The 72089-nt window shown below is 41.9% G+C and overlaps 1 protein-coding gene across 1 annotated transcript; it reads right to left on the bottom strand.

The window, feature by feature from the left end:
* Window positions 1-8771: 8771 nt before the first annotated feature.
* On the bottom strand, window positions 8772-56596 carry ZSWIM6 (zinc finger SWIM-type containing 6). Its single transcript, XM_053448030.1, has 14 exons — window positions 56062-56596; window positions 35743-36099; window positions 29130-29278; window positions 26730-26880; window positions 17869-18048; window positions 17292-17468; window positions 16948-17094; window positions 16407-16553; window positions 15180-15440; window positions 14700-14835; window positions 13203-13360; window positions 12066-12229; window positions 11267-11348; window positions 8772-10020 (listed from the first exon to the last, which is right to left on the bottom strand). Exons 1-14 carry the CDS (start codon window positions 56594-56596, stop codon window positions 9158-9160), a joined length of 3507 nt encoding a protein of 1168 aa, XP_053304005.1. The 3' UTR covers window positions 8772-9157.
* Window positions 56597-72089: the final 15493 nt, after the last annotated feature.

A 72089-nucleotide genomic window follows, 5' to 3' on the forward strand; every position in this document is an offset into this window, starting at 1 on the left:
ATGTATTGTCTTTATTGGAACCATTTCTTTAGATGTCACATATGTATGTCCATATGCATAATGCATATGTATAAACTCGAGGGAATATAGCTGTATCCTTTATACGTTGAATGATGTAATTCCTCCATTAAAGGCCACATGTTACAGAAATGCACAATGTGGAGGTTTGGCCACAAATAAAGGGGTAAACTTTGACATCAGAGGATAGTGGCGGAGGAGCTAATAACATTAGGCTGGCATGTGGCTGCATTAACACAGAGAGAGTATTAGGATAGACACACTGCTGTCCTCGGACGTTTGCAAGAAATAAGGAATGAGTGGATTATATGGTCCAAGTGGTTTATATCTACTAATATATTTAGGTTTTTAAAGATACCTTTCTGTTTAATATACCCCCGGTGTCGTTCTTTAGGGGGGGTAGTCCTCTTTCTGCTTTTTTAGGAACCCAGATTATTTGCTGGGTATGATGATGTCACAGTGTTCTACAGCACGAGTATAAAATCAGAGGGAAATCAGTTTGCAAGCTAAACTCAATGTCATAGTGTATTCTAAACCACACAAATTGCCATTAATAGACATTAGACAGGTGTATTTACTTGTGATTCCTTGCAAATTGGCAAATGAAAATGTGGTCTCTAGGACCCAAAGGAACCAAGGGGGCACTGATTGCCTCCCATGCCCCACCCTGTGAGTGGTGGGGGTTAATAAAATAAACTTAGGTGGGTCGACTAGCCTATATACGATACCCCCTTCTCCTGTATACAAATATTCTCTGGTGGGATGTCAAAATCAAGTTAGGGGTTAATTCACTAAAGCGGGAATCTCCATATAAGTTGCAGTATCAGCTACCTAATATTGTTATGACTTATACATGACCAACCCTAATGACATTCGCCTTCAGGGATGGCTAAGCTGGCCCTGCATAATGCATAGTTAAATCAGTGCGATTTTTAGTTACTTTACTATGTGAACTATATATTTGTGGCACCAGCTCGGGCTTTCTTGCAGGAGAAGGGTTGGTCCTTCATATTGAATATTGAAGAGACTTTCCTCTGGAAAAAATGAAGGAGAATATACGATTTTGTGTTCAATCTGTCTCTCAAATGCTGAATTCAATTAGAAAAACATCACAAAAATCAAGGTTTATTGACTTGATTAGCCAACTGAGACGTTGCAACTCTCAGATCCTCAGCCACGCAGAGAACCGCGTAACCAGCTGCTGAACGGCATCCCTCAATGCTTGGCATGGTTTATAAGCTGAAGCTCCTTTAATCATACAGTATTCACGGATGACAGAGGTATGACCTCTGCTGTTGTAATTCAAAGTAAATATTTTTTTAATAGTCAAGTCAATTTAGGTCCTTGTCATTATCTTGCAGGCTTTTAGAAAAATAAAAGAGTTCTCGGGGAGTTAAAAAGCATTGTACAATGCAAATATCAAGTTCTAAAATGTCAGCGATAACTAGGAACTTCTATAAAACTCAAATTCCACATGAAACATGACAGTTTCCTTTCATATTATCAGATCTCATTTATTCAATATCTGCATCTCTGCTTCATAAAACAGGATTACCTTTTAAATAAAACAAATGTACAATACAGAGTGCACTAAAAGACATTACTTTATGAGCATTGATGCATTTTGAAAAAGAAATGAAAATATTTAATCCTGTTAAAGACTGATAATAATAATAAAACAACCTTTAAAAACCTTTTTCATATCATTCATTTAAAAAAAAACCAAAGCATAAGGAAAAAGTTATACTGCTGTGTATGTTGGAGCGTTCCTTTAGAACTTGTCTAAAAACCATTACCATTTTCCAATGGTGGAACAATTTAGATTCACGTGAAACTGAAGACTTGAGGACATCTTCAAAAGGTTCAACCAAACATGGATTTCCTAAAAGAACACATCTCCTCCTTGTAGTCTTTTAAACTTCCACTTGTGTAGTCAATAGATTGTAATAATTGTACAAAACATTGTGTTGAATTGTCTGGCGGAGTCTACTTTCCTTTTTATCACAAACCTCAAGACTAAGATTGACCAAGAATGTTCTTTTTATATGTTGTCGTAAAATGTATACAGTGTGGAGTTTACGTTTTTTTTTAACACAGCCAACTGTAGCCACCATTGGGACATTCGATTATTATTGGCTGTATATAAACATTACAAAATGGACACGTGATCTGTTCTTGATGGCACAATCTATTTTGGATCACAAATATTACATGGAACATCAAGAAGATATATGAAACTCATAGACATTGGTGGCTTGCCTTATATCCACCTTTACTATTTGTGATCATAACGCTTGGTTGGTGTTGTTTTTCTACATCACTTTATTTATTCTTGTTTTTTCTGTATGTGCGTATGATTTTTGGTTTTATAATGTAAATGAGTGCATTTTTAGTGGGGGAGAATAGGACTGTAGCCACTTCTAGGCTGTTCATTAGATTTGATTGTACAAATCAGCAAAACATCTGAGTCTTTCAGGTCTATCGGCTTAACTGGTTGAACCTCGAGGCACTGCTGTTAGAAACTGAAATCTAAGGGTCAACCTGAATCGTGGTCTTAGGAAAGGCCAAAAGGTCAAGGCAGGCTGAGAATGTGCAATGGTAAAGAACAAGACGAGGTCAGTTTCTGGAGAATTAATATCAGAATGATTGTACCCAAAACATTCCTTCCTAGTTTCTAGTCTAGGGGGAAAGTAGTAACAATTTATTGGAGGAGACAGGTGGCATGGGAGTTTTTTGATGCTATCTTGATTTTGGTGTAGAGTTGGGTATTCAAAGCACTCATAACACATCCCAAAGGAATGAGGGGTTCTGGTGAAGGGATGTCAGAAGCAGGGGAGTCAATTTGGCTGAACAGAGCATCCACCATGGCATTTATAGATCTCGGTTGATACATGATTTCAAAGTTGAATGAATAAAAGAATATGTCTGGCGAGAATTTAGACCTATAGCGCCTTGAAAGCAAAAAAGATTCTTATGTTCCATAAGAATGTTATGAGAGGTTATCACTACCCTCAAGAAGATATCTTCACGCCTCCATTTGATTGCTAAAAACTAACATCGTAAGTGTTCTCTGCAGCACAAAATTACTTTGAGAAATAACAGTAATGGCAGAACCAGTTGATCTTAAAAATTTCAAAAAACCTCTCGCCTAATGTCCAGAAGCTATTTTATATAATTTTGAAATTAGAGGTAATTAGACTAATGCTGTTGAAACCATGGTAGTCAATACAAGGCCTCAAGGAACCATTTTTTCTACAAAGAAAATCAGTTTCAGCAAGAGAAGAGGGAGGATGAATACAAACTATCCTTAATGTATTTCTCCAGGGCTAGATTTTCAGGTACTGACAAATGATAAATGAATCCTTTAGGTGGAGAAGTTAAAGGGAGAAGGTCAATAGTGCAGTTGTAGGTCCTAATAAGACATAGTTACTATGGATTAAGGGTCCACCAAGTGTACCTTCAATCAAGGCAACTCTAAAATGTTTACCGAGTTGGGGGATTCTTTTAGTTTAAACACCAGGAGTTCAACAGTTTGCCAACATGGGCTGCAATCATCACTAACAGGTCTTTTTTATTTTGTTAGTAAGGAGACAACCCTTCCTGATGGCCCACGTGTGGTCGATACGTGCCCTAGCAGCTCTAGAATATTCAAAAGCCTGGAAGTAGCTACAGAATGACCATCCTAGCTTGATAGGTAGGAGAATGCATATGCTGTTTGGACGAGATGAAATGGAGATGCTTAGAGGGTCTCTTTTTTTGCTCCACCCACAGATAAGTCTAAGCCACAGACTCTCCGCAAAGCAAAGTTATGATGAAGGAAGCTCTGGAGGCATGACTTGTGAAGGTTAGAGCTTGGTGCCTGAAATGCAGCATCCATTGGTTTAGGAAACCACAATGTTGTTTAAGATCTCCTCCATAGTGTTCAGTTAGGGAAGATTAGGAGCTGAAGAAGTCTGAACAAACTTCTTGACACAGTAACTTATCCAAGGAATCTAATTTTTGATCTTTGGACTGCAGTTGTGCCACCATTCCTTGTGCTCCTGTATACATCTGAGGTTACCTTTATCAGGATCCATGGTAATGGCAAATGTAGATACATTAGGTCAGAAGATGGACCTCTAGGGCAAGAGTAAGAGAAAATGTTTTCTGCAGTTATATACCCCTTGAGCCTTCAGATGCCATGGACAGCAAGAACTTAACTGCTTCTTTCTGAGAAACCAAAATCTAAGGCCAAAATAAATAAGCCAAAGTTACAGGGCAGACTGACTTTGTGAAATGTCAAAGAACCCCCAATGAAAATCATAAGGGCACCAAAAAGATCACCAAAGTTCATAAAATGTGTCAGATTAGGTTTAGGTGCTTAGTCAATAAACATACTTTAATACAGCAATATATGCAGCTCAGATGGGACATAATCTACTGTATTCTCAGATTATCTCCCATTTTCTCAGATACAATCCCATTCTGCAAGAAATATGGTTCTGTATGCTTGTCATATACCTCAGTCTTTTGTGAGAATGCAAAGCTGAATATCCCATTTCTCCTTTAGGCTGCTTTTGTCATCGCTAAAGCAAGTTTACCACAAGTCATGCAGTATTTTGTCTACCATAATTCCCAACATTCTAAATACCGAATATGAAAACATTCCAGAACTTTATGGACATTAAGAATATCTTTCCTACTGAAATGACAATAAAGTAAGAGACAAATCAATAAAATGTAGCTAGACATGGAAATCGATCACGCAACGTGTGAATGTATCTTTGTTCAAACATAGTATTACCCTGTGACTTGCATGTAGGAAATGTCCCAGCGAGGAAGAACTGCACTTTTACACTTTGTGACGATAAGAGTTGTTCCATTCAATTGTATTAAGAGACCCATGAGTGGGATAAGTATAGTAAAATCCCCAACAAAATTTAATTATTATTTAATTAGCTCACAATTACTAGACTTACATAATAATTGTTGAATTGGGTATAAACAAAATAATATTTCCTTTAAAAGGGAGCTCCTACCATACTTCCATACCCTTTTAGTCAAGGTAGTGGATGCAGTATTTCTTCAAGGACCAGACGCTGACACACAACCTTATAAAAACATCCTATGCTGGCACCCAAACATGCTAACATCAAATACTAATACAAACATACTATCATATACTCCATACATTAACACCTTACACACATGCTAACCCCATACACACTCTTACACTACATGTGGAAATACACACTCATGCAAATGTCATACAGTAACATACGTAACACCACACTCTACCCAACTTACACAAATACACACCCACTGACACTATGCATACACACATACAGTTGTGTGAAATGGAAAGTGTTCCTTAGCAGGTCTAAAAATTAGGTAAATACAACCTCTGGTGAACAACACATGACATATTACACCGCGTCATGATTTATTCAACAAGAATAAAGCCAAAATGGAGAAGCCATGTATGAAAATCTAAGAACACCTTATGATTCAATAGCTTGTAGAATCATCTATAGCAGCAATAACTTGAAGTCTCTCGCATGGTTGTGGAGGCATTTGGCCCACTCTTCTTTACAACATTGGTTCAGTTCGTTGAGGTTTGCGAGCATTTGTTTATGTACAAATCTCTTATGGTCTCGCCCCAGAATATCAATCGGGTTGAGGTCTGGACTTTGACTAGCCCATTGCAGCTCCTTGATTCTTTTTTTTTTAGCCATTCTATTGTAGATTTGCTGGTGTACTTGGGATCATTGTCCTGTCACATGATTCCGTTTTGGCCAAGCTTTAGCTGTCTGGCAGATGGCCTCGTATTTAGAATACTTTGGTATACAGAGGAGTTCATGGACGACATGATGACTGCAAGGTTCCCAGGTCCTATGGCTGCAAAACAAGCCCACCCTCTACCACCATGCTTGACAGTTGGCATAAGGTGTTTGTGCTGATATGCTGTGTTTAGTTTTCACCAAAGTGGCCCTGTGCATTATGGCCAGACATCTCTACTTCGTTCTTGTCTGTCCAAATGACATTGTTCCAGAAGTCTTGTGGTTTGTTCAGATGCAACTTTGCAAACCTAAGCCATACTTGTTCAGTCTTTTTCTAATTGTAATGTCATGAACTTTAACATTTAACATGCTGAGGCTTGTAGAGTCTGAGATTTCTCTGAGCATTGCTCGGTTTGCCGCTGGGGTGAATTTGCTGGGATGTCCGCTCCTGGAAAGATTGGCTACTGTCTTGAATGTTTTCCACTTCTGAATAATCTTCCATGCGGTAGAATGATGGACTTTTAAGTTGTTTGGAAAGTGCCTTATAACCCTCCCCAAACAGATGGGAAGCAACAATTGCTTCTCCAAGTTTATTGCGGATATCTTTCCTTCTTGGTATTGTGTTAACACGTACCTGAATGTGTGGTCACATTTGCTGATGATCAATTAATCAAGGGCATTTGATAAGCAGCACCCCTGCTACGTAGCATCTTAAGTACTATGGGAGCAGTAAGGGTGTAATTAGTTTTTCACACGTGGGTTTTTTATTTTGTTGAATAAATCATGACACAGTGTAATAGGTCATGTGTTTATATAAGGTTGTATTTACCTACTTTTTAGACCTGCTAAGGAACAGGTGATTGTTATGTCTGGATATGTAAAACAATAGAATTCAAAGAGGATGTACTGTGTTTTTCACACGACTGTACATATACATTTATTATAGTGTGTATGTATATTGCTTCGTGTGATTACACATCGATCAGCCATAACAATATGAGCACGGACAGGTGAAGTGAATAATACTGATAATGCTGTTATCATGGCATCCGTCAGTGGTTGGGATATATTAGGCAGCAAGTGAACATTTTGTCCTCAAAGTTTGTGTGTTAGAAGCAGGAAAAATGGGCAAGCGTAAGGTTCTGAGCGACTTTATGGGTGATTGGCGTATAAACACTAACACAACAGCACTTTCACACACTCACACCAACATACCTCATGTTCTGGACAGCTCACCTTAATCAAAGCGCAGTCCCCTCCCAGGTGCTCCGTGTCGGTTATAGAACTACAACCTCCATGGTAAAAATAAACCCTAAAGGGAATGAGTTATGCCAGCTGAGCATTGTTGGAATCATCGTTCCCAAAGATCTAGTTTGCTTGGAGAAAGCTGCTCTTTTCTTTGTTATTCCACTCGATGTTTTCTTTACAGCAACACATCTTCTAGCAGACAAACTACTTCATATGCTAGATTTCATCTAGAAAAGTTACACCACGCAACTAAAAGGAAGCTGAAATCAACTTTCAAAAAACTAATTTTAATCAAAACAAAAAAAATTGTTGATCATTAACAAGTTTATAAAACAGTGATTTAGTTACATAAATAAATTGATATCAGTGTATCAAATTTTAATTACTTTAAACTTCATGAGCAAGTTTACATGGGGTGATGAAGTACAACCTTTTTTTTTTTTTTACCTAGTATAATAAATAAAATGAAGAGCATGAAAGTTTCTTTTTCTAAACAAAAAAATACTTACAAACATACCTAGAGCATGTTCTCTAATGAAGGGAACAAGAGACACAAGACAACTTTTGCACCAAAACATAAGAACGGCTTTTTAAAAAGCACAAGGATACAGAACCATTCAGCTAAAATTAAAAACACATTATTAGAACCAATAAAAGTTGGTACTTTTTATATAACGAACAGTTTGGTAAGTTAGATCTCCAGTTTGGTTATTTTAAAGCATTAAGACAAGGCAAGATAGAAGGCTGTTTTGTTTTGAGCAAATCTAGAGGAAAAAAAAAAAGTTAACAAAATTAGAAAAATAAAAAGTTGAACAGTCATACCTACACAACTTTCTGCCCCGCACAAAGTCAAAATACCTATGCAGAAGAATATATAACGTATGCTATTTGTGCACAATGTATAGCTTATTGTTAGCCCAATGCCGGTATTGAAGTCAATTGCGTTGGATACATTTTGACATCTTGCGTAGTAGAATGTTGGAAGTCCTTGCTGCTTAGAGAGGCACAATCCCTAATGTGGCAAACACATATATATTTAATGCTAAGGCCTGCTGCTCTCTGGCTGAATCACTAGATCCTTTGAACAGTCATACCAGGTGTGGGCATTTTTGTATAAATATTCCTACGGTTGTACGAATCAAGGCTAAAAAGTGTCATTTTTCTGCAACAGGTATTAGCCGAGCAATGCAAGTCAACTAAGGTGGCTCTGTATAGATGCCCAGCACGTACGGTCACCACCTCAGCGTACACCGAAGCAAGGCTCGCGTCTCACTTTGTGATATGTTTTATCCACTTGTGTTTGTTTCGTTTGTTTAAAAACCAAGCTACTGCAGCTTCAAGTATTTGCATTACATAGAATATTTTTTTTTTATAAATTAGTTAATGTTATACTTTGTTTTCAATATTCAGACATATACTATAATATATATACAGTACAATAAATGCTCTCATTTTTTTTCTTGATAATCCCTGAGAATGTATTTTGACAGCCGCTTAAGTTTCCACGTGCACAAGCGTTGGGTGCCATGCTTCTAGATGAACAGCATTGCAAAAGCCACAGAATCAGCCTTTTTAAAAAAAAAAAAATTAAAAAATACTAATATTTTAAGGGTTTGCTTGTTGTGTTAAATAGGTTAAAACGTAAGGATGAGATGCAGAGGGGTAAAGCTGGATCCATTCGAGGTACCTGTCACAGGATGAAGGTTGTATTTGAAGTTTGGTTATTTAATTTTTTTTTTTTTAAAGGATTTTTTTTTGTTTTTCAATAATTATTATTTTAAAGCCATTGCATTTTTGAGGCTGTGAACAAATACAGAAGGAGGAGGAGAGCTACGTGGCCTTTCACCACTTGACAACATATACTCAGTGTAAACCAAACCTTGAAGTTCTCTCACACACACAGATAACTGGAAAACAGAACAAAAATAAGGAAAAAGAAAACAGATACGCAAACTTTCACAATATGACAATTTAGTTTTGCAAACGCAATATAACTATACACATAATACCGGTGTGGCTCTTTTTTTGTATTGTTTTGACATTTTTTCTTCTTAAGTTAAAAAGGATAAAAAGGCAGGCTCAAGTAAAAACAAACCTTCCCCCTCCCACCCAGCCCCATTCACACGTTGTCATCAACCAAATCGTTCACGGACCAGCATCATCAGTTTCTTTTTGCCTTTGTAGATCTGTTTTAGGTTGTCAATGAACTGTGTAAACTGAATGTGTCCGTCGTGAGCCATTAAAAAGGTCTCTCGGGCCTTGCTAAGAAACTCTATAAATTCACTGTAGTGTCTAGGGCTGATGTGCGTGAGCCGCGAATGCGTTGTGTTTATGTAGGCCCCAATTGTGGCATCCAAAAGCTGTCTCAAAGGGGATTTGTCCAGTGACATAAGCTTGCCAGAGTTCCTTCGCCCATGAAGTCCCACCATCCCAGGAGTGGTCAAAGTGCACCTGCGCAGAATGTCTGAAAGTACTGTTGCACACTTGACACTTGTGACTACAAGAGGTATTATCGCTGCTAGCTCATTTTTCCCGAGGGAGTGGCTGAGAGCACAAGCCCACAAAACGTCATTAATGGCAGGGTGAGTATCCTGGTTGTAGCTCAGGTTCAAATGCGTCATGGCCAATGTAGCCAGTTTATAGGCCCTCATGGGATAACCACGGTGCTCCATGTACCGTGCTATTGTAAAAAGTTGCGTGTAGCTCATGCCGGTCGTAGCAGCATCCAGGACAATTTGGTAAGCTGTCTCAAAAGCTATGTGATCCTTTTCACATAAAGTAAGTGCTGACAGGGCACAGTTTTGTGGGTCCTTCATCGCACACTGGAGTGCAAGCGTCCTAGCACTGCCTGCCAGCTTCTCCTGTTGATGGCAGTCGAGGTGCAAACGGACAATGGTGCTGTTGGACATAACTGTCGTAGCAACAATACTAGTGGCCTCTGTTGGAGTGAAGAGTGTAAACCAACTTTGCATGATGCTGTCCAGTGCATATACCCCTGGCAAAAAGAAAAACGCATAATATTATGCCATTTTATTTCACGTAACATAGAAAGTGACAAACAATGGCTCTATATACCTCTGTCTCTATTAGTCTTTGTATTCCAAGTCTGATGTTAGCTGTGGCAGTGTATAAAACAGCTGCTGGGGAAATATAATAGGTTGCACCCAACATAAACAACACCGTGTCTAACCACCCAGTATAGAAACACGGAGTTTGATGGCAGGGCAGAACCATTTGGCCCATCTAGTCTGTCCGTTTTTCCAGATAAAGAGACTCTGGTCTCAATTGGTCCTCAATCTTGCCTTAGATTCACAATAGCTTTAAGTCTATTCAATGCTTGTTTAAATTCCCTCACTGTATTGGCCTCTTACATTACATCTAAACCTCTGACCCTCCTTCCTGGCACTTTCTTAAATCCCTTTAGGTATATAAATGTTTCGATTGCATCTCCTCTTCTTTCCTCCAAGCCATGCATATTGAGATACCTTCCACTTTCCTGATAATTTATATCCAGCAAATCATTAAACATTTTAGTAGCCCTCCTCTGAACTGTCTCCGCTATATCAATATCCTTCCGGAGATGGCGTCTCCACAATTGTGAATGCAGTGTGAAAAGAGATCTGTAAAAAGGCCGAACCACCTTCCTTTTCCTGCTACTAATGCCTCTCTTGCTATACAACCCAGTGCCTTTCTCACTTTTTTTCTGACACTTTATCGCCTGCATACCTTAAATCATCAGAAATAATTACTCCCAAGTGCAATAACTTCAACCTTCTGTCTCCTGTCACTCAACGATTGCCTTATCCATTCAACTATTTTAACACCCAAGCCCAAACACTGCACATATACTATTTATTTAGAAGCCTTCTACGAGGGACCAAGTCAGATGCTCATCTCTGGTCTATTGTAATCAGTCAAAAAAACAAAGCTAGTTTGACAAGACCTCCCGGCAGTAAACCTGTGCGGTTTCTGATCTTGGATGCCATTAAAGTATATATATATTTATAGTACAGTACAGAGTAACAAAGGGGCTTATTTAATTCCACTAACTTAACTTACTAAACTAAAATATTGACAAGAATGGTAACTTAAGATTTTCCATAAGTGGTCATTTTTCTTTTGTGCTTATTTGATATATACAACAGTAAAACGCAGAACTGCAAGTCTTGCGTGGGTTTCAGCTAGTTTATTCAAGCAGTGTATTTTGAATTCTTTTTCCAGCTAAGATGCTTAATACATACCCACTTCAGTTGCACATGTTACCAGCCATCTAACCATTTCACGACGTCGCCAATTTAAAGTGGAAAGCGTCATTCTCATTACCTAGAGGGCAGAAGAGGTTGAAACATTAGTTATCCTGTTAATTGGGACGTGACAGACCAAGAGAGATGTCCATTTCTAATTTACTAGCAGGCATAAATATTTACCCACATCCCCTACCATCTACGTATAAATCAATGCACGGTTTCACTATAAAAACAGGTATTTATAGCACCTACTGGGAATGCATTCTTATCAATGGATTCCGCGGTGATGCTAACAATGTTGAACATTTCTTACTTCTGAATGTTGCAAAAAAGTACACTATGTGCTACCGATGAATAAAACATAATTGTGCGTACAAGTGGCGAGTAGCATAGAACAGTTTAGTGTTGTAGAAATTTCTTTGTTTTATTCCTATTATAATTCTTGGTAACAGATTTCTTATATGATGTCCTGACATTTTTAACCAAATGTCTTAAGATAGCAAACATATCAAATACATAAATTAAATATTTAACATTTATGTGTTTTGAGGGTTTGAACTAATGGTCCTCCTGTTACCTGTACTAATTATAAAACTTGTCACAAGAGATCTGTCTTATAAGCAGAACATTAAGGTGTTTTTCTTCTCCAGCATATGGGCAGCTCTTATTTATTACCCCATAATCCACATGATCAAATAGAGCCATGAACTGATATATGTAAAGTTTATTGTTTTTAACCTAGTTGACAAATTATAGATAAAAAGGGAAAATTGTACAAATAAGACAAACAAACCTGAAGGCCCAGTTCCAGGGACACTTTTAGAAGCGTTATATCTGGCAAGCTGTCCATTAATGTTGCTATTTTAAATGCATCCTGTGCAAGTTTAAAAATATGCGATGAGGAGTGGATGTTTTTCTGGATGGACTCTAACACTGTTTCCAGCCTCCTAACATCACCTGCAAGATAGAAGAAAGATTGACTTGTTGAAGGACAAAGTAACATTGGAACACAAGTGTGTGAGATCAAGAAGCCATCTGGATCTCTTGTATATTTAGATGGTATATTGGTAACTGTTGCACAGGTAAGGCAGACTGTATTTACACACCTATCCCTACATATCAAGTAATAGATCTGTGCTTACTCAATATTTCTGTGTCCACCACTTCACCTAATAAATTCCTAAAGCTCAACCCCAATATATTTATGTATGGTCTTAAATCTTGGGTACTCCTAATTGCTTTACATTTTCTGCAGTCAATGTGCAAATAAGAAAAAAAAACATTTCATTTAAAGATCATCATACATCTGTAAGCTTTCAGCCACAACGTAGCACAAAAATGGATAAAAACAAATAACTTTATAAAGAACAAAATTAGAGGCAGACATAACAAAACAAGGAGAATAAGCTCTGAACACTCAGAAAACGCAGGACATACTAGGGTGAGGTCATGTATTACTGTTTCCCGTATACTCATATACAGTTGGGTTGCGCACATATCCAACAATGCTTCCAGCTTGCACATATCCAACAATGCTTCCAGCTTGCCCTGGAGTCTCTGGGTGAAGTCTCACTTCCCCAGGCCATCTTCAACCTTTTGGGGCACACTGTTCCCCCTCCCATTTAAAGTTGTCTAAAGCTTACCCCTTTCACAAAGCCATTGCCCAGAAAAAGTATCAAGTGATCAGTATACCTGTGAGCCTCAGAGACTGCCCAGAGCTCTCCCACATCCGGGGAATGCACATTGAGCTCTATTTGCCAGTCATGGGTAGACAAGATATGACCTTAATGTGCATGGGTCATAAGGAAGCAGAGAACAGAGGCTCACACAAAGCAGAGCGATAGCCACACAACTGAGCTGCCATCATAAATAAATGTTAAAAAGAATAGAACTCCACCAATGTTTATCGCACTGCAATTAATGGACTCACCTTTGGCTGCTGTCAGCATGGTAGATGCCAGCTCACACTGTTGAGACTCAATATGACTCAGGGTGAACCAGCGGGGGTAACGGTTAGGAACTACTGAGGCAATATGGTGTGGCCGGGACATGTCACCTGTAGGAGCCGTGGATTCCAGCACTAGCAGCCTGGAGAAAGAGGACAGTGTTTTAGTATTGCTCTCAAACCCATTACTTAAAGGTCAGTCACTGGACTGGATTTAATAAACAAGGCAATTTCCCCAGAGCCTTCCGTTTATTGGATCCAGTCTGCTGTGCCTTATTCAGCGTTCGGTACTTATTGACCGTCCCTGATGTTCCTGCCAATAGGTCACACGGTTTATTAATGACGGGTCAAAGAAAAATGGCAACAGGCAAACTAGAATCTTAAACACAGAAGATTCAGAATGCACAGGCACACAAATCTAACGAAGGAGAACGGAAAACTAAGCAGCAAGAAGTTGATTACAAACAGACTTGGTGTCTGTGATTCCATAAAGTATAGATTTCCACCAAATGCAAAACACACAAGCGAGTAAGCATTTTAAATCGGCACTTATACGGCTCTCCTTGATGCCAGAGAAAATGTATACACAATTAAAACCTAATATCTTGCAACTATGTTTAAGTCCACATGCAGCAAATATCATAGGGATGTTTTTAGCACTAAAGCATTACAAGTACAGCCAATAATAATTATACTCATTAAATAAGAATCCATGCCAATTTAAAAAAAACCCTGAATAGATTAAGATGCACTATACACAGTATTTATACACATTTAAAAAGTTGTTCTGTGTACCTTAAACACAAACAACCCCCTGAAATAAATAACCCTGAAGATTTTAAAGAAAAAAATTCAACCAAAATTAGGAAGTAATGAAAAAAGTGCACTCAAGCTAAAGTGTTAAGTCTAAATAGTTACACAAATGAAGGAAAAAAAAAAAAACACACTGAAAATATTTCCACATTGTGACTTTTTCACACACTTCCTATAATATCAGACAATAGTGTAACTTGGTAACTAAGCAGCATTCACCGAGGGAAAACCTCAATGGCCGTATCATAAAGGTTATGTCCACAAATTACACTCGGGTTCTCTGAAGAGTACAATGGATGGAAAGCCCCAATTAGATCCAGTCGACCATATTTATTAGACTCTGCGTTTTCAAAAGGGGAAAAAAAATCTAATTTTCAAAGTGCAATGAATTATTTAGCAAAGGTTTCGGTGGAAGGAGCTGTGTGATTAAACTTCGCTCATAATAGTCACACGTTCCAGAATTTCAAATGACTCGGTATTCCGTACTTAAATTAAAGTGTCAGTGTGATGATGTGCCCCGTGGTTTCTTAATTCACCTCCACCGAGCCAATCCCGGGGAAAGGTCTGGGTGTTTGCCTGGAGATGATCTCTACAGAAATGAACGGCACACGTGTATAAATCACGCATATATACCGGGCTGTGTGCACAAAACCATGAAGCAATACATACCTCATTGCTCTCAGTGCAATTTTGTATGCTAATTCAGCATCGTGAGGTAGGAGGGAGGTGAAGAGATACTTGGCAAATGTGTGCATTGGAATACTCTCTCGATGGATAATTTCACCCAGACCACTGTATGGACCAGCTGAAGGGAGAAAGAGAAGGGGTTAATTGTTTGTGATTTAACAGACTTGCAGGAGAATAAGAATCTAAAATCCTCTCCAACAAAAGAAAACACAGAAAAAAACATGAAGGATATCTATCTTTTTTGAAAATTATCTGGCGCAAAAATGTTATCAATTTAAAATCAGGTAGAGAAATTAAGGTGGGTGTTTTTTTTTTTTATTCTGTATTAGTTGTACTACAAAAAGTTAGATCCAAAGATGGGGAAGACTTTACTGATTATGACCCCAATTACAGCCAACGGTTCACCCCGAGTTGGATTCAGTGTGGTATGACCCACGAGCTTTAGAGCATTGACCTCCGTACCTTCTAATAGGAAGACTGCTTGCTTTCGAAAGATTTTTACTAGCGTATCGTCCAGTTCGATTTCTTGCAGTTTAGAAATGAGCTGCTCCTCGTTCCGACACACCTTCTCTTGTGCGTACAAACCGTCTGGCATTATTCTCTGCTGTCCTAGTCCTATTAGCGCTACCTCCACGGCCAGCGTTAAGTAGGATTCTCCTTCTTCTAAAAACTTGTGGGGAGACATATGCTGATAATCCACAGACTTGCAATGCCCGAACACGTCTGTACATAAAGCAAACAAATTGTCAGGGGGAAAAAAAATTGCATAATAGAAGAATTGATATTCTATTTTTGGAATGCATATAGTGAAATCAAGAAATCACATCAATAAACATTAACATGTTTTAATCAATTTTACACACTTTGTACTGGGTGATATTATCTACTTGACTGTGGAGCTTTCATTATTCCTTAACTTATTCTGAAACCAGCAGGTGGAAGTTTCTCTGTCTTTGCAGACGGATCTCACTGACTAGGCGTTATGAAGGACCAACCCAAGGGGTTTGGCTGATCATCTAACTCCTGATGAGCAGTGCTTTACTATACAAAATATCCACTGGATTTATGCAAACGGCCCTATATAATAAAAGACACAAAGAAAACGCCAGAAATATAACTGAAATATATTACTAGAAAATACGCTGATCCACCCTGCAACAAAAAAACCCAAACATGTGTATCGTGTCAACTTTAGGAGCATCAAATGCTCAACACATTCAAAGAATCACCTAACAAAGGGTTACGGAGTTTGGTTGTACGATTTACATTTAGCAATTTGGGGATGGCCTAGCACTATACAGAAATCAAAATAAAGAAATTTAATTTCCTGGCTGAAGCTGTGCAGGCTGCAGCATAAAAGCCGCGCACAATGCCTCACGACAAATCTCAATAATACCTCCTTAGAACTTAATAAGAGCTGCGGCTGGAACACTATCAATCATTCATTACTAGCAGTGGGTATCCGGGGTAATTTATTGAAATTGTGGCACGCCATACGCCTTGTGCTCAGCACTGACACTCATTTGTGTCAGAATTATTTGATTAAACCTGAATTCAGTTATGAAACATTAACTGTTTTACCGAATGTACCTTTCTCAAAGAAATAATTGACAGTCCTCTCTCTTAATTCAAATAATACCATGGGAATGCCATTACACTATTTTGTCTATCGTAAGCAAAACACGTTACCTGTAAAATCAGAGAACCCATGGAATCCGTCATCATCAGCTCTGCAGGCTTCCATGAGGCTACTGAACAGCGTACCGATAGGATCCAAAGGATGGCCAACCCAGCCTTCAAGATTTGTTATGGATGTTAAGCCTTTGTGTAGAAGCTCTAGTCAGATAAAAAATATAATAAAATCAACACAAGCCTAAAATAAACTGTAAAGAATTAAACCTGTTTATTAAAACTTGACAGTGAAGGCAGTCCAAGAGAAAATCAAGCCAGATTTTGTAATCATTTACTCCAGTAAGCCGGACATGTGGCCTTTAATTACACTCTTTGCTATAAGCAAAAGTTGGTTTTTTTCCGACCTCACTGAAAAGCCCAAATATTGTGTGCTGTGTCTTTTGTAGGGTTTAGAAGACTATACATCAGAAACTAGGATTTCATTGGTTTTATGTTAAATATGTTAATCTACTGAATTCTCATTAAAGTTTGCCCCTGGAGCGAAAAGAACACAATGTACCAGAAGACAGCTTCACTTTCCTACAGGGTTGTAGCGTACCTTTCTTCTGGATTCGAAAAAGGTCCATCCGTTTCTGCTGCTGCCGCCTTAGCGTGTTGACAATGGCTATTGCTAGTCGGAGGGCCTCTCGTGGGTAGCCATGGGACCTCAGTGCATCCACCCTTGCACATGCGGTTGGGACATGCTCTAGGGGTAAAACACAGAGCATTCATGTAGCCTTCTTCAAACAGATTTTCCCCATGCAACATGGTTTGATATCAGAACAAAATCAGCGGTTATTATGAAGTATTTCATCCAACCACTTCTCCTCCCGAATTAAAACTCTATAGAATTTTAAACAAAGCACCAAGTCACTGAAGCATCTTCATGGTTGTGCAACTTACCGTGCCAAAGGGGCCACCCACGAGAGTCAAAGAGTGAGTTTTCAGTGTCGTCATGGTAACAGTAGTTGGTATAAAGGTCACTGCTGATAATGTGCTGCAAGTGACTATCTTGCCAGTGAAGATCGCATGCCTCGATGGCTCGTGTGAACACTGTTCGATGAGGTCTGTGCGATGAATCTGTTACGATGGAAGGAAATAGTCTTTCACATGTTTCTCAAAAAAAAAAAAGTTGCTTTTGTAGGAATCAAAAAAATTTGCAAAAATGCCACAGGGGGCATGAGCAGGGAACCCAAGATGACTCTTGGAGCAATCAATGAGTCTGTAAAGGGAGGCTAGGAAATAGTGGGCAGTTTCAGATTACAAGGAAGACATAATCAACAGTAAGCATTCTACATGATTTAAACTAATTATCCACTAGAGTGTGTGAGTGTTTTCAGCAGCTCTGGGCTGTCCCTTAGAAACTTCACACATGGTCGTATTTATAAAAGAAGTGGAGCCAAACCGACCTGGGATATTTATACAGTGAGTGAACAGAAGCGCGTATGCGGGGGTACTTTTTACAGCAGGTTTCACTCACCCTGGTTGGCATTTCCAGCCTGAGGCAAAGCATTGGTTAAATTGGGCAGCTCATTTCCATGGTTCCCATCTTCCCAGGGACACACATCAACACTGTTCCATTTCTTCAGCTGTTTCAGCCAACTGGCCTTCTGCTCCGGTTTGCAGTGGGGATTTAAGACTATACACATCCAGAGGGCACCTAACAGAGGGGGGAGGAAAAAAACTGGATTAAACAACAAGAAAGGAAAGAAAAGGGTCATTGTGACACTTCCAACTCCCAGCACAGCCTTGATGTGATTTTGCGTCAGCTCTCTTCAAAATATAAGAATACAAGGCTGGAGGGCCCTGTTCATGCTGTACTAAAATTTGACTATAAGGGCCGCATGGCATTTGATCTATACAGTGCAACTCCTACTAATCACTTGGTGGATCAGTTTAACTCTTTGTGTGACAGAGGCCCGCTGCTGCACACTGTGGATAATGCTCAAAGGTTTAAAAAGCTACATGTAATGTACAGAGACTTGCGGTAAAATAGTCACCGGAATAGATGTATAGCGGCAACAAAAGGCATGGCAAGAGCATGAATCCTCTGGATGGGCCAGCTACGTGAATACCTGTGCGCAAGCAACGTTAAGAGCAAGAAAAAAGCAAAATCATAGATATCTATACGTGAAAAAGATATTAAGATGGTAAAACTAGCAAGAACTGTTATATAGCCTATTAAGAGGTCTGATTTTTTCAACTAATCCATTTACATGTAGAACAATACCCAACTCAGGGTAATTTTGAACATTTTCTGCTCCCGAAGAGTAGCTTATTTGCACAGATTAGCAATGTTTTTCCAGAGGAACAGAGATAAATACAGCAAGATGTCTGCACACAGATCTATACATCCATATACACCGTCCTAGATGCGCAGAACGTAAAGGGCTGACAGGAGACAATACGTCTGGACTCCGCTGGACAAACGCGAACAAAAGCACAAATGATTCAAAGTCTAACTTAGAGCCCATATGCCGGTCTCATACCATTCAGTGAAATCTCAGCCGCAGCACTCCATTCCAACCCCATTATTTTCACAATTAGGTTAACGGAGAAATTTGTTTAACATTCTCCTTTCCTTTGAGGAAGTCGGGAGAGAAATCTAATTTGCGCTGACATTTCACACATACCACGGGTTCACAATCTGAATCCCTGACACTGTATAACTGCACAGGCTAAATGCATCGGGGGATGAAGCAACCCAATTTTCACATCAACATTTTTTTTTAATCAGTTGTCTCTTCACCAATGTGAACTCTGACAGCGGCGTGAAGATGTCTGAAAGTGCTTTTCAGCAACACTTCATTTGCTTATTAAGAATGCGTTTTGCACACTCGAAGAGATCTGCTCAATCAGTCGGACAATCCGCTGGAAGAGATGAATCAAGGAGAAATCGCAGATCAGGCACATCTGAGGAGGACAGGAGAATAAGCTCTGTCCTCCCCCTTCCATGCTGTCCAAAACGCATCTAGTACAAGAAAGCAAATGTCGAAAGAACACACATTTACATGTATATACGCATGTCTTGTTTACGTAAGCAAACAAAACAGGTAAGCAGCTTATGCTAACAATACTAGCTGAAGAACACCATGATGAGTCCTTGCATTGCAATGAAGCTAAGCCATTAAAGTGCTACGCTGTATGGACATCATGCTATTACCCTGAGAGGTCATGCGTGTCTTCATACTGATGAGACCAGGCCCCTGTAGTGACAAGTTAAAGGGCTGAGGGTGGGGTGGGGGATGGGATAAGAAAAAAAAATGACTTGCCCATCCAAGAACAAGGGAGATAAAGAACAAACCTTTAGGCATTGTAAAAAATGTGAAATCGGGATTCATCACAATCAAATTAAGCACTGACCTTGAGTGAAGTACGAACAGGCACTCAGTTAACGGGACCCACACTGATCAATGAACAAAATATACGCAGCTAAAACCTACGTACTACCGGGAACATTTGAATAAATGATTTAGAATAATAAACTGATGCGATCCAATCAAGTGACACGTTAGGGATAAATGCAAGAGAAGGTAAAGGACCCGAAACAACCTCTTTGGAAATATTTAGAATCCGGCTACTAAAAAAATCCCCAACTAAGTGGGCGCCTGTGGCAAGGGCTTACACAATCTGACATCAGCGACGCACACTTGGGTTCATGAACATGGCTGTCACGCACTCCCTTTAAACAGGGACATTCATAATAAGAATAGTAACAAATAGAGCCTCGGGAAGGCATTTGTCGCTGAACTGTCCACGAGAGCCGTAAGGTAAGCCTCGGATTATTAATAAAATTGGATCAAAGATCAATACCGCACATATGCCGTACTAAGCCCCTGTCTTGCCAAAGCAGGCAGTGCGGTTATATTTCCCGTACAAAAGGACTGAGCAGTTCACCACTTCAAATATGGAATCTATTCTCGTCTGTCTTTTTTTTCCATATAACTCTTTGATCTTCTGGCGCTTCTTTACATAAAGCGTATGTTGCGCTCCCGAGGGAAGGGAGTCTCTGAATAAACTGATCCACAGCAATCACCATACATTGCTACCACATGGCATTAGTTAAACAATTTTAACTCCATTTCTGGGGAATTAATCTGTTCAAAGGTTGCGTTTAAAAATGTAATGGGATCTCCCAATCCTCCTCGAGCTGGAGTACGGACACATATTTACTTATCTTGATGGGAAATTGCCATAAAATTATGCCCTACGGTTCACTAAAGCCCTTTCTTCCTCTAGATTGTAGACCAGATACACTCGGAAGCAGAGGCTAGTGATTTTATTTCGGCATTTACCCGTCTCTTATAAAGGAATTTAGTAGCCTTAAAAGCCGAAAAAACTTCTATAGCAAAAAAAACATCTAATCCTGCCACAGTTTAAGCATTCATCAAATGGTTAATTAAACTAACCATTGGTATACTATATTTATTCTACCTTTTTTTAGTTTATTCACAAAAATTAAACCAAACAAGCTGTGTGAATATTATTTGCTTTTGGGATCAGGCGAATGTTTAAAAAAAAATAAAAAAAATAATCAAGCTCAAAAAAGCTCAGTTACATTTCTTGCCAGAACTCCCAACATTAGCTTTCTAAGCTCTCTATTTTGTGACCTTTTTGAGATCACCCTCCTGGCATCCATGTGCCGAGGTTCCGGCAGATACAAGTTTCCTGCTCCCGATTCGAAGCCAGAGCTGTAAATGTGAAGCCATTTCCACATAAGCCCCTTTGTTGTGCGACAGATTTTGAGGGCTGGCTTTTAAAGGATTTCAAAGCATCCAGCAGAGTGGGAAGCCTTATTATTTGTACCATTCAGAAAGCATTCAAAAGAAGGGGGGGGGGGAGTGTTTTCCAGATAAGACAATTTGATGGCGGCAGCATTCCTAACACAATGTTAACTACATGTTCTCCTTCTGAGGTTCTGTTACCCTGCTCTTCGCACGACAGCACCAGAATCTCTCGGGGAAGCAGGTACAGGACCGTATACCGTATGTATAGGCATCTCACAATTCTCCAGCTGCTGAGAAAATGTAAATTGCATTGTCCAGGTACCAGAAAAGCCACAACCAACCATACCAAGTACAGAGGAGACCTGTAGGTGGCCTCACAACACCTAGAAAAGGCAGGTTACCAGCCGCCGACGAGCTACGCGCCGCACTTCCGCCTGCTTTAAACCTTCCATTTCTCTAGTTGCTTGCGGATTGTGAAATCTCCAGATCCTTTACTGGAACTGCATTTCTCAGCTGTTGGAAAGAACCAAGCAGATGAAAAGCCACAGGTGGGGGAGAGATACAATTTTACCGCTCTACACCAACGGCTCCACACCAACGTTCTATTAATGGTTTATTTTATTCCCAGCCTGAGACATCGTCTTGCCTGTAAAGCGATGAGGCAAAAGATTTCTTTCTTAAGCTTCAAATCCTTGCGTAGGTTGATGTAGAGATTTGTGCAGAACATACTTTGAATGCATTTCTTGCTCACTGACCACTTCAGCCCGGCACAAAATAATCTAGAGGAGGAAAACTACTTGGATGGGGTAGCGATTTCATGAACAGTCTACCATATCAAAATCCAGTAAGACTGTAAGCCAGTGAGAAAAGCAAACATTAGCTTTAACATCACAAATTAACCCTATTAATTCTCTTGCATATTATGATCTAGGGGCAATGCCATCATTCAGAGAGCGCCGCTTAGATGAAGGACTGGGAACCAATAATAGAACTACAGTTATAGGTAGCTGGAGGCTTTTCTGGGATACTTTGGGTAATTACACCTTCTGCCGGTCTCCGATTATGGGCTTTAACATTCTCCCTTCCCTTTGTGATCCCTGTCATAATTAGAATATAAAGTATTGAAAAATCCATTATTCATAAACATATGCGTTAGGAGAGTCTGTGGCGCTGTCTTATAAAACCTACCTAAGTCAAAACAGCTATGTGATGAACTACTTGTACAGCGATGGGGAATATGATGGAGCTATATCAACAGAAAATACAAAAAAACGAATGCAGCTAAAATTTTACTCCGATGCGGTAAGAATTTAAACACCTATTTCCGAGAAGCCGTAAACTGTCTCTAAAAACACAAAATATAAAAAAAATCAAAAAAAAGCAGCCATCCCCATAGGAACGCTCGGCGTGATGTACAATTCTAACACTAGCGTGTTCACATTTGCGCGGTGTCTCTATTTTGACACCGGAGCCCTGGCTTCATTTGTGAGATTGTTTTGAAAGCCGTCTGCAGAAAGAACCACTTCTAAAGGCCACGGTTCTTGGAAGAACAGAACGTTTCATTTTGCTCTAATTCATTCTATTACAGAATTAAACCGTGATGTATTGAACTTGACAAGTGCTTCATGCCGACTGCATTGTGCATGATAGTATAATCACTCCCCATGCATTTCGCGCTGGCTGGTTGATTAATGCAATGGATTTCTGATGGCAAGGGGGAGCCCTATGCCTCCCGAACGCTGCAATCTATTTACGTGGCCGGGTGGGGGGTTGGGAGAGCCGGAAGCGGCTAGGTAATGCAAGACCACAGAATGATACCCAAGCAGTTTATGGCTCTTCTCTTAGTGTCTATTTCTGTAACGATATCTTTCGACAGAAAAAAAAGATTGGATTATTATTTTTGGTAATTCAGACTGTCTCACTAGGAAAGCGTGTGTGTGCAGCTTAATGCGATTCATAAGAAATCCAGCCAAAAATAGGAAACAAATTAAACCCGGAAATTGCACCTTTTCAGTTTATCTGATGTTTTCCTGTTTGTTGTCAATTGTAATAGGAGATTATATACAGCATGCTAACAAAAGGTGATGTATATATTCCTACATCTTGGAACATCAAGTTATAACGGAACTGCCTCCCATCAGAAGCAGCAACACGTCGTTTCTGTTTCATTATATCTCCAAAGATTTATTTATTCAATTTTTAAGGTTACAGAGAGGGTGAAAAACATATAGAAGAGCCTCCCAGCAGATGCGGTAGAAGCTAATACAGTATGGGATTTAAATGTGGAGTGTTTACATCTACATCAGGAAAAATTGGGCAGGCTAGACGGGTTCTCATCTGCCAAGTTCTTAAAATAAAGGTAAAAGTATAGGGGAGAAATTGGAATTCTTGATCAAATAAAAAAATAACTGACATAATATTTGGGTGAAAAAATACTATTTAATTAGCAGGGAAAAACCTGGTATTCGGTAACGTGATCGCTAACAAGCAGCCGGACCTGTCAATTCACCAAGCCACAGATACCGGCATTGAATTCGTTTACATGACTCTTACTATCAAATTAAACTTCTGGGATTTCATTGAAACACGTTCAGCTTTATTAAACTGACAATGAACGGCCTCGCTTTGAGAACAGTAGCCGTACCAATTATAGCTTGCTTTAAGGTTGACAAGAATAACGATTCATTTGCGGCCCGATGAAAGCTGGCTGCGCTTTACAGGTGAAAAGAACGCGGGGACTTCTTCGTGTAATTTGTCACTTACCTTTTACTAAACAGACACTTAAATTACAGCAAAAGACAAGTGGGGCGTTTAGTTTAAATATAACCCCAATATTGAAATTACCTATAACATCCCAGTCATTGAGCCCCGATGGTGACGCGTGATGCTTGCATTCAGGTCCTTCATTCTCGACGTGGGTCAAAGGCTTCCTTCCTCAGTGAGCACAAGACACCAATTTCATTTCTTATTTACCTTTTTCTCCATAATAAGCCAACGGAGAACAAAGAAAGCATAACGCTGTAGGCCTCTTAGAACACGCAGCCTACTTGGTTAAAAATCCATTGATGTCACGGGAAATCATGGGCGACAAAGATTTCCGGTCACGTGAGTGTCATAATACGATACGGTTCTTGTAGGCAAACATCTCCAGAGGTTGGCAAACAACGCGTTCGATCCTCTTCCACTCGTGGGACACATTTTGTTTCCGAGGCTTTTGATGAACTGCTAAGCTAGAGGCGGAGGGGAAAAAGGCAACAAATGGCCTTTTGGTGGACATTTACGTAAATCTCTCAAACTTTAAATTTCAGAGGTCTTCTGGATTTGGAATGCGTATAATATTGGATACAGACACAAAAGTTGACGAATCTTGTTAATTATCATAAGCCCTCCTCCTGAATCCCTAAACTACTAACACCGAGCTTTCTGATTTTGCCCCAGGATTTTTGGGTTTGCAGCGTTGGGTTTTATACAATGCAGTACAGTGAGTTTTCTACACAAATGCACAGCCACCGCCAAATTAAAATTTATTAGCAGCAAATTAAATTAAGTCAATGGTCCTCTATCCTTGGAGAAAGGAAACAAACATAAGTAGACGTACTTTACTGGGAAAAATCTAAAGCCAAAAATAAAGGCGCGTGCCGGAGATTTCACGGTTTGTTCCTCTTCGCAGCAGATCGGACGTTCTCCTTGTCCTCACTCTGCGCGGCCTTCTGTTGAGCAGCGGAGTCCTGCCATGAATGTTCTGGATTATCTATCCGCTCGCTGGCGCCGGTGTTAGGAGATACGGGGGGACAGAGACCTCACAAGCTGCTTCTTCTCGCCAGTATAGTGAAGAAACGCATCTAACACATTTCTCAAAAGTGACGCCAGCTCTGGAGATACGAGGAATTTAACCAATTTCCCTATCCACGAGTACGAAGCGGCTATGGAGAACACAGATTGCAAAAGGCACTCGGTTTAACCCTTCCAGGAACAGGCAAACGCAATACTGAAGCCGTTAACCATGATGTAAGTGTTAAATGAGCTTAGTGACCAACTGCTATGGAGAAAATGTTTCCGCTCGTATCACAACTTATGAAATAAAAGGATAAAAACAAAAGGATTTTATTCCTTAATATTGGGCTTGTCATGCGTGGCACATTCAAAATCTACTACAACATAAACATACTGTGACATGCAGTACGACTTCCCATTGGTTTAATACAACAGCTCCAGATGACGATTTCATTCTTTTCAATAAAATGGGACTCGATGCAGTTTGCTATTGGTATTTATGGAGACGTTTGAGCTTACGACGTACACACGACGTACACTGGAACCAGAATCTCACATCCATTTAATAAACACTGATTGGTAATCCTAGAATTGGTCCTAGAACCCATGACGACTCTGAAAAGTATACGTATCATATGAAAAGCTCTAGAACAACGAATCCTAATATCATGGAGTCTATGGAAACATCCTTAGCGAGTTAGGGCCAAAGGTGGTTTTAAAGTCATGCTGCTTCGGAAAAAAAAGGGCATTTAGGAATTATACCTGCAAGGGTCACAGATGTTCCACCTGTAACCTACCAATTTGGCAGAATAGTTGGCTTTGTCATTAGGTCTACAAGGAACATCCCCCATAGGATACCAGCATAGGGAAAATAAACGTCCCATGAGTGACAATGTAAATATTATGCAACAGAACGTCTCTGGTGCTAATGGTGTTAAAGCATTACAAATATGAAGATTCAAAGAAATCATAAATGCAATAGAGGATGCAGCTCCCCTTAACACCGCAGCAAGATTAACACCCGTCTCATGAACTCGCTTCCTAAATCCATTCCCGCCATATGGACGGACTCAGATCTTTAAATACCTGAACGGTTGCACACCGCCGCATTCATATTTAACACGATTTAAACCTATCATCAATCACATGCTTCTTTCAGAAATAGTATCCTGCACAAACGCTGCTCGGCTGGTAAGGAAGACACGATTCTCTGTGATATTCCCCATCCGTTCAGTATACTAATTTGGCACTAATTAACGTAAAAAGTCCAACGGCTTCACAGTTCCAACAGCTTAACAAACGCAGTTATGGGGGGAGAGAGAACATGTTCTGCTGTACCGTGCGCCTCACAGAGGAGGCCGTTTCCACTGCGCCTCTTAGCCCAGATCACAGGCGATTCCCATGGCTGGCTCTCAACCCACCGCAGGGAAGTGAACATAGAGTTCCCGTATTAATATGCCAAATAACTCGCTGACAAACCACTGCCAAGTTGGCACCACAAGTGTTCATTATAACAGTAAACACATACAAAGGATTAAAGCTACAAAACAGAAACGGTTCCAAAAATGTAAACAGACAGAAACTGGGGGTGGTGGGGGATCGGCGCCCAATCGGCTCACATTGTAAGTGGAGGAAGTTTAACGAAACGGGGAGACCGGCAAACGGGATATCTGCCAGATGCGAAGAGGAACACAAAGGATGCCTGTCTACACAATGTATGGATCGCCCCTATACCCATTTCTATAAACAATGGGTCAGCAATGATTTCAATGGGCCAGGACTCTACAGGGATACATGGGAGATTTTCTTTAACCTCTTGGTCCAATAAAATGAAAGTTACCTAGTTCATCCCAGAGCTGCCTGTATTTGTCAGTCATTGCAGTGCCTTGTTGCCGCCATAGTGAGAGTCGAGGATCCGCCATGAACTGCTCAGTTATTAGCGTCAGCATGCGCGCTCCATTGGAGTCCCTCATCTTTAACATCTCCCGCACCTGTCAAACAAAAAGAAAAGTCAGAATTGGTGGATACATGCGCGCATCAAAGGCGCTGGATGCTTTTGTAGGGAACTTTCGCAACTCTATTCCATGATCATCCCCGACAGCGCAGTTATTTTTTTATTATTATTATTTCTCCCCGTGAGATGAGGGCACTCTTTGATTAGTGCGGCTCTTAAAGGCTGACAGGGATTCATGCTGCCGGTACTGATCCTGAGAATCCAATTACATTAACCTTTTATTAGGCCAACAGACAATATTTGAGGCCTCAGAGATCTCTTGGATAGAAAAAGACATTTATGTCCCAAAAGCTTATTTGACTTTTTCTGCACTGGCCAAATAAAAGATGTCAATTTTAACCGAAGACTCAATGTTGACTAATCCTGCTATATAGGTTGCTTGCTTTCAAGAAATAAATAATATTTTTGTGCGTCGTTGTGAGCAGTTTAGATGATATGATATATAAAGGGTTACTAATCACTTAGGGAATCAAACTGTGTATATACTCAGGTAGGACATGAATTTTAATGCTTGCCAATGGAGTATTTTATGATGCACAAACCCCATCCCTAGTGCGGTCGAACGTCCAAACCCTTCCCAGAAACAACTCATCAAGTCAAACTGTGCACCTTTTTTTTCGTTGGGAACACTGAACTGTCATGTGACACAAAAGCAGGCACTGTTAGGTTGTTGTCATAGAAACTAAACGTTTAACTAGAGAGTACAATGAATGCGTGTAAGTGGAACAGCAGCTTTAAGTAGGAGCAGTGAATGTGTTCTGCTCTGCCCTTTTTCACACATGTAGGGATTTGATCACTTTCCTATATTGTTAGGTGATATGCGGCGTCCCTATACACAATAAAGTAATGGCGCTTGCCTCTGGCCCCCTCCCCCTTCCCAGTTGTCCCAGTCACTGAACCTGGTCACTCATGAAAACCAGCTTTGTTTGAATGGGTGCACACTGGGCTCCTGCCTGCGCATGCTATTGATGCATTATTCCTGACAGCTGGTTTCAGGAATTGGGCCCAGCAGGCACCAGATAGGCGGACTGCATGTAATCCTGGGAAACGGGTTTCAGCGGCTATAAACCTGGCGAAGGGGAAGACCCCGGGGGGATTTCACAGACGCTCCACGTACAATACCGGAAAATAATGGGGAAAAGGACACAACCTTTAATGAATTTTAATTATATTACCTTACGGATTACAGCTCTATCAACACAATAAGAGCATGAGATCCGATAAAGAGCTGTATCCGGAAAAGCAGTGAACATGCGATGAGCCAGGTAATCTCTGGGAAATAAAAAGGGTCTCGCTAGATCCATGTCCAAGCGAACAAGTATGTCCCCCACCCAGAACCATCCTGCCAAAAGCCGCACTTCAAATAATATACATCCCATAACCCTGTATTATATAACATACATATACTTCCATTACGTGACAGTTATGTCTTCCAGCTTCGGGTTTGGCAACAAGACAGCGGCCCTCGTGCTGCCCTGGAGCAGAGGCAAGTGGTGGGCAGCAGACACCATCAGCTATCAGCAAGTTGTATTATTAAAGGTGCAGTTCCACCAACTCTGCTGAATTTAGAACCTACAGTTTAGTAACTAAATAAAGAATTACAATTAACTTCCTAAGTTTTGCTGGGAACACTTATATTCCCAGCAATAGGTTTGTTTGCTTAATTCTAGTGCAATTAATTTGTCCAAGTGAAACACTCGTTTTAATAACTATAATGCTAAGTAAATGAGGGGTCATGCTTGACACATTCCTTTAAGCCCAGTACCCTGGCCTAGGGCGGCAGATCTCCGTCTTGCTGTGCCGACTCAGCATAGCCTCTATAGACGGCATTAGAGGAGGCTGCGCACCTTTAAGACATGGTGCACCTTTTAATGTAGAGAAGACACCGACCGTGGAGGGGGCGGCAGGTAAAGAGACCTCTGGTTAAGCCTCCATAATTTACTAGACGTAACCACAACCTGAACAGAGGAAATCAAGGCAATAAGGACAACTTCATAGGACCAGCCTTCTTACATCTGCAGAAACACCAAAATTCTGTCACCATTACCCATTCGTGCATCAGAACAGAGCTTACAAAGAACACAACACATTTTACTCATCATCGGATATTTTGTTGTATGACATTTCCTACAAACCTTAATGGTGGGAATCGGAAACTAACAAAGTGTCAGCTTCCCGTCTGCCAAGAAATCCCGCCTATACCCTGAGGTTGTCACTCTATCGTACCTTTGCAAAGAGCAAGTTGAGTTGCTTCCCTGATCCGTGATAGCCGCCCTGCGAGAGGAACAACTTCACCTGTTCCTGGACCTGTTCTTCATCCAAGTGCCAGCAGTTTTCGTCATCTATACTGGCACCGGCTGTAGGATCCGGAGCACCTGAACATCAAACACAAAGAGTTAAAGGTTATGAAAATGCAAACTATTGAGCAGGATTTAACAGTTTTCACACTAGATCAACGTTCAACGGCACAGGACTGAAAAACCTGTGACTCTTGCCCAGGTGTTAGACGCAAAGTCCCCATGTGGTTAAAGCTGTATAGGTGCAAAGCTGGAGCTCTAATAATGAATTATCTAAAACCAAATCCAATAAATAACCACAAAGCAAATTGTATGTAAATCTATGGCACGGATTATCATTAATAGGATGGCCTATACGAGAGGAACCCAGCAATGACGACTAACTCTTAACTTTGGTTATTTCTAAAATACACCAACAATGGCTACCGATTGCTTATAGTCACACTATAAATACATCATTCTCAGACAGTCACCAGCAGAAGTTCAGTTACATTGCTAAAAATAAAAAATAAAAACCCAGAAAAAACAGAAAACCATGACTTATTACTGCAATGCCTACAGTAATAGCAGCCTAATGCCCCGAGGCTGATTGAAGGCTCCTCATTACCGGACTAGGCCTTTGTAAACAGTTTCAGCCTTCACTGAGACCAGCTCACACACCGCTGTGGGCTATTCATTGTACAAATGAAAAGGTTCAAAAGGCTGGGACTAGTACCTGACTCCTCTACAAAAGGCTAATACCCCAACTCAGACAGGGAAGAGCGCAGCCCGCCGGGCTGCTTATCTATCCGATCACAATGCGGAGAATATGAAACGCTTCGGTAGAGAAAAAGTCAATACCGAGCCTGATCGCCCGGCGTGCATGTTTTACAATTTACAGTTAAATACCAGCCCCATGTAGACACTCCGCTCACTGCCACAAAGTCATGGTAACCAAGCCAGTTGTCCTCCATTCCTCGCTTGACAGGTACGAGGTACGGGCTCAGTATCTTGTAAAACAATTTATAACAAGTTACCAAAACAATTTAAAAACAAAACATGTGACCTGCACAAATCGTAAAAAGACGTACGTTATAATGTTTAATTATGGTGGCTCACAGGGCATGAGTAGGCAAGGAGAACACCAAGTGCGATCATGACAAGACCACTGATGGGAGTTGGAATCCACAGAAACTGGAGTGCCAATCCCTTATGTAGGGTAATGTAGAAAATGACCCCCCTTTTTGGCATGTTAACATTTCTTAGGACAAACTGATCAAATCAGAGGTTGGGTCAACAAAGGGTATCTTTGTGAGGACCAGGCTGGTCTTTGTTGGGTGGATTACTGGTGTTTAATACATGCTTAAGTAATGTCGCTACTACACACCTGCGACTGCTAAACATCGTCTTAACCAAATACCTGAGCTCTGAGCTCATGAGCCTCCAGGTAGCCTCCGGACTCCAAACAAAAGAGTCACTGTTTTAACCAAACAAGCAAGTCCTCTCTTCTTTGGCAATTAGGACATTCCTCCAGCATTTTCTGCTCTCCTTGACTGATAAAGAGGGTAGTATAGGTTGGATGAAAAAGCCTCACAGGTATATAACACGCAGGGAGCACGTACGTTTTGATTCCTTTCTCACTGGGTTTGTCGCCTTTATTAAATATTGACCGTTGTCAGCAGGGTGATGTAGCGGCCGTGTGATGCGTACAAGGCTTTATATCTCACAGAAGACATGACAGGTGCATAAACCTAAAATGCGGGTGAATGGAGGCTCGTAGAGCAGGCCAAGTTGCTCCAACAGAACCAGCTATCAACAATAGATAGTTTTTGTTAGATTTTTTTTTAATTGGAACATTTAGAATTGACATGTTTTCCAGAATTAGCACAGCGAGAGTTTACATGTCATCAGCAGCCATAACTCTGTGCTCGACATGGTGACATTATATACCATTATATACCATGAGCCCGTTAAATTCCAGGAGAATCCCATGACCGATTCCTCTACTGTCATCTAAAAGCCATATTATCTTGCTGCAACATATACCCAAGCATAATGATTGTATGGTAAATATTCCCATTAAATACTTATAATTTCACATTTTCAAAAATGAAAATGGAATAACCAAGGTCTGACCAGCTCCCCACGCCAACTTTTTGGGTTGTGAACAGAACTAAGTAAAAAAATACATTCTCATCACGTCCCGCACAAAACACATTTTTGCATTTTTTTTTTCTTTTCTGAAGAGTCTTATTTTATAACAATACGTATTTCTGTTCAGATAAACTAAATTTGTTAATTTCATCATTTCATTAAAGAAAAGCAAAAAATCGGAAAGTATTGAGCACAAGGTCACACTCTACAATCCACGCGGGGGTAAATAATGCAAAACTAAAAAAAAAAAAAAATAGAGTATAAAAATATATACTCGGGATCTGTTTTTAACAAAACTAGAAAGGCTTAAAATACTTATTTCATACCAAAGAAAGGCTTCATTGTTTAAGTTAACCCTCTAAGTGGCAGGTGGACACCGAAACCCTAAAAATAATATATTTTCAGGAAGTTAATGGGATCGCTTGCATACATTCGTATCTCATTAAACTGTAGGCTGGGGATACCCATGACCCATGAATAGACTGCCCGGGTACTAGAAACACCTGTGTGCCATGGAAAGGATAAGGGGATTACAACAGAGATCTCGTGTGTCTTAACCACATACTGTTCCACTTAACCCTAATTGGGGGTTTCCAAGGAGCATGCATTGGGGGCCATGCTCTACAGGGTGGGCTCACACACCGTGCCAATTACTGCACTGCCTGGAGAATACCGCGATCGCTGCTGCCTACTCACCCATTTAAATCCGCTATTCACACGGGACAGTTAGAAATAGACTGGAGAGTTACTGGAAAAATTCACATTTCAGTGTAAAATTACAAAAGAAAAGTGAAAGAAAGAAAAGGAAAAGAAGCAACAAGATAATGAGCGAGAGAGAAAAGAATACGGGTTTTCTATATGTAGGAACTGAGTATTATTCAAATGAAAATGTTATGACTTACGTCGTTACTGAAACGTGACAAAGGTTAAAAGAAAACATTCTCCTTGGGATAAGACTCCATGTGAGAACGCTCAGGCATCTGATATATATTCAGAAACTGACACGATTCAAGAGAATTCATTACATACAGAGCGGCAAAATATATCTAACGTACCATATAGCCGCACAAACAAATATTGCATATGGATGTACTTTGTGGGTAATTTAGCAGGCATTATTTACTAGTAAGAAAAAAGTAAATATCCTCACCACCCCCTGCTTTTGGGGTCATCACGAGGAGGAAAGGTACACCCAGTAAAATCAATGGCAGCGCCGGCTGTGCCTGCACACAGGGGGTCATATGTTACTCTCTCGAACGCTGAAGCCGACTATCACTATTCCGTTCTTGAGCACTGGTAAGCAGAAGATGTATTCCCAATTCATCAGTTTATATATATATATATATATATATATATATATATATATATATATATATATATATATACCGTATTTGCTCGATTATAAGACGACCCCGATTATAAGACGACCCCCCAAAATCAAAATATTAATTTAGGAAAAAAACAAAAAGCCTGAATATAAGACTACCCTATAGGGAAAAAGTTTTACCAGTAAATATTAATTAATGTAAATTATTTTCATGTTTAATAAAAGCTATGATTGAGAAAAATATATTTTTAAAATTTCCTTTTATTTGCCAACCTGCCCCCCCCAGTTATGCCACTCTGCCCCCAGAAATGCTTTATACCCCCTATTTGCCACTCTGCCCCATGATATGCCTTATACCCCTGTATGCCACTCTGGCATATAGGGGGTTAAAAGGCATATCATGGGGCTGAGTGGCATATAGGGGGGTATAAAGCATTTCTGGAGGTATATAGGCATATCATGGGGCTGAGTGGCATATAGGGGGTTAAAATGCATTTCTGGAGGTCCAGAAATGCATTTTAACCCCCTATATGCCACTCAGCCCCATGATATGCCTTTTAACCCAGCATGTACTGGCTGCCTTGGCTTGATAGGAGTGTGATTGCTGTTAGCAGTTTGATATATATATATATATATCAAACTGCTAACAGCAATTACACTCCTATCAAGCCAAGGCAGCCAGTACATGCTGGAACCTGGGGATGATAGCAGTGGGATTACAGTGGGATTACAGCCTCCATATGCCATGCTACAACCCCCACCCCCCTTACACATCCATGCTATCACACACACACTCACACTCATTCACAAACATTTAAATACTCATCCATTCCCTTAATCACACACACTTCACACATACTCAAAAACCCTCCCCCACCCCCTCACCTGAACTGCAGATCTCCCACTCGCAGACTTCTGCAGGGGACCGGCTGTAGCAACTTCTCTGGCCCCGCCCTCAGAGGAGGGAGGGGGGAGATAGAGTTCTGTGAGGACGCTGCAAGCTTCCTGCCCTGCTTCTAACAGAAGAGACGCTGCTCGCGACCGGTAAGCAGCATGGCGCCAGCATTTTTTTGGGGTCTGATTAGAAGACGACCCCGATTATAAGACGAGGGGTATTTTTCAGAGCATTTGCTCTGGAAAAAACCTCGTCTTATAATCGAGCAAATACGGTATATAGATATATATATATATAGATATATATACACACAAATATGCTAGTCATATGAGTGAATGTTTGGAAATAAGGTCATAGTTATCCTTTAGATTGAGTTTGCATTATCTTGTCTTCCTGGGTCATCGGTGACATCAGAAACATGTAAATTTGAATATGGGATATGGCAGCAGCGAGCAGGAGAAGACGTGTGCGATGAAAAACATTTCCTGTACTTATTTTAAGTAGTCTTCAGTAAATGCAAATATGGCTGAGGTTGCGGTTTGAGACTAGAGATTGCGGGTGTTGCCGGCAGACACCGTTCTCGCAGCTGTATTAGGTTTTTTTCTTGGTAAATATTTACGTATCCACCAGCAGCACGTCAGTCACAGAACTACAGAGTGCTACATGGTCTTTGCTCCCCATCATTCTTCTCGAATGACCTCAGATGATCGATCACACTTTTCTGTCGCTGCTGACCAGATCCGGCATTAATTTCCTTGCTGCGCATGCAGTAATTGCCTGCTGGTAGCTAACAGAGGCATTGTATATAATCAGGAATATACGGTCCAGTGTGGACTTAATGCATCCCAAAGAACCTCCGCCCTTGACAAATGACGGAAGATCCCCATATCTCACCTTCATGAATAGTGCTTAGATTTGTCTCGATAACGTGGTTTGCACATTTATGGTAACTGCACCATCCTTGCATCATTGGTGGGAGAGTCATGTTTATATAAAGAATCTCTCAGGCTAAAAGGACCAATAACATATCATGAGTCTGCATTAGAGGCTGCGGCGTTTCAGTAAGAAGCATACAGTAAAGCGTTGAAGAAACAGGAGTGGATGGTCTAATTAATGGTCAGAAATACCGGATATTATTAATCGTTCTATATAGCGGTATCATATACAACCTCCGCTGCTGCTGTCACTTACGCCGGCGCTCGGTGATAGATGCCGGTTTAAGTGCCGGCAGCAGCTGAGGTTACCAGACAGGAGAATCCAGGTCCCCTGCAGCGCTGCGGGGTCCTGGATCTTAGTCTCATAGTCAGACCTCTAATTGAGGTCTGATTACAAGACGAGGGGTATTTTTCAGAGCATTTGCTCTGGAAAAAACCTTGTCTTATAATCGAGCAAACAAAAATAAAATAAAGTGATGGGCATGGGCAGTTAAAACGATCTGTTCTTCTGTGCTGTGAGACCAATGAACCTGCCGAGTATTAGAGATCAGCGATGGCTGGAAGGAGTTCTACCGATCTCCTGCGACATATTACAGGCTCCTCTGCCATTAAAGCCGCCCGCACTTATGTAACTCCAGAGAGCGACAAGAGGGAGCGGTAGAATGCAACATTGGAGGGCACCTTTCAGAAAGGTGAAAAAAGCCTAATGCTTAAAAACAGGCTGAATGTAACACTTCTGTAACCAAATGCAGCACTCAACATGTCATTCCTATTTACTGCTGAATGCCTTACCCCTTCCCAAAAATTATTCTTTCAACCACGGAAAACATTTTTGTGTTTTCTCAGGAACACTTAATTGTCGTGAGACACAGAAGCAGCAACTTACACAAAATACTTGTTTCATTTACGTGCGAAAGAACAAATCGGGGTCAAATATTAGATTAGGGACGCGCTGACTAAACTGCTACCTTGTTTCAGCCGTTTGTCCCGGTGAAGTCATAACTGATCCCCTGAGTATGCCTCGTCCCCGTCACACCATGTACACTGCATATATATCAAGAGCAGCCCTAGCGAAAGTATCTTGCGTGAAGCAAGCAGAAGGAACCTGCCATTGTTTCCATGACGACAGCTCCACATTTTGGAACTTGAGAACCAGACTCGCACATCATCACTCTTACCCGACAAGTTGAATGTCATTTTGAGAGTTATGATACGTATCGGGCTGATGTTTCCAAGCCGCAGCTCTACTCACCGTGAACTTGATTGATTTCCGAGTTCTGCGATAGAATTTCGTCCGCTAGTTTCTGCGCCGTCGGCAAGACCTCCGTGTGGTGAACGGTGATCAAATACTGTACAAATTTCTGCAGCTGGTCTCTGTTCATTTGAAAGAGGGTCTCTGAAATAGGAAGATGCAGCTTGACCTGGTCCGGCTTGCGGATGCGGTATAGCGAGAGTGCAACGACGTGGGCGCAATAAAAGATGTCTTTGTTTCCACAGCTGCAGGTCACTGAGGTAATCTTGCAACGATCAAAGCTGATGGCCACGTTGCAAACGGTCTCCGGCTCCGACTGCATTGCAGGTTCTGTCACCGTGCCACTCAAATGGAAACCTGTACGAAAAGAGGCAAAAAGTGCACTTTAATAAAACTTCCCAAGAAGAACATATAACGTAGTAATAAAGGCAGCCATGACTATACTCCGAGATCAGGAACGTTCTCTTCGTATTACAAAACCTTAAAACCTTAGAACCTTAAAGCAAACCTGGACCATATTTACAAAGAGTATGAAGCTAGTGAACATGCGGACATAGCTTGTAGAGATATACAAACCCACGGGCACGTTAAAGAAAGCGGCAATCGCAGCGCAGAATGGGCCGCTGTAATAACACGCGCTGTGTCGCAGGTCATTGTAACACCGTGAAGATCCGACACCTACACAGGTTCTCGTTATTAAAAATAGATGACTTTGCAGAGATTTCGTTTTATAACATGGGGCTTAACTAGTTACTGGACTAATATTCAAGTAAACAGACAAACCGGGTACAACAATACTGACAGCTAAGTAAGCAAGAAAGTCTAGTAGCCTCCCCCTTCTGCTGCCCAAGAGTTACATATGAGACAGAACACCAGGCACCGCGACAAGGCGAGGAGCAGGCAGTGCGGCTGGCGCACCAAGGCGAGGAGCAGGCACACATCATCCTCCCACTCCCATACATAACCAGGGGTCAAAACTTACAGCAAGGTCCCATTAAACTAGCCACATTGACACATTCCCACAATACACCACTGATAACAAGCAGCGGTGCAAGATCACCCATACATTGCGCAACCCGACATAGCAAACATAACCGTTATTTGCTTCCTACAAAACAATTTACCCAAGTGGCTTTTTTACCGTGTCCACACTGACCACCGAGTAAACGATTCCCTTTCATGAGTGTTCACATGCCAGAGCTTTACGTGTCGGCAGCATGTGAAACGTATATGTTTTCCAGAAAGAATGAAGTGGTCAGCCCGCTCCACCTACCGCACTTTCACTAATCTATAGAGACCGCAGCATATGTGCAGCAGAGAATCAGCCCGGAGCCGGGGGTCCTACAACCCAGATAGATTACCGCCGGCGCCAGGGCTCCTTCTATAAAGGGGGCCGGGTAAAAATATATTGTATCTGTATATAGAATGTACGAGATGCAGCAAAGCTACACACACGTTGGAATGGCGCAGTACTGTAAACCTACGGGCTTCACATAATACAAACCGGCCAGAAATGTTTATATATATATAAAAAAAAAAAAAAAAAACCTGCTAAAAATTAGTAAAAAAATAAGGTTTACAAGATTACTAACCATAAGGGGTACGTAAAAAAAAAAAAACCTTGGATTTTAGCATTATAAATTTAGCATTATGAAATCAGACAGGCACATTGTATATATCCTGTTCAAATGCAGTGATACAGAAGGTGAGGGCTGCTGAGGGCCGGTCATTTCCTTACAATAAGATTTTTTGGTGGCTCTCGTATTGGGATAGCGCCGGTTCCTTTAAGAAAAGCTGCTTCTCCGGGGAAGGGGGCACTCCCTGGTTCTTTATCTCCAGAGGTCGGCTCCATTTCCCAAAGTGTAAATCACAAGCATGTTTCAAATAACAAAAACTTAACACCCGCAAGCAACTGGAAGGAAAGGGATGCACAGGAGACATTCATACGAAGGCAGGAGCAGTCGGTGAAAATGGATCTGCTCCCCACTGCATGTCTCCGAAGGATTAGAGCTCTTCTCTGTTAGCCAGTGACTGAAAAGCACACTGAAATACATCAGATAAATTATATATATTTATATATATATCTCTATCATATCATACACAGACACAATATATGTGTGTGTATGTATATTATATTTTTACCGTAATTGCCCTTTTTTACCCCCAAAACAATGAGGCTCTGAAATGCCCAGGATTATGTTACATACAGCTGCGGCCTATATGACGTCTGTATACGTGTGACAGCTCGGGAACCCCAGAGACAGCAGAGCTGCTGCCAAGGTCAAGTTTCACCCCATAAAAGAAATGCGCAAAGCAGCGCAAAACGCTCGCAGCACCCTTTAAGTGCCAGGGCACTGAGCGGTACACGGACATCACGCACAACCCGAACTGAAGTGACAAATTACGCGTTCTTACTATTCATTAAGCTGAACGAGGACGTGTTCACATCATGTCACGCAGGAGTCGCAAAACACAACAGAAGGTGATATGTATAAAATTTTTAGGTGAGAAAGCACCATTTTACTACTAAACTAATGGGGTTTATCCACTAAATGATAGCTTGTGAGCCTGCCCTGCATAATTCAATGGGCAAGGAATACGGCATGAAGGGTGGTCTGTGCTCAGGACATCTCTGTGCAGATACAGGAGATGGAATTCTGACACATTTTAATACAAGACACCGAGCCTAAAGTGACCTTAACCACCCCAAGTTATGACAGCGCTACAGATCATGCTATAAAATGATAGAGACCCCTTTCCCAACATAAGACAGTTGGGTCGACGGCTCCATACAACCCAAAGACGAGTGAGTAAAGCACAAGGGGGGTATCACAGAATCCCACCTAGCTGGCATTTTAACCCTCCGAACACCAGAGCAATAAGCAGCTCACGCCATCCCTGCCAATAAATGCGAATACCCCACGGCTCGGCGGCTCTGAATTGCACCTCTCTGCCCGAAACCGCTCCATTCCCGGCCCGAAACCGCTCCATTCCTTCCCTCCGCGAGAACACCTGCTTGTTTGTGTGAATCCCTCGTTTGAATACAAAGTAACAGCCAAGCAGCTCTTTATGATTTCCCCCCCTGCGAGTGCGGAAATGGATCCCCGTTAGAAAGCACATTGCTCCACACCACGCTGGGTTTAGAGGCTCGAGCCCCCCTCGCACACCCCGACAGCCTCCCGCTCAGCCTCTCATGGACCATCGGGGCGAAATTAGCGATTCATTACATGCGAAGGAGCAGCAGATTGAAGCAGCTCCTGCTGGGAGAGGCTGCGTCTTTACATGTCGATTCCTGAACAGAAGCAGCTGCTCCCTTCGCTTATATGTATATTTAATGCCGCTGCATAATGGGCAAGATGGTGCGATGCTCCCTGCTTGTTTGTTCAGCTGTAATGTACTCTTGTGTAGAACGGCTTGGAAATGGAGTACTTTGAAAACGAAGACACTTATTAGGCCGCGCGTCAACCACATTCAGCATCATCGCTATGCAATTTAGGGTCATAACCCATATGGCGAAGACGCGGGAAGCTTGTGAGAGACGATCCGAGGTTAAAGGCAGCTTTTGTCAAATCGAAACTTTTTCTACAACTTTCAGTACATTATTTAGAAATATCAGCCAAAAAAATCCACTAAACACACAGCAAAACCCAAACTGAGCCGAGTATTCGCTGGGGTGACCACGGCGGCCATCTTTTCCAGGACTTATACTTCACATGCTGCCGACAGGGAAAGCGCTGCCTTGCAGTATGCGGGATGTATAAACCCAAGGAAGGGTATATATTATTTATGCATCTTACATTTTAGCAGAACCTCCCACACCACCTCCCATTGGAGACGTGTTCTGCTGTGCATGCGCACTGCACTGCCCACCGTTCAGCTGCAGCGCTGACCGCGCCAGTCCTAGGGGGTCTAACGAGACTCGGCCGATGAGTGCGGCTTTGGAGCAAGATGTCGTCTTTAAGGCTTAGGCCACATGCATTCAACACACTAACGACTGCCGGGAATATTATCTCTTCCTCTAGATGGTCAGCTCTTTTGAGCTCCTTGCCCCCTTGTTTCTGTAAGTCGAACTGTAATGTTATATACTGTTTGTTATGTCCTGTTTACCCTTTGTACAGCGCTACAGAATATGATGGTGCTATAGAAAACCATATACCATGTGTATAAATAGCCAGGAATAGTGAGAGTTGCAGCACTACGATTTTAACTTCATTAACGACCTTGCGGTACCGCAATTAATTCACAAACAGTATTAGCATCTAAAGGGTCATGGATATGGCTGTATTAACCCTAAAGAAAACACTCTTTAGTCAAGGTGGATGAAATTCCATCTGAGGAAGGGACCTCTGAGGTCGCAGAAGTTTATGTCTTTTTCCATGCAGGCCAATAAAAAAAAGCTATCCACCTCAACCAAGGACTCAAATACGAAGGGTAACACACAGTACTAGGAGACTTAGGCTATTACTTTGGGTATAAATTTCTGTTACATGCGCTGAATTGGAGAAAAGGTAGATTCTCGTCCCAAAAGCAAGGAAATCACAAATAATGCGAAATTGATAACATTTCACTATATTTGAACACAATCGAATGATCTTCTGCCGTATACTATTTATGCTGTAAAGGGGGTAATACGCTAAGGAGACGTTTTCCCTGTGAATGTGGCAGCGAGCCGGTCCCCGTAGAGCCGTGAATGAGACATGCCAGGCACCACTACACTGAATAAACCGGAGCGTACCAGTAGGACTACGGGGGGGGGGAATCCACAGAAAGTCAAACCCGATGCCAGTCGAATACGATTTTTAGCTCTCAGCTTAAGAGAAAAACATTGCAAGAGGTCTGTGGCCCCCGGGGGACGGACATAACGTGCTTTAATCTACTCTACTGGAATGTATCGGAGCCAGCGAGCCAAAATTAGCATCCATATCCGGATGGACAGCTTGTGAGCGGGGAGAGAGCAACGGCTTTATCTAAAATAAAAGAATTCCAGTCCATTCTCCAAGCGCACGTTCCTCCTACACACAGGCGCGCAAAAGACGCAAGGACAAAACGCACAACAGAATTTCACCAAAATTGACAATACCATTCCTGGATCTCAGGGGAAGTGTGGGGGCCACCAACACATAAAATACCCTGCTTTGTCTGCATTTTGCGCCGTGTGCTGCAGGGGTTCCCACGTCACATATACGGAACACATGGATTAAAGCAGGGCGTGGAAAGAAAGGATCGGGTCTTTTAAAAGCGGAACTTGCCCAACAGAACCGGGAGGATTAACCGAAAAAGAAAACATTCCGCCCTGAAAGCAATAAAAGTGCAACGACTCTGCCGCCTGCGAGGGACTGTTGCGTGCTTGAGTTACGTCCAGCTGTGCTTAAGAATAAGCGCGAGACGAAGGATATTCCATCCTGATGCCCCGGCGAGCCAACTACCAGCGCACGCCGACCGTGAATGACTTTGCCCACCCTCACCGTACGCCCTGCGGCCCTTGGTCCGTATTATCAGAAAGCACAACATCCCATATTCCTCTTAGACAGCCTAGATGGACTGAATGGTTCTTATCAGATTCTGATTTTTTTTATGCTGAAACAGTCTTTGTTCTGGTCTTAGATCCAGGAACCATATGTCCATGCATGTTTAGAGTCACATACTCTGTTAACTACCACTTCTGCAGAGAGGCCGTTCCACTTATCTACCATCCCCAAATTTCCTGATGTTACATATAAACCTCTGACCCTCTAGTTTCAGATTATGGTCTCTTGTTCCAACATTTCTCCTCCTTTGAAATAAATTCCCTCCTGTACTTTGTGAAATCTCTATATGTTTAAACGTTTCTATCTTCTCTCTCTTCTCCAAGCCATCCTTATTGTATAGCTTTGATATAAAACACTCACATACACGGATTAAATTAACTGAACCCATTATCACACACAGCTTTATCTTCTATTATTACTATTAATTTATATAGTGCCATCATATGCCGTGGCACGGTATAAAGGGTACACAGAACATAAGGGGTGCATCGCCTTTCTGTAAATCCAAATGGGCTTACCATCTAGAACGTCACTCATGGTGTTCAAGGACATTTTCAGCTAAAACGTTCTTAATAATAAAAATACATTGAGATTGAAGGGAAATTAAGGGCCAGGCATTTGCAGCTCCCTGTCCTGTACGGTGGGGGAAGGGATAAGAAGAGCAATAAATATATATATATCTACCATGTGAAAAAACATGACCTTGCAGACATGGCGTGTGTGGTCTGCTTCCCTCCGGCAAAATCTAAGTGGAGAGTCTGGGTTTTTAGAAGCCCTTCTCAAGTGAATCCTAGTCCTGTTTACACAAAACACAAGAGGACCGCTGGCATTCAGATGGACGGGATCCCCTCCCCCGACACGCACACTCAAATGAGCTTCCCAGACAAGTATGTGAGATAACAAGACATCACTAACCATGGCTTATAGGAACAAGATACTTCTGTTATTACAAGAACCCCCCACGCACCCAATGCCTTTCCATGCATGGCATGGGGGGCTATTCACTAACACGGCTGGAGAGTTTCCCAAAGGACAAGCCCTTGCATATTTCGCTGTTAGAAGATCTGAGCTAGGCCAGCATGATGTATAAATCAATCAGCGAGGTGACTTTCAAGACATCGCACCTATTGGAAAATGCTTGATTCAGGGCCCCACAGTTGATCATTTATCATTTAACGTGAAGTCCGTGATATGAAACTGCAACTCTGCTGAATGCTCCCCCTTAAACGACTTAACCTCCCATTTAAGTGGGAATATAATGCTCCGCCGACTGCATTTCATTAGAATAAAGACTATAATAAACAGATCCCGATCCAACACTTTGAGGAAACGCGCGTGGAACCCCAGTGTCATTCTGGAAGGTTGATGCGACTCTAAATCTGATTCTAAGTATATAATATCTGCTAAAAAGATTTGGAAACAATATTAACATAAAACAGCAGTAAGAGACCATAAAATAACAGCAAAAGAAACAAAAGAAATGTTACATTATAATTGCATGTAGCACATTGACATACGTATAAAGAAGTATGATGTTTAAGGCTTGTGTACGTTCAGATTCATGGGCTACTATAGTGAAGATATGGCGGTTCTACCCGCCTGGCCATCCGGGGCACAGACGGCCAGAGAGCGAAAGCCAGAGCCCTCTCTATTCAGAGAAAATCTCCCCAGACGCCTCAACACCAAAGACCCAAGGTAATTAGACGCATTAAAGACCGCTCTGCATCAAGAACCCTTCCGAGTCCAGAGGTCTACTGCGTTACTCAGCTCGGTGTCACTGAAAGGGTTAAACCACCACCGCCAGAGAGTAATTCTAGGGGAGCAGCTCCAAGCTACATTAAATGTCGGCCTCAGCAAAGAAAACCACAGGCTTTCTTTATTTAGAAATGAAGAAACACAAGAGCCAGGCAGAAAAAGCAACTCTACACCGGACACAACACACAAACGTCCCGATGGCGTCACATGCCAGCCCTCCGCTCCAGCCTCAGGGGGGGGGGGTCTCTTCTTTCAAGTCTGTTGGCAACATCTGCCTTTTCAATTTGTAACCATTTGGGCATCTTACTGCACGAGGGGTTAAATAACTCTTACAGTAAGGAGAGAAGCGAGAGGCAGGTGGCCTCCTAGAAGAACGGTGGCAGCAAAGCCACCAACGGTTCGGCTATTCCATATATAAGCCTAGATGCGGCCGGGGACTAAACGCTGTAATATTCCTTTAAATGGGATCTGCTCAGAAGTCTAGCCTTTTCCGTTAATACCGGGAGGAACCGAACAGGAGCGCATGGTGACTGGCTTTAAAAGAGAGATTATTCCTTCCCTTCGACGGAAAGTCCAATAAAGTTCCATCCTTCGGGAAACCAAAAATGGTTATTGTTCCAGGAAACGTATCTGGAAAGAAAAAAAACAAACAAAAAAAACCAAACCACCGCCTGATATTATCTGCTACTTTTTGGCAAAAGTCCTCCGGTGCGGCGAATAGCAACACAACAAAGTTCAAACGAGGGCAACGTAAGGGAAGAAGCGCGCCGGCGTTTCTCCATCACACGGGCTGAGCATCGTAGCCGGCCGCGGCACGGCCCTCCCCTCGGCACTGTCAGCCTGGCCCTCAGCTGAACTGCCGGCGCTGACGTCAGCTGGCGACGGAGGCCGCATTCCTGAACAGTTCAGACAAACCCACTTGTGGGAAGCTTAGAAAGCCCTCAGCTGTAGTGAAGAAAGCAAAGGCTTGGCCGGGAGCCAGACTACTGAGCTCAGCATTTTGTAATGCACTTCCTTTTTACTTAACAGCTTGCATAATGCCTCAGCCAATCCACCTTTAACCCTTTCAGCGCGCGGGCTCGCCTCAAAACAAAGTGCGCTCGCTGGGGGGGGCTGTTTTGCTTGGATTAAAAGCAGATCAGGTGATCGGAGAATGAAGTAAAAAGCCTCCTTGATAATAATAACAAAGAGCTCGGCGTATTAAATGGCAAACATCCACAATGAAACGATGTGCGTGTCTTTGCATGAAGGACATTGTACACATTCAATAAGGATATGAGGGCTGGGGGGGAGGGGTGCGGCCGGCTTCCTTTCCCATAGTTCTGGGCATGTGGCCAGGCAGGTAATCAGAGCACGACTGGGTGGCAAAGTACATTAGCGATTGTACTGGTCTGCGCGTTCCTCTGTATACGGACAAAGCCTACATTGAGTGCCGAGCAGCCAGGAACCTTAACCACAGAGGAACCAGGAACAGCTCCCAGGACACTCAGCCGGCCGCTGGCCTAAAACATCACGGATGCACTAACAGATGCAAATCTACGAGGTGTATCTTCCTGCTCTAGGGACACAGAGGCCACTAAAGGCCTGAAAGCCATGTTGGGCTGTCCATTTGAGGAATTAGATCTAGAACATACTCGGCCAGTATTTTCACAATCTGACAAATTAAATTGGAATTCATTCAAGATCTGTACTAATATAATAACAAAACTCTGATCTCGTCCCCCATCGGCTGCCACTTGGCGTGCCGTGTAAGGCCATGTAATGCCGTGTAGCCCATGTGTCGTTTACAATAGCTGCACCCAGCGATGTCTCCTCTATGCACAGAGCCTCCGATATCGCTCCGAATCCTCCCAGAAAATCAATACGAAACAGCAAAGTCTCCCGGGCTTTCGTTTAACAGTTTATCTGCCTTGAAGGACAGCTCAGACATTAGTGGGGCCCCTTAAGTGCCATTTGCATTGTATATTAAAGAGTACTGGGGTGTCAGGGGAGGAAAAAGCATTTTCCCTTAAAGGTCGACTCACGGAAATCAACGCGTCCCATAGAGCAGATGCCGGTAAATGCAAAGAGCCTCGTTTCCTGAAACACAAAAAGAACAAGCTAGAGAAAATTCGTTCGGCTACGATAAATGCTTCGAAGGCAACAGATACAACGTTCAATAGCCATTGGCATTCATCAGAGCCCAAATACAGCAAGCTAAATCATTAGCCATATGCAATTAAACCAATGGAAATTAGACCTTAAAATCCTTACATGGCAACCATCAGAATAACGAACGAGCCACGAATTACAGCATTACTTTAAGAAGCCAATGCACCGAGCGCAGACTTTAAACTATATCTCAGAGAGCAGGATAACACGAATAGTAATAATAATAAATGATTAATATTTACTGGTTATTTGAAGATAATCAGAGTGAAGCAGTGAAAATATTTATGACAATGCAGCTGGATAAGAGTGATGGGAGTTTCCAAAGACTGCGTTTTAGGTTTTATTATTTTCTATCATTGCCTCTACTGTTTACCCCCCCTATGTTTATTTTAAAGGGAGAAATGAAATTCCTTGACCTCCTCTCCGCTTTCCAAAGGAAATCTGGAAACTTACTTCCAAAAAGGAAGAAAAACACAGCCCTGGAAATCCAAGAACGCCAAGCACATCATCCCCTCTAAATGAATAACCTCACTTCAAAGATCAATTTTATATTGTATTTACCTTGTGGGGCTTCAGCAGCCGACCCCGACAGCTGCCAGCCACACAATTCCCATAAATACGATCCATAGCAAATCCTGCCTTTAACAGGCAGAACGTTAACCCTTCCCAGGGCTCAGGGAAAGCAGATAAGGGATGTTCCTCTGACAGCTAAAGGGTTAAAGGTTTGAAATATATATATGTAGAAAAGCATTTAGGGCTCAAATACGCATATAACGTAGACAAATTCATATGCAAGTTTTTATTCTTCCAGAATAAAAAAGGCATTTGTGCTTCCATAGTGAAAGTACACAAGTTCACAATAAATACACACAAACACTATTTTACAGGTCTAAGATGGAGAACAATTTAACCAATGGGCCCTTTAACCCTTAGCTTTCCAAACAGACAGCCATTCATTCAAACATTAACGACTAAACGCGTGGCCCTGAAAGCGCAGTGTCCTGAAGCGTCCCTGCCAGCGTGTGACCCCAACAGGTGCCCGACGACTGGGGCGAACATTTGGTTGTCGCTCTAAGCTACATCTGTTAAACTAATAAGTCACGAGGGTCTGCGCATTCCGGCAGCAGCAATCCGTTCACGGTATACACAAGGGCCGCACTGTTTCTCAATAAATGGCGTTTATACTCGGGCCCGGCAACCTACTCGCCGGTCTCACGGACGGAGCCGCGCTCACAGAAGGGAAGCTGCCGACAACCGCAGCCCGAACGCCGGTGTAAAAACACGAGAAACAAAATGTTTATGCCGCGGACTCCACGATGGCACAGAACGCGTAAACAAACAGTTTGTCATACATATTCCCGGCACTTCTTCCCCCGTACTCTTATCCCTGCAGCCAGCACTTGGCTCTCCGCTAAAACACCTGGCTTCATACGGGGATTAGAAACAAATCGGCAACTGCTGCCAATTTCCACGGGAGCTCAAATTAGTGGCATATGTTTAACCACTGAAGTGCCGGAGCAATAAAACGCGTAACCCCCAGGAACAGGTTTAAAACGCGTCTGGTTGTACACCTCCCGGTCACATCTGCTGCGCTCAAGGCAAGAAGAGGGACGCTTTGACCGGGGAAGATGTCTATGCCAAAGACCTGAATCTCCAAAGTTAGGGCCATGTCCTCTAAATGCATCCCTCCCTTAACACACCATAACCCGCAGAACAACAATACTCGCCCCTTGGGCTGAAAGCTCCCTATTTATCAGCACTAAGCCGCTGCCTAAGGGAAGGATTACCGAATGAGCTCCCCCACCGTGGCAATGAAATGGGCTACCATTTGCACACAAAAAAAATCCTAAAACTTAGAAAGACAAAATAATCAGAGAATGGCAAATTCTCACACACTGATCCTTCTAGATCGCAAGATCATATGAGTCGGACCCCCCAACTTGTTAAGTGATGTAATACTTGTTACTTCCTGTTTATTCATTGTACAGCGCGGTATATAAATTAATAATAGGATACGTTTTATATACTAAAGGTGTTAATTCAGTATACTCCTGTTTCGCTTCTATAGAGCCCTGTGAGGCATGAACCGGCTCCAACCGCTCCCAAAGAAAAACGCGATGATGAAATATACCGCCGTACTTGTTTAGAATGATCGGCGACCTTCGGAAACATCGCACTAAATTCTACGGCTTTTGGATGAATCACATCGAAGAGCTCAGCGATCTCATGTTATCTGGGGTGTGACACGCAGGAAACTATCGGGGACAATCCCTGTGCGAAATAATGCAAATACTACAAATAGAATATTTCCTCCTAGGTGCCAAGGATGGTTTTTATCAAAATCTCACATCGCCATATGGCTTAAGAAACCGGAAAATACAGAAAAATCCCTGAACACAGGAAAACACCACTGCTGGTGGGGTTGGTTGGGAAACGTACGTTTAATCAAACAAGAGCTTGTACTCCATTCATACCAACGGGATCGTTCATAAAAGGAATATGCTAATTTGGGAGTGCGCTGCCGCAATATCTCATCAGCTGTCAGATTTTAAATATCACCGAGGAAAAATACTAGTGTCTACACTACGATCAAAACAACGAAACAACGATAAACACACAAGCAGCGCCGAGAGACTCAGGTACACAAAACCGCACAACAGATGTTCTTCCAACTCCACGGGCAAGCGGGAATTCCTCCAGCCTCCGATATGTCACGAGCCGCAGGATCCCGAAACGCTTACGCAACAATTTTAGGAAGAGATCTTATTTTATAAATGATGGCCGATACTTACTGATATCGCAGTTCAATGGTGTACTTGCCCCACATAATGGACTTATGAGCCAAAATCAGGCAGCCACAGCCACATTAAATCAATAAGCAGCCCCTCTCTCTCTATATATATCTATATCTCTATCTATATATATATATCTATATCTCTATCTATCTATCTATCTATATATATATATAGATAGATAGAGATATAGATATATATAGATATAGATATATATATATATCTATCTCTATCTCTATATATATACACACACACACATACATATTGAAGATGTATTGGAAGAAATAGACTCCCCCTGTAATAGATAATCCAGACGCTTTCTAAAAACAACATACTCCTTTCTAGCCCTTATTATATGTATAATATATCTAGTTGCGGGGAAAGAAAAATTCTTGTTAATGTAATCTAGACAAGCTTTCAACGCACTGAAATCAGATTGTTGCAGGGGGTCTCGTTAGGAAGGAGCTGGCTGGAAGTACCCCGCGCTTGCGCAGGCTCCGCGGATGTGTTTGGCTGAATGCATCTGCTGCAAGGGAATCATGGAAAATGCACAGAGGAGTCATTCTACGCATCTCCCAAAAAAAGGGGATTAAACTGTAACAATCAGCTGTGATTAAAGCGAGGGACGGAGTATACGATTAACGGCTGTTAAAAAGCGTATCCAAAGTGCACGCATCTGGTATAGATAGTTATAATTAAAAGAAAATCACCAAGACCTATTGTCAAAAATACCAAATTCTATATCTATCTACAGATCTCTATAATTTATGTCTATAGATCCCAATAATCCAGATATCTATAGTGTATAGCTATATATATATATATATATGTGTGTGTGTGTGTGTGTGTGTGTGTGTGTGTGTGTGTGTGTGTGTGTGTGTGTGTGTGTGTGTGTGTGTGTGTGTGTGTGTGTGTGTGTGTGTGTGTGTGTGTGTGTGTGTGTGTGTGTGTGTGTGTGTAACAGCCCTTACTAAGTCTTGTCTGTAGCTTAGAGGAAGAAATATCAGTGAAATAATGAAGAATTGAGGCTCATACGGGGTATAATGCGAAAGATTGTTGAGGCTCTTTTTTGTCATGTATATTATTTATTGTACAGCCTTCCAGAGGCAGGCATTCATCTGCTTTGAATTGCACTTTATCTTAAAAATAGAGTATGAAACACAAAAAGGGCTTTGCTTGTGATTTTGTTTACTCTAGCTGCCTCTTGAATTATTAACAAATACATTATGTACAAGTGTTCCCTTAGCACTTCACAAAAAGCTCAGTGTTCAGCCAAGACGTCGCATGAATAGGACTTTCCAGACACCGAGCGCTGCTGCTTTAAGGATTAAAAAAGGCCTGCGCTCTAAAAAGCCACTATTCATCAGATAAATCTTCCACATCCCAGCGGCGCATGAACGTTTCCTGGACGGCACGTATATTCCGTGTGCCAAGAGTTTAAGGTCACCTCTTTCCTAGGATTTAAACTCTCGGAGAGATCATGAAAGTGTTAATATTTTAAGATGGCCGAGGATTCATAAATTATTTGTTGGTTTAAATTTGGGGGAAATGCGTCACCTTGATAAGGTGGAGATAAGTCAACTTCTCAGCCCGCAAAGAGATGAAACCTCAAATGTCTCAAAATAAATGAAAAACCGTAGAATCATTTGATAAACTGCTAGAGAATTGGATATTTTTTACATGTCATTGATTAACATTTTCTGTTTCCAAATGAATAATAAGCACGGTGGGCGATGAGCTCAATCTTTAAACACGGCCCTACTTGGCTTATCGCTTCAACATTTACCGGGTATTCAATAAAGTGCTGGAAACGTCTAAATTCGGTGGATGTCGGAACTCAGGGGGTTAGGGAAGAGAACACACACGTTACAACACACTTCTTAAATGTAACAGGATGCCGTGTGTTAGAAGGGAAAGAGGAAGCAGAAACCCACATGGGATAGTGCTTCCCCGAGATAACGCAACACGAGGCAGAACGCCGACGCTGCGACAAAGTCACAAGCGCCATTTCTTCACTTCCTATGGACCCAACTCACAAGTTCCAGCTTACAAGAATAAGAGCAAACACCGCAATCAGACGCCAAGCGTTTAACCAGAGGACCGTCATGTGACCCGCAAGTGTTTACAGAACGATCTGGATGTTACAAAGGTAGTGTTTCAGGTTTAACAATGCGTATTGCTTCGTATAACTCTTTAGAAAGGTAGACCATGTAAGGATCAACCCCTTCGCGACCGTTTGGACGTACTGATATGTCCTGAAAAGCTGTGGCAAGATGCTCATTAGGATCTACCTGTATGTCCTGGCTTTATTGACTGCCTGGACTGCTCCCTGTCAGCATCGCAGGCTTCCTGATCACTTGCGACAGTGCCCAGCCCAAGCACCAGTGAAAGGGTGTTAAATGGCATCACAACAGGGGACATTTTTTAAGCCCTTCACACAAGGGCCACATTACCACAATTGTGCCACATTACCAACTCATACTGTCACCCGGCCAAAAGGGATGTTTGAAAGGTTGCCACTAACGAAACTTTCCCGTAAACGTTTTACAATAGCCTGATTTTTCAAGGTGGTTGGAAAATAGAACATATTTCACAACTTCCCACTCGAGCATTTAAATAAATTAAAAACGCGTATCAGCAACGCGCTGTATTTCTGGTAAATATGTGAGTTCCTGAGAATGAAGTCTCTCCTTAGGAAAACAAATTGCATTCTTGTACACGATACCAATGGGAGAAGCACACCAGAGATGATGCTGTAAACTAGGCTTAGTCATAAAAGCCACATAACGCTACAATGGAAAGTGACCTTTTACGTGACCTTGAAAAACCAGTGGGAAGCACATGGTAAACTAAAAGGAAAGAACACTTAAGGGTAGTTGTTAATCAGTACTACAGTCACAAGTGAACAGAACGGTACAGCTGCAACGATTATGTGAAGAGCCAGATAACAATTTACCTTGATTACAATTTAAGAGTATACAATTATACATATATATTGATTTACATAGCATGTTCTAGAATGCTGTACAATGGGTAATTCAATATTCTGTATGTTTATTATACACCAGCGATACAATATACAGAAAGTTATGATAGACATTGCTGAAAATACAGGATTACGGGGAACCCTGGGGTTTATGTAAAAAGCATGGATTTGGTGCAAAGTGATCTTCATAAAAACAGTAAAGCCTGCATGGAAATATTAAAATATTTTTGTGACTTGATCTTCTCTGGCTGGCTTACAGTCGCACACATAAGGCTGGAGTATTTTCCGTACGTCACTATTCAAATGAACAGAAATGTAAGTAAAGCTTCAGACGGTGTGGCTTCCGATATCAGCGCAAACTGACAAGTGGTGGCGATCTAAAAACGATTAACCTTAAATCCTCCAAAAAATGCAAAGGAGTCTCCACCGTGAAACCAGCTAATTCCAAGCAGCTCGAGGTCCACTGTACATTCATGGAAATGTTAATTAAACTTTAAATGTAATGACATGTTTTTGTATGTTAGCCTATGAACTATAAAGGGAGGGGGGGGTAAAAATGTCATAAACCAGCGGCCTGTACAGGAGTCATCAAGCAATAGAAATTCCCTAAAACGCAGGAGGCAAACAAAGTCACAGATAGCTGACTGAAGAACTTTGAACTACAGAATGTGATTTAAGACCCTTCTGTCACTAAGAGGGGAAAAAACACTTTCATTAAGGTCAGAGACTTTGTTGTCTCTTAAGAGAAAATACACCCCAAACCTAAAGCCTTTCAAATCGCATGGCTAAAAATATAGACCCAATAGTAAGGCATTATGGCTACCAATTGGCAAAGCAAATAGCACATAATTTTTTTCTTAACAGGTACCACATTTTGCTGGCCCGATCATGTCTCCAGGCCTGTTAACTGGACACGCACAAGGATTTTCACATGAGGTTTCATAAAAAAAGACCCAGGCAAGTGAATACCAGTTGACAGCCTAGCATACAATTATGGGCTTCCCTTACAGTACATAAAATGGAAGAAATTTTGATCATTCATTTCTGTTCCACATAAATGCTAGAGAGCCTGATTAATTCGCTGGTCAAAGCGCAAGGACCCACGGGTGGAAGGGGAGCTGGCGTATTGAGACATATGTAACAGCCAGCCATAAGGCTCAAGCCCATGCCACCACAACCAGCTTTAGGTCTTTACAAGTTCAAAGACTGTCCTACTGAAAGAACGTGTTTCTATATATCTAATCGGGTCAGGAAACGGAAACAAATACTGAAAAATGAACCAAACTCATACAGATAGGGACAAGCAATCATGCAAAGGAAAATTGGACACGGTAAGACTATAAATAAATAGCAACCCTGGGTTATTCCTGTTAGGAGTGAAAGACACATTCAAATATTTCCTTCCTAAATACCTGCAATTAAATTTCCATTAACTTCCATAAACTTAAATGAACACAGTTTAGAATACGTGTTCCAGACAAGGGTCACGGAAACATACGATAAAACACGTTCTTTCTACATGATGAGCCTTGCAATAAGAGTCAACAGGATTCTAGAATTTCTTGGTTTGTCAAGAAATGTACAAAGTTGAAGGAGGGAATTTATGATGAAATAACAGAGGCAGGAGGCATTCTGATAATGGAAGGGTATATGCTTCAGCGCAAGGCAATATGTAACCATCCAACAGCAGCTTCTAGAATAATTCACCCAAATCGCTGAGATACAAAACCCAAGTAAAGAGACCACCAACAATTTCTCGCCTCTGCTTTATGATCCTGGGCAACGGAGGATGAAGGTTGTTCTTGAAAAAAATGTTCTGGACATGAAGAACCAGAAATCTTCCCCCATATCACATCCTAACAAAAGGCCTGGTGTAGGTCCCTCTAAAACTGAATAGGTCTTCCCTCTGTCCACCTCAATTCCCACCACAAACTCAACCACTTTGCCTATATCTGAAGCATGAGATTCTCCCATTAAATTGAGGGTTTATATTTCATTGATTGCAAGGCCGTGCTACTTTCACAGTCTAACATTTCTCATCTGTGAACTTCTTACTTGGGAAACCACCAATACCCTAATGGTTTGACTAACTGTAGCCATCTTTTATCTGGCTACACCATACACATCACCTAACATGCATATCAGGGAGGCTAGCGATACATTCCAGCTACAATCTGCAACAATGTCAAGCACAGAATTCTTCCAGAAGAAACACTCACGTCTAGCTAGATAAAGACAACGCTAATACTGTGCATGTGAAAGTCTTATTTACCATCCACACCATGTGTATATAACCTTACGCCGGGATCTGCATTATCCCAAGGATAATCGGCAAACGCTGGCCACCCTTTAAGCAAACTGTTTCTAAAAAACTCTCAGCCATATCACCAGTGTGTGTTTAGTTCTTTAAAAACATTAAAATAAGTGATATGACGAAAGGAGACAAAACGCAGCCATAACACAAATAATAAAGGGCTAGGATGTTGAACGTTCCAACCCATTCAGTAGAAGAAAAAAGCCAACACGTCCCCCCAAGGTTGTGACCATTGCGGATTTTAGTATAAAATAATGTGGCCGAAGGTGGCTAAACAATTAATTTACTATTACTCCACGAATGAGCGAAGTAACTGTACCCCTGCTCTAGTAGTAAGAGTGAAACCCAGCTTTAGAATTTGCCAGCCATGCATTTTATGGCTCGGTTACAAGTTGTTGAATATTAAACTAGAAGGAAGAACACAGCTGTAAATATATCAAGCTACTCCAAGCAGGCTTAGGAATGTCAGCGAATTAAGCCAACTGTGAAATTATCTGAACTATTTCAAACCAAAGTCACCCCCCACACAGGCCCACTAAAGTCATACTCCCTTTTGTAGTGCTCGGGGAGGAAAAATGGACTCTGTGGATTCTAAAAAGGGCCTCCTACTACTGAAAGCAAATGAAATCCAGGCCTTGTGAGTCTGCCTCCAAGAGAAGATTGCATCTTTTATTAATTGCCCCTTGGCTTTATTTTCACAATGAATTCCTGGCTTAAACGCAATCAGCCCAGAATCCCTCCCAGTGTGCTCTCCTGTCATCCTTCATCGCTTGCATGCAGAGTCAAGCACAGACAAAACCCTCTGCCAGCTACGGAGGAGGGTTCCTGACGGCTACCGCAAATATACCTTACGGTAAAAAGAATAATAATAATAACAAAAAACTTGCCATAACATAACCATACAAAAAAAAAAATAATGTACGTGGATAAAAACAAAAAGGCATCAATGTGGTTCATCGTTTATTCCAGCCTCGGGGCAGGAGGAAAAAGGGCACAGAGCCCAGATAAAGCAACCCGGGCCGCGTCCGGAAAACAAATGATCATGCAGAAAATCACGTCTGCAGATTGCATTAGAATTCAAATGAAGCGCAGAGAGTGGATTAAAACAGTATCTGAACCTTCTATTAGAAAGGGGAACGGAGATAACGGGCAATACGCACAAAATATCCTGTTAATATGATTAGATTTTATTTTCGAAAAGTCCGCTTGAGCACAACTAAATCAAACTGTGCCCATCTTAATGGGAAAACGGCTTTGGCCAAAATAGGGAGCGCTGGCCCTTTAAGCCAGTATTGCTGTCTTTGTCAAGACTGTTCTATTTAACTAGCCCTGAAAAGAAATAAAGAGTCGGCTTTGTTTAGCTTCCTTTCGAGGGGTGACAGAAAACTGAAAAGACAAATAAACATGAAAATGAGAACAAAGTACCGTGTTCTCAATAGGAATGCCTGACGGCTATTTGAGATTCACAAGTAGCAAATATGAGCCAGGTTTAAAGCTCGACCCCCACGAATAAAAAAATAAATAACGCTGGAGGACCATTGTGAAGCTTCGAGAAAACAGAACGGACACTCATCTACAGTGAGGAGGAAAAAAAGAAAGCCCTGGACAATAAAGGATAGGCTGAACCGTGGCAGCGGCCTCAGCCCCCACACCAATGTGAAAAGCAATATAAATTCAGAGTTGCAACGGTAAAGTGCATAGTGATCAATGCACAAGGCAGATCGGGATTTAGGCGATCGCTCCCTAATCCTCAATGCAATTAAGAGGTGTCATCGGAGCCTTGATCATAAAAGGGTATTGGCCGGTACATAGAAGTAACTGGATAAAGAAGTGGGGGTTGGGGGTACATGAAAGGTGGGTATTGTTTTCATTCCACTCCCTTGTCCTGACAAGAAACAGCTCCATTCCGAGCCGCCTGGCACAATGCAGCAGCACAGCCCTGGGGTGTGTGTGATCCAGCCTTTCACAGACACACAATCCTGTCAAGTACCTCCAAGCAATGATTGCAGCACAACCCACCAGGAGGTGTGACCTCCCTCTTCTCCAGACACCCAAATCTGAAGACACCTCCAGGCAATTAAGAAACACACTTTGCACAGTCCCTGAGACAGAGCTTCTCAATGACTAATGGGAACAAACTCAGGATCAGGATCACAGCTAGTTATTCCAGTTACAAAGAGAGCAGAGCTTTCTCAACAAGGAGACTGAGGACAGTGTATGAGGAATGCCCTCCACACCCCCAAACCACTCTGACACCTTCACCACAAGAAGGATGGGGAGCCACTAGAAGCCAAAAACAACACACATGAAGGAGGGGGTAGAAGAGGCAAACACAGAACAAGCTCTTCCAGCTCATCAACAAAACAGGAAACACACACACACTTGGGTATGCGCTGCATTGTGTGTCTGCAGACCGATCCCCCCTTCCTTGTTGTGCAGCCCTTTAAATTCCCCTCTTTGTTCTGATTGTGAATTTCCTCCTTCTTGCCTCTCCTGTTCTGATCTCCTGGAGGTGGGGTGCTGCTGGGAGGGAGAGGGGGCTCCCATCTTTTTTCAAAAGGGTGTCACACCAGAGAAGGGGGGGCTGGGGGTACATCCGTGGGCAAAAGAAAAGGTGCATCACTATAGCCCTCTGTGTGAGTGCCGATCGGAAACATATCACATGCAGGAACAGCTGCATGACCCCGGGGCTGCTCTGCAACACATCGCATGCATGAGCAGCTGCATGTGACCCCGTGGGTACACAATATACGCTGGCTTTTGTCGGTGGCTGCCTCCTCCCCGCGGACTCACCAACTTGCAGGACATTGTCCACGCAGCCGCCCTCTAGCAGAGCGATGCCCCGGCGGAAGGGCAGCCTGTTTTCCTCAATGCTCTCCCCGGCTGCAGCTGCTGCCACGGCCGCTGTGGCTGCTACAGAGGCCGTTCCAACCGCCGTCGTCGCTCCTGTACCGGCTGTGCCTGCGGCTCCAGGAACCGTCACCCCTCCGGAGGGCGTCCCATCATCCCCACCAGTGTTAAAGGACGAGTACATGCAGATCTCCCTCTCGCTCCGAGGGAAAGACCAGTAGACTATGCGGCGCTGTACGGGCTCGGGGATCCTCTCGAAACGTTCCTCAACCCGCTGAAATGGCCACTTTTCAGCCACCTTGCGGGCCGCGATATCCAGGAGGGACTCCGGGTTTTGTGTCTTGCCGGCCAGACCATGGGCAGAGCCGCTGGCCCCACAGGAGGCTCCGCCCGTCCGCTGACCCGGCCTGCAAGCCGAGCTGAAGCCTGGTCTGCAGCAGAGCCGTTTAGCAGGAGGCTGCTGACCGCGCTCCGCCATGTTCGCACCGCTTCTGAGCAGACAGCGGAAGTGGGTGCGCATTATAAACTGGGGGCGTGCACCGCTTGCGATCACGCCTTCAGTGCTCCACGAACCACGCCCCAGTGCAATCCGGTACAGACAACCAGCTGACAAGAGTCCAACCCACTTCCCAGTACAACACAGGACGGGGAAATGAAAACAAGGCGCGGTTATGGAAGGAGAACTCCTGTTGTCACAACCAGAGGGCGGGGCTATGCAAATCTTCAAAAGCTGGAAACATAAATAGAGGTGGAGACGGACGGGCGTCTGAGAAATGCAGCCGGGTGGGCGTGTCATTTTAATTACTCGCATCCTCGCGTCATTGGCACTAGGGGGCGTGGTTATCTGAGGGAAGGCGCTTGGGAGGCTTTGAAGTTCTCGTTGGTCTTTGAAGTCGGACGTGACCAGGGTCGCGCGCCTCCTGACGGGAAAGTAGGGAGGGCAGAGGTCTCAAGGAACCAGAGGCCTGTGGGCGTGGGCTGCTCGGAATGTGGGCGTGATCCATTGAACCTTGTGACCTCGGCTGGCAATGCGCCTGGTTGTGGAGGCTGTCCGTGACGTCACACACTCTTTCAAAACAAAAGAAATGTGGCAGCGGAGGAGTCAGGAAGTGGATGCTGACACAGGGAGGCGTGTGTGAAATCCCCACACCCCCAACCAGTCACCACACGCGGGGATTTGCTGGAGGAACTGGCACTCCTGTTAACTATTTTGATGCCAGGAGGAGCTTAAAGATGGCCTGAGAAACGGGGCACTTTGTAATTTAGCAGATGTTTTTTTTTGCCCTCTTAGTAAAGTCTCAGTGGGCAGGTTGCTATGGCTACTGGAATCCTTTTGCATTTTTGCTGTTGGACAGTATTTCTTAAACTGCAAAATGCAAGTGTCTTTGGTTTAACCCCTTAATGACAAAGCCCGTACGTGTACGGGCTCAAAATGCATTGTTTTCAATAGGTTTAGGGACCGCCCATTGTCCTTAAGGGGTTAAACAAAGAGAGCAGAAGTTTGCATAAAACATATTAACCAGACTGTACCAATATGTCAGAAGTTACATTACACACTGCATTACAAGTGCAGGGTGTAATACAGCTTTATTGGACCATTATTTATAATAAAACGGCCACTTTAATAGAATCTTTGGGGATATTGACTAAAGGGAGAGCTGACCGGAGAGTTCGCAGTAGAGCTGTGCTTTCACTTTCTCAACTTGGCCAATACCATTGAGCTTCTGCTGGCCCTGTATAATGCATAATTCAATGTATAAGACCTTGAAAAAATCTCCCTGATTATTAATATAAGACTTGTGCATTCAGATTTATAAACTCCACCCAGTTGCGGAAGTACATCAAGAGGTCAGAATAATGTAGACCATTTGGGGGAGAAAGTGAAGTTAACAAACACTTCTCTTTCTCATGGATCCATCTACAATATTCTGGCCTCCTGAAGTACAACCACAACGGAGTCTCTGCGCACACTTCAGTGCCACTTTTAGCGATGAACTACCACACTAGTTAATTTAAACATAATATCGTTGGACATAAGTATTGTCTGAAAGCAGGAGGGACTAGGAAGGGTGAGCTAAAGGTAGGTGGGAAGAAGCTAACGTGCAGGTTCATAACTGTCCCTAAAGAGGTGGGTATTGAGGGATTTTTTGATGGACTCTAGGCAGGGGGAAAGACGGTTAAACCAGGTAACCCCTGGAAATGGATTCCAGAGCATAGAGCAGCCCTTGAAAAGTCTTGTAAGACATGCATGAGTACTAAAACTCAGAGCAGAGGACAGACAAAGATCATTGGATGATCAATGAGACCAGATATGAGTGTATTTGGAGATGTGGGTAGGGGGACAGCTATGGGACTTGAAAGTAAGAGTTAGGGTTTTGAATAAATCATAAAGTGTACAGGCAACCAGTGAAGAGATTGACAGAGGGGAGAGGTGTGAGTATAGCAATTGGTAAAGAAGATTAGTATAGCAGCAGCATAAGGAAAACCAGCTAGGACAATAGTCAAGACGGGAAACAAAACGGGTTATGAACAAGAGCATAGTTGCAGAAAGGGGTAATGTTTTTAAGATGGAGATGGCATGTGAGGAGTGAATGGAAGTCAGAGTCAAGAGTGACAGCGAGCATATGGGGACCGGGGATGATTGCACCTTTTACATTGGAATGGTAGGATGAGAGGTTCGGTTCTGGAGAGAGTGAATTTTAGGAATCCAGTTTGAAACAGAGGCAAGGCAGTTAGCGACATGGGCTAAGAGGGAGAGAGTTCGGGAGAGGATAGGTAGATCTGGTTTTTTTTTATCAACATACAGGTGGTACTGAAAGCCAAAGGTTGAGATTAGTTTGTCAAGTGAGGTAATGTAAAGTAAGAACGGAAGGGGTCATAGAATTGAGCCTTGGTGTACCCCGACAAAAGGGAAAGGGAGACGCTAAAGGTGCGATCAGAAAGGTGGAACAGGAGAGACCAGTCCCACAGAGACCAAGATTGTGAAGAGTGGTCCACCGTGTTAAAAGCAGCAGAAAGGTCCAGCATAGAGTAGAGGCCATTGGATTTAGCAATAGGTAAATCATTACTAAGTTAAGTAGGAGTAGTCTCAGTAGACTCCTCCCTACAGACTCTAGGCCCTGGCCTAAAACTTGCGGGCGCGGGCGGTCTTGCTGGGGCTGCGGGCGGTCAGGCACTGTACCTGCGGGTCCCGGTAATCCTGCGCAGTCCCGCAAGGCTGCCTTCTTGCTGCTCCCTTACAGTGTCTCCTAGCTTGCTCTGCCCAGGAACAAAACAGAGTCATGTGATGTGACGTCACTTCCTGTGACTCCGCCTTGTTCCTGGGCGGAGCAAGAGAAGAGACGCCGTGAGGGAACAACTCGAGGGCAGCCGCGCGGGACTGCGTGGGAAATCAGGTAAGGAGGCGGGCATGATTGGCCACAAATGTGGCGGGAGCGGACGGGATTGGCCACAAATGTGGCGGGAGCGGGCAGGAGCGGAACACCCACATTGTGGGAGCGGGATTAAAATCCGCGGGAGCGGGCGAGAGCGGGATTAAAAAAGTAGTCCCGCGCAGGGCTCTAGTCCGGACTACTTTTTTCCCCTGATATAGAGCGCCACGTTTCCCCAATTACCAGAGATTCTAAAGACTGTGGAGCTCAGAGACAGATTTGTTGAATCTGCATTTTGGGAGGAGGTTTTATGTGTGGTGTTTTACTCTCCATCAGGTCAGGATTTACAGGATAGAGACCTCTATGGCCAGTATTTGCATCAAGATCTGATATCCAGTAAGTTTCGGCCAGAAGTCAGGGAACAGCCTGTGTTTACCATCTTGCAAATACTGAGCGGTGTGCAAAGGAGGCCTGCTTGAGAACTATGTGTGTTTTGTTGTGACTATTGTATGTAAATTACCTCCATGTACTGTTTTAAATACCAGAGCGTTTCCCATTAAATTCAGTTCATGATTTCACCCTGAAGCATCTAGTCTCAGCTGATGTTTCTTGAGAGAAAGGTGGTAGCGTGGCCAATAACAAGCAAGAGGTTCTGCGGACGGAGTAGCAGAGGAAGCCAACTTTAGTTGATATACCGATTTTGGGTACCGAGATCTCTTACAAGGGTCAAGTAGAGGGTTGGAGTAGAGAAACTTAGTTGTCTGTATAGAAGTCGTTCAAGAAGCTATAAGGTAGTAGAGAGGAAGTAGGTAGTAGGTAGGAAGTAGAGAGATGGGACAGTAGTTGGACAGATCAGTGGGATCCAAAGAGGGCTTTTTTTCAAAATCTGAGTTATGGTAGAATGCTTGAAGGAGGATAGGATAAATCCAATAGAGAGGGAGAGATCAAGCATATGAGGTAGTATAGGGACAAGGACAGGGGGGTATTGTGCAGATAGATTATATCTGATAGTTTAAATTTTATTTTTGAAGTAGGTAACAGAGTCAGTAGGGTTAGCAGAAAGGGATAGTTGTGATAAACTGAAGACCAAAAATTAAAGCACAAAAGAGCAGACTAATAGGAAGTAGCATGAATTTATAGTACAGGAAATTAGACGTAGCATGAGACTTCTGCTAAGTTCAGCAGTGCAGAAGCAACCTCAAAGATCTCAGGCTAGTGTGGTGTGCCACGGTTGGAAACGTCAGCATCATGAAGAGCGAGTAGTGTTTGGTGCTACATCCTTAAGAGCAGGCGCAAGGATGGCATTGTAGAGAGAGGTAGCTAGGTTAAAGTATGACATGTTAAATATAGGAGAATGCAGAGGGAGTAGATCGGTTGAGAATTTAGAAGATTGAGAGAGCTAAGGTCTCTAAGGTGAGGTTGTTGGGGGAAAGGGAAGGAGTAGGAGGCAAAGTGAGAGAGCGGGATAGGATGTGGTGAACAGAGAGGGGGAAAGGGAATTGGAGAAGTTAGTGAGTTGTCAGTTGGCTAGAAAAGATATGGTTAGGGTGTGATAATCATCGTGAATAAGGGAGTTAGTATATACTGCATAACATCAACAGAGGAAGTAATTTAGAAAGGAATTTAGAAGCCACAGGACTCAAATGAGTGTCTACTGGGACATTGAAGTGCCCAAGCATGACAGAGGAGGTATCAGAAGAGAGGAAGTGGGGAAACCATGATGCAAAGTGGCCAAGAAAGATATTACCAGTGCCAGGGGAATGATGTACAACAGCAACGGGTAAAGAGATGTGATTAAACAACTGGATAGCATGAACCTCAAATGAGGAAAAAGAGTGATGGAGCAGAGGAAAAGTGCAAGTTGGCTAAAGCAGGAAGCCTACACCACCCTTTCTGTCATTACATGTAGGAAGGTGGAGGCCACCATAGGAGTGAGCGACGGGACAAGCAGTGTTAAAATAGGTTAGCCAGGCTTTAGTTAGAGCAAGAAGGTGCAGGGAACAAGTGGTCATGTATGGCTGTTAGTTTGTTACACACAGAGCATGCATTCCAAACAGCAAAGTTAAAAGGAGGACAGAAGGAGTAGCAGCGTGTGTGTGGATAAGATTATTGAGGTTTCTTGAGTGGCAGAGGAAAGTGAGCAATAAGGGAGGTCCAGGATTTGGAGAGATATCCTGCTAAAAGAGAAGGAGAGTGGAGGAGGGGAAAGCTGGTGAAAGAGAAAAGGGCCTGAGATGAGAGAAAGAGGAACAGAAAGTAATGAAAGAGCACAAAAAATATTGTGTGGTGGTGCTAGTGGCTGGAAAGAGAGAAATATTTTATTGATAATACAGGAGACTGAGAATTCAAATAAGCAAATTTTGGACATGTGAATGGGAGAGGAATAGTAGCGGATAATATACGTATTGGAAGTTCATGGACAACACACTAAACCAGTATGGCAGCAGTTGATAAAGGATCAGTGGAGTATTGGTTTAAAGGATTCTTACAATTTGCTCTTTTGTCCTTCATTGATGCCTCTTTCTTGCACTGCTTGGCAAACTCCCTTGGTAAATTCTTTTTAATGGCAGTTAGGAAATTGGCACTTAGATGGAAAGTGGCTTGTACCTCTAAAGTCAGTCCAGATTCAACTATACTTTATACAGGGCCAGCCAAGCTCCGCAGCAGAACCTCACTGGGGCTGGCTGTTCAGTGAACGTCAAGCTGGTGAAACTTAACTCTCATTTCTTTAATGAATTACTTAACCGAGTCAAGAGCCACACTAGTTTCCAAATTAATACATCTAATACATAAGCAGAAAGTGATTATAGTAATGTTTGTTGCCATTTAAAATGCACACACATTCTGATGTAAAAAAAAGTAAATCCTTATTTGGCCCTTGGTCTTGTCTTATATTCAGGACTCCATTACTATTTTGAGTAATCATTGCAATGTGGGTTAAATATATATTTTATCTTGTTTAGATTGCTAGCTCATTGAGACAGGAAAACCTTCCCAATGTTTGTCTTTACTGCTGAGTCGCCATTCACTTGATTTATGGCTCTCTGTTATCTTTTTGAAGCACTGCACAGAAGAATTCACTCACACTGCCATTTAACCTTCTGTTACTGATATATTATTAAATGGAACTGCCGCTTTTGTAGCTTTTTGTGTATATCAGTTGGTTTGTTGAAACTACCTATAGTTGCATTTTTATGTATTTTTTGCAGATCTATCACATTAGTTTGAGTCAGATCATTTTATGGGTTGTAGTGATATGTAGAAGTAAGGTCAGCAAACTGGGTCAAAAACAGAAATTCACCACAAAACACGCAACTGCTCGGTGGCGCTGTGCTTTGTATGCTGACCACGCCGTTCAGTCTGCAGACAGGTAGCGGGTTCGGCACGGGTACCTGATACCCGAGGAGATCTAGCACCATCCGAGGATGCCCTGCTGTGAGAGACGGCGCTGAAGGTAAGTTCTTACAGTATGTCAAATACCTTTCAGACAGACACAGATGATTCTGCCTTTAGGTCCCCTTAACCAACCAAGCGAGGCAGCCATCAACAGACCTATATACAGCCGCTGCTTTGGCTACAGCAATAGTGTTTTCACCTTGGTCATACAGCTGTCTATAGACTATTCAATTATTTGGCTCAACCCTAGGGGCTCTGGAGCACTTACACAAAACAAGCTTCTATTTTTCCATGTCAACAGGAATAAAACAAAATGTTAAATAAAACAAAACAAAAAACATTTATTGCAGATTCCTCTACATTCCTTCACAATGTCACACCCAGTTCATATTAAATGTTGTCATCCCTAATCTGAAGCCTGGTCACAATACATGTACAAACCATGCGTCACTGTAAAATATGCACTCCACATGTGCAACCAATTGGAGCGGAATGTTGGCAAGTGGCACACAACTGCTGGTCATGGCTGCCCCATTCATATCAGGACAACTGCCAAAAATATAATGTATAATAAAGTATTATTACATATACCACAAAACACAGAGGTGAAAAAAACTAGGTAACTAGATTCTCTAAACTGACCTAGAGTTGCTATCAGCCGTCATACTTTAAGACACTTCTTTGTTGTCTGGGTCTGCAGCCCTCTCTTCAACAGGGTACAAGCTGCTGCACAGCATGTGACTGGGCACACAAGCCCATATAGCATTGTGGGAAAGGAAAGGGAGGCAAGGGAAGAGAAGATGGCTGAACACCCAATCAGAGCACGCTTTGTAATCTAAAGCCCTGCGACTCTTCCTGCCTGGGTGCAGAGCAACACTGGGATAGAGGAGCTGACCCTGTACCAGTGAGATTGAGTTTAGGACTATGTTCTTCCACACCAAACTTATCCAACCATGTCTTTATGGACTGTGCTTTGTGCACTGGGGCACAGTCATGCTGGAATAGAAAAAGGTCTTCACTACACTGTTCCCACAAAGTTGGAAGTATAGCAATTTTTGAAATTGCCTCGATATGCTGAAGCATTAAGCTTTTTGTTCATTTGAAGTAAGGGGCCCAAAGACTGATTTTAATAATTAAGAGGCATGTCCCAAAACTTTTGTCCATATAGTGGTGCACAAAGCAAGGTCCACAGAGCCCTTACCTCAACCCCATCGAACACCGTTGGGATGAACTGGAATGGAGATTAAAAACCAGGCCTTCTCGTCCAACATCAGTATCTGACCTCACAAATGCTCTACTGTATGAATGGGCAACAAATCCCACAGAAAGACTCCCAAATCTTGTGGAAAGCCTTCCCAGAAGAGTGGAAGCCGTTATAACTGCAAAGAGGGAACCAACTACATATTAATGTCTATGTATTTAGAATGCAATGTCATAAAAGCCCCTGTTGGTGTAATGGTCAGTTGTCCCAGTAGTGTATATATAGTGTGGTAAAGTGTATGGGAGAGTGGTTGATGGGATATATATCTCACCTGGTTACCTCAGCCAGGCATGGTAGCAAACCCAGGTGCTCTCAGGTGAGGCTTCCTAAGCTCGTTACTGGGGAGGAAGCCTTAAAAGAGAGGGCTGTTAGGTTTGCAGAGAGAGGAGAAACTGGGGGAAGGAGCAGCTACAGCCAGCGCTGCAGCCGACCAGGTATGAGGCTTTACCCATGCAAAACCTTTTACTTTGCTTTGTGCCAGACCTTGGCTTGTAGAGAGGTATCCGGATGTTTAGTTAGAGCCGGACAGGCTTAGAGTTTGTTTTGTTTATAAGGTGCTCTGTGCCTACAGCATCTAAATAAACCCGCTTTACGTTTGAAACCGGTGTGAAGACTGTCATTGCCGCCCCATGCGTGAGCTGTTCCCTACAATAGCTTATTGTATTCTTTAAAAGGTGCAACGTAGAATAGCTTTTCTCTATAGGGTTTAGAATATGGTTTAGCAGTACATGCAAAGTATTTACACTCTGTACTCTGAAAAAAATTATATAATGAAAAAACTAGAACTAGGTAATACTGTAAATTAGACTTGAGCATTCGGATTCGTATAAATGGCAAATGTACCAAATTTTCATCCGAAATTTCTGTGGTGACGTGCTCCTTGATCCTCCCATCAGGGAAAAGGCCATCACCCCAAGCATGCCATATTGCCCTCAGTTCACGTGAGGGTAAATTATGGCACTTGTGGTGACGTTCTCTCCTCTGATTGGAGGAGAGTGGAGATATTGTCACTGCAAGCCGTGCTATATTGCCTTCAATTGTAATATACTGTGTCTTGTTTTGCCATGTACTTTGTCAGAGAGGAGTATGTGACATCAACGTGTATGTATGTGCATTGTTTGCAACATAGTATGTGGTTGTAACTCCACAAAGGTACATAGGGGAGTTGAGAAGTTAAATCAGTTTACTTTAGTCTCAATACAAAGTTATGGCCATATTAAAATACACATAAATCATGGTGTATTCTGGCTTAGGCAGACTACGCCAAGGTTTAGGGTGGCAGGTCCGAGGGGAGAGGGCAACAGCCCTTCTACTTCTACTCCCTTTAAAAGTGGAGCGCCGGAGTACAACATATCCCAATGGCCACTAGAAAAGGACAGTGTCGCAGAGGGGGTGGCAGGAGGAGGCTCTGCCATGTGTTACTCCTAGGGCAGTATATAAATACATCACTGTTAGTATCCAAATAAATTAATTCTCATTTATTATGTGTATATAAACACATCAAGTTAGGTGGTCCTATAATAGCTAAAAAAATATGATTTGGAATAAAATATAATTATTATTTTAGTTAAACTGCAACAGAGTTTCCTTATTACTTGAGTTTTTTGTACATAGACAAATGCTACAAGAGCCATTCCTATCCGTGTGAAAAAGGCAGCGTGTAGACGAGGGTGCCATTTAGCCTGGAAAAATTCCCTCTAGTATTGCAATTGGAAAATCACGTCCCAGACCCCTGCCCGATGTGTCTTCTGGGAAATACAACGAGTTACGTTCCAGATGTAGAGTTCATCCTGACCAGCTTACATGCTGCCATTTTAACAGAGTCATTTTGTCTTACGCCTAGTGTGCACATCTCCTCTTCTGCTCGATTACTCCAAATGAGGTAAAACAGAACCTGCGGACACGTTAATAGTAATTCAATTAGGACAACCATTATATTATATCAAATCCGTTTACATTTAAAATGAGTCTTCAAAAATGTTGTGCTGTTTCCCTTTTTAAATAATAATTACAATGTTTATATATAATATATACTGTATATATATATATATATATAATAGAATTATTTTAAAGAATAAATAAAGAAAAATAATTTTGAAAACATATTTTTAATCTGATACTAGCAATAAAACACTTTATAGGAGTTAACCCCTTAAGGACCAGGGTTATTTTATGATTTTTGCACTACAGGACCAAAGCAATTTTAGTGTTTTTTTTACGCCTTTCTTAAACCATAATTTAGCGCTTTCTAAATTAGTGTACTCACACAAGTTGTGTTTTTTTCACCACAACTGGGCCTTTCTTTTAAAACCATATTTAGCTCTGCAATACATTATTTTGCATGAATGAAATGGAAAAAGTTTAAATATGAGTACCCAGCCAGAACCAATGGAAAAAGATACCCAAGTTATATTCCTTAACTAATTGGAAAACCACCCTATTTGCCTAGAATTTTCATCTATTTTGGCTAATATTACAAGTTGCACATCACGTTTTTCAAACTCAAATTTGGCATGATGGCCTTCTAACTGCAATAGTAGTCAGAGATATCAAAATCACCCCATTAAACTAAATGTTGCTGAAAAGTAGAAAACCATTTGACACATTTCATGCAGCCATATCATAAAAACATAGAATATGACTTTAGATAAGAACCATTCGGCCCATCTAGTCTGCCCAATTTAAACCCAGTTTAAACCCCTATCACTCTTGGGTAAGTCATATAGTGAGGAAAGTGTTATGTCTTTCCCATGACTGTTTAAATTCCCTCATTGTATTAGCCTCCACCACTTCAGGAAAAGTAGTTCCATTTACCTACTTACCCTCTGAGTAAAGTAATACTTCCTTCTAAGCCTCTCACCCTCTAGTTGTAGACCATGACCTCTTGTTCTAACACGCCTCCTGTACTTTCTGAAATCCCTTAAGTATTTAAATGTTTCTATTGTATTCTCCCCTGTTCTTTCCACCAAGCTGTACATATTAAGATCTTTTAACCTTTCCTGATAATTACTGTCCAGCAAACCACTTACCATTTTAGTAGCCCTCATCTGTACACTCTCCAAATGTGTCAATATCCTTCTGGAGATGAGGTCTATGATCGGACCATGTCTTCATGGACCTTGCTTTGTGTTCTGGGGCACAGTCCTGCTGGAATAGGAAATGTTCTTCCCCTAACTGTTCCCACAAAGTTGGAATAATAACATTGTCCAAAATTTCCCTTCTTTGGAAGTAAGAGGCCCAACCTCTGATTTCAATAAGTGCATCCCAATATGTTTGTCCATATAATGGTGCACAAAGCAAGGTCTATAAAGACATGGTTGGATGAGTTTGGTATGGACTCCAAAATCTTGTGGAAATCCTTCCCAGAAAGAGTGGAAGCTGCAGGGGGGGGGGGCAACTACATATTAATATCTATGTATTTAGAATGCAAGGTCATAAAAGCCCCTGTTGGTGTAATGGTCAGGTGGGCAATACTTTTGTCCATATGGTGTAGCTTATAATGAAATGTCAATCATTTTTCAAAATTAATAGAAAAGGCTGTCTGTCAATTCATTTTTAATCAAAGGCAACATAAGTAATTGTATGCCCGTGCCTTTTTAATGTTTCAAATTACTGTGATTTTTTAAGTAGGATTTTGGCATTTGGAGTTTAAGAAAACTTTAACAAGAAGGGTAACAAGAAGTACATGTCAGGTTAACTGATATAATGGACTGCATTTTTGCGTATCTGTGTCCCTATTTAAAACAGCCAGACTGTACATCTAAAAATAATAGGGTTTCCCTGGAGGACCAAAGCCATGTGTCATGCATATAGGGATGTAATGCTGCCTCGGGGAACCATACAGGGCTGGACTGCCTCCTCAACTTGTAAGGTGTCTCCGTTTGCTGATCAGGATCTGGATCCTGCAAAAAAAATAATGAAAAGACTGAGAGGTTATTTGTTATTCCCGCCGTGCTGGACCAAGAGGATACATAGATCCTGCAAGGCTTTTGGTCTTTGAAATGGCACCAGTTAAAATCCATTAGAGAGTTGTATTATTTGCATTACTCAAAGGACCCCAGCAAGATACCAGCCTAAGTTTATGGGAGATAAAAGAGCAAGATATCCCGGGAGGGGGGACAGTCTACAATGTGCTATGAGAGGGCCATAATCAGTTTATGGGGTTCTATGTTATGCCTGATCCAGTCACCAAGGTTCTAACCCCAGCTCTTTTCAGGATCTGTCAGTACAGAAAATGATATTGCACTCCTCTTTTTTGTCTGTGTTATGTATTTGTTTGGTGGCTAATAGAACGCTGCCAGTAAACTCACTTTCTCTTCATCTACCTAAATCTGACAGCCTTACCTTCTGTATCCTCCTTTCTCACAACCCCCTTCCACAAATATTAATCCATAAGTATAGAACCGATTAGCTTCCCCACATATAACCTCCTCTCTCAGTGACACATCATCTCCTTCTCTTCCTACATGTGAACTCTATTCCCAGACATAATTCCCATTACCAACATATCAAACCATATACAACCCCCTAGACAGAATACCATATTTAATGTAGTAAAGGAGAATATTCAATGGCGGTCTAGTTGCACATATCTCTTCCTGATCAACACACCTGGGTTTATTCACTAAAGAAACCACGTTGTGGTTTCAAGCCCCTGGTCTGGCCCTAGTCCAAACCACAACTCTCCTGTGAGCAAACCCCACTGTGTCGATTTTTCCTTTGGTGGTAATAGAAGCAGAATGGTGCCAGTGCTGGTGTATTTGACAATAGTGGCCCAAGTGATTTGGCTACTTTATGCATCGGGTCCTATGCCTATGAATGTTATAGTCATCCTGCCAATGGAGTAAATGTCAAAACAAAAACTACATACCGGTACTTTTCTTTCTTTTAGTACAACGTCTGTTCTTGTGAATAACCAAATAACTTGATAACTAGAGCTTTTCATGGTTTTGGAAAGTTGCTTTTGTACTATGTGTTTGAATATTGCCCTATAAAGCATTTGGGGAGAGACTTAGGCTTACGCTTATAGCCTACATACAATACTACAGAGGTATACATTGTCTTTATTACTATCGCTGCAGATTAGTTCATTGTATTTAACACTTTTATTCCAATATATAGCGTAACTTATGTTAATACATTAAAGAAAATTGCTTTATTTTTTTTTCATAGTAATTTTATATTTGCGTTCCAATTCAGGTATCAATAATCTGAATGGAATTTTAGATTAGTTTTTTATGGGCTGTAAAAAATAAACCATTTCAGTTTATGGTTCTACTGGAATTTATAATTAGAAGCTCTTGGTAGCAAATGCTAATATAAATATGTATCAGGAGCAGATGGCTAATGTCAACCAGTTGTTTTTTTTCTCTTTTCTGTAGCAGACACATTTTAAATAGATGTTTTAATAAAGTTTATTTTATACACTCAAAGTTATTTATTTTGAAAAGACTTATTTTCTACAGATTTTTTTCTGATTTATTGTTTAACCTTAATGTAAGATTTGAGTAATTCATTCCAGTGACTCTATGACATTTATGCCCAGACTGTGAAAAGGTGGGGGGATTATGACATCATAATTTTTCATGGAACATTCTGAGTACCCACAGAAAATGACTGATCATATGCCAGGCAAATGTTGTTACAGCGAAGGCACATGTATGCATTAGGGTTGTGCTGTGTTAAATTGACATAACACGATGTTGAAAAATATATACAAGTTTGCAGTAATATTCCTCGGAGAAGGATGGTTGATCTTTATCTGAGTTATTCGTGTTGTGTGCAAAGGTCTGTTATGAGCAAGGCCAGATTAAAGAGCTTTGGGCCTTGGAGCAATTACACGGGAAGGGCCTCTTCTCTAAATTCCCTGCCTTTAACAAACTCTTTTTCCTTTTCTCTTTCCTTTCTGCATCTTGTGATCTTTTTTCTTTCTGTTCTATTCTTTTCTCCCTCTTTTGCAGTCTTTTGTCCTTTCTCTCCTTTTTTTTTACCTCACACATCTTTTCCTCGGTCTTTTCTATCTTATTTCCCTTTTTTCCCTTTTTATCTTGCTTGTCTGCCTTTTACATTTTTCTTTCTCTTTCTGAGTTCTGTTCTGCCCCCACACACATGCATATACATATACGCACACATATACATAGACACAAATAAATACACATATATATATATATATATATATATATATATGCAAACACATATACACACATAGACATATATACATATATATATATATATATATATATATATATATATATATAGATACATACATACACATACATATACACACACAAACAGATATACATATAGAAACACATATGTTTGCCGCACATTACACGGTCGGATCGCCACTTTGTGGGACAGATGAGAATTATGGACCACCGGGGGTCTGGAGTAATTCCTGCAGGGCCACTCAGGACGCCTTATCCCTGGAACAATTGCTTTGTGTGCCCCGTCGTTAATCCGGCCCTGATTATGGGGTCCATAAAATTAGCTAAAAGGCTACGTGTCGCTGTACCTAATAGTGGAGCTGCAATTGATATAGTAGGTACACTGCACCAGTGTGATAGAAGAGGTATATCCACACTACAACTTAACTACATATCATGAAGGTCCAACCCCAGTGAGCTTCTACTGCAAGAAGAAGATGAACCTGCATAATGAATTGTTAAGATAGTTAGCTGTCTTCCAAGAATTCTCTCCCCTTCAGTGTATCATTAACCCTTAGAGTGCTAACCATGTATGTGATAGAGTGCCTACCACTTGCAGCGATCATAAACAGTCCTTTTCTGTAGTATAGTGGACGATGCCCAGCAGCCATCTTACCCACTCATAGAGGAAGACTTGTTTGTTTAACACTTTGGGACTTCAGTTAATCAGAAAGGCCCAGTGTTAAATGTAGAGTCTTCCTCTGTACTGAAGAGAATGCTACATGTAAGTCAGAGACCAATCAGCAGTTTCTCTAACAATAAAACTGAGGTAGATAACTGGAACAGCCGATCATCAGAAGTGGTAGAGGCTAAAACTGTAAAGCGATTCAAACATGTATGGGATAGACAGAAAGCTATCCTGGATCTAAGACAAGACCAAGGACTGATTAAGATCTGAGTTTTGCATGAGAAAAAAATGGGCAGACTCGAAGGACATAACATTTATATTTATATATATTTGAACATATGAGGTCCCTGGTTAACAAATAGGGAACACGATCTGTACTGTCAATGTGAATTGGGCAGAGAAGTATTCATGTTATGGGAACATCTTTATTAAAGGTATAGGATATGTGTGATTCTGTGTTGTAGGCGTACTTAAAAATATGAGAAACCCCAAGTTATTCTTACCAGTAAAGCACTTTGTTAACTCACATAAAAACCTTAGTCATTGAGATATGAACCTTGAGTCATTGAGATATGTCACCATGAGCATTGCACCACTGTGACATCATTTATTTTTTTTACACGTGTTGCACTTTTAAGCCATGCCTGTGGGTGGAGGTTCTTATTAATATTCATCGGTGTAGCCTAAGGGATTTCCTGTTACTTTAGCTGAGCAATGAAACGTTTCACGAAGGATATGTAGAAGAATGACTCAGTCTTTCCTTGAATAATGTGCTTACTGAATAGACATTGGCCGCTCCTACAGAACCCACAGGTTACAAAGTCTTCTCCTCAAAGCCAACCACCTGTTGTCCAAGTTATACATCCCAGTTTCTGTCATTGATACAAAAAGAAAACCATTCAAATGCAAGTTTTTTTAAATTGAGAAAAATGTGTAACAAAGTATAACACAGATTCCTCCCCTCCTTAGCAACCCTCAGTCCTGCTTTAAGTCTGTTGAAGGCCTACTATAACCAGCGAACTTCAAAATATGTCTCCACCTGTGAAAAATGTCTGCAGGCCAATTCTAAAGTTAAAGGTAAAATGTCATAAGACATGCCAATATCCACT

Source organism: Spea bombifrons, chromosome 1 (genome assembly GCF_027358695.1).
Source record: "Spea bombifrons isolate aSpeBom1 chromosome 1, aSpeBom1.2.pri, whole genome shotgun sequence".
In the NCBI taxonomy this organism is placed as follows: Eukaryota; Metazoa; Chordata; class Amphibia; order Anura; family Pelobatidae; genus Spea; species Spea bombifrons.

Bases quoted from the DNA above. Each gene is read 5' to 3' on its own strand.
- ZSWIM6 (XM_053448030.1), bottom strand. From the start codon at position 56,596: ATGGCGGAGCGCGGTCAGCAGCCTCCTGCTAAACGGCTCTGCTGCAGA. The intron at 29,279-35,742 runs GTGAGTAGAGCT...TTTGATGTTCAG, and splicing joins GGAAATCAATCAAGTTCACG to GTGCTCCGGATCCTACAGCC. The intron at 11,349-12,065 runs GTTTGTTTGTCT...TCTGCCCTCTAG, and splicing joins CCCTGGAACTGGGCCTTCAG to GTAATGAGAATGACGCTTTC.